The sequence below is a fragment of the Aedes albopictus genome, chromosome 3, assembly GCF_035046485.1.
Source record: "Aedes albopictus strain Foshan chromosome 3, AalbF5, whole genome shotgun sequence".
Taxonomy (NCBI): domain Eukaryota; kingdom Metazoa; phylum Arthropoda; class Insecta; order Diptera; family Culicidae; genus Aedes; species Aedes albopictus.
The window spans coordinates 290,468,652-290,540,740 of NC_085138.1; the positions used below are offsets into that span (position 1 = coordinate 290,468,652).

A 72,089-nucleotide genomic window follows, 5' to 3' on the forward strand; every position below is an offset into this window, starting at 1 on the left:
ACAAAACTGCCGAGAATACACAATTTCCCCTACATAAAAAATATTTTCGGTTTGGATTTGTTTCATTTTATTCTAATTTTTTGTTTTCTGCACTTGGAATGATCAAAACACAGACAAACAGACGTTACTCTTAGAGTAAATTCAGCAAAAACTTTTGCCCGATATCATTTTCATGAGCACACTGCCAGCTGTTGGTATAACCGCGCGTGACACTGTCGGCCATGGGAGCATCCATTTAGTACATCACGCTACTCCCCTCTTCTTACGGGTTTTTCCTATACTTAATACATTGCTTGTCACACTTTCACAAATCAAACCCCCCCCCTCCCCTATTGCCGTGACGTACTTAAAGGATGGCCTTCATGATGAATTTCGATTTGACGTTTTTCTGACACGCATAAATACTACACAAATTGCCTGTAATAATTCAGCAACGTGTACACTGGAAAACATCAAAACGATCGAACACTAGCACCTGTGGTGGAACGATCGCGCAAATCAAATGAAATTTGAATAGATCGTTAAATGCATGTGCCAAGCCGGTTTTTAAGAGTGTTACGTCCGTTTGCCTGTGATCAAAATATTGTGGATTTACTTTGAAAATGAGTTTCAAAGCGAATTTGCTTAGACTGTTTAAGAATCGATGTTTAATCTCAAGGGGCGTCGTTTAATCGCCCATGCGAAAAAAAAGCTTGCAAAATGGAATTCATTTTTTTTTCGATTTTCTCGCCTTCCCGGTCCATTTTCACAATTAGCCCTGTGCGGATGCAACAGTAAAAGCATAATGCAAATACGTTGACTTGTTTTCGTGCCAAATCGTGACCCTTCCATTTTGATGTATGTAATGCCTGCTAGAATTGTTCCAGGAATTTCTTCTGGGTTTCACCTTGTTTTTTTTTTTCTGCTGGGATTCATCCATGGTAGGATTTCGTTAAAAATAAAAAGATTTTTTTTTCAGGGATTCCTTTACCGACCCATCTAAAAATGGCTACAGGAGCTGAATGAAATCAGTTATTTCTGTCTGCTGTCTCAAGTAGTTTTTTTTTTCCTCCCCTGTTGGGGAAATTAAGCCACTGCGTCCAATAGGCTGAACTTTTGTGGCATAGAAATGCCTTCAGGTAGTTTTCCCGGGATTTCTTCAATGATTCCTGAAGAACCCCTCAAAGTTATTCACTAAAATTCCTTTTGTGATTTCTCCAGAAATCTCTATTAAGATTTTTTCTTGTTATACTTGCTAGGATTCCCCCAGGAATCGAATCCCACTCCCGACTCACAATATGCGAGTCCTTCCGTTGGAAGGGAAGCGTGTCTCCCGAGCGCTAGTTTATCTCGTTAAAACTCACATTGATAAAGATGAAAAAAGGACTAAGGTAGGCAATCATGAGTTGAACCAAATTGCTGCTTTCAGAAGCAGCTGAGAGTTTGACCCTTTCACGGGTCAAGCGATGACAAAGACCGCCAGCTAAGAGTTGTGTGTGCTTAGCTGGTAGTCCAGCCTGGGCACTGGTGTCCTTCTGACTCAGTTAGATTGGGGAGGTACGTCTCGAGCGTCTGTCAACCAAGGCGATGGTGCGGCTCAAACAGCGTCTGTTCTGGCATCCAGTGGCTGAGTATGAAATTCTCCTCCACCGGAAGCTATACCTAAGGTGGCAGCCCCACCACGGTAGATAGGGGACCTTAGGCCAACAACCTACTGTCTCCGAAACCCAAAAAAAAAACGTTATTGAAACCGAAAATGAAAGATTACGAACTGATTCAACGGCAACGACTTTTAGCGCGAAGCAACGGACAAGAATAGGAGCATGGAATGTATTAATCCTAGCCCAGCAGGGTTAACTGGCACAACTAGGCAATGAGGCATGCTGTATGAAGCTTGAGATCCTATAGGACTGAGCGAAGTCCGTTGGCCGAACTTGAGAGAACACAGATTGGCGTCGGGTCAAATTCTGCTATACTCTGGCCTACGAGGTGAACACACTCCTCGCCACCGTGGAGTTGGTTGCCTGCTCAGCGCTCACGCCCACGCTGCCCTCATGAAGTGGGAACATATTAATGAGAGGATAATTGTAGCCAGATTCAGAACACGGGTTCGAAACCTTACCATGATCCAATGTTACGCGCTTACCAATGCTGCCGAATTGCAAGATAGAAAGAACTTTTACAGTCAACTAAATGCTGTCGTGGTCAAGATTCCGAAAGGTGATATCAAGATCCTCATGAGCGAATTCAACGGGAAGTTTGGTTCCGACAACTCGGACTATGAGCACGTCATGGGACGCCATGGTCTCGGAGAAATGAGCGAAAACGGAGAGTGCACAAAGTGACATGGGTTTCCCGTGATGGCGTCACGGAAAATCAAATCGACCACATCTGCATCAGTCGAAAATGGAGACGGAGTCTTCTTGATGAGCGGAACAGACGTAGCGCCGACATTACGTCCCACCATTATCTTCTAATCAGCGAGATCCGACTGCGCATTGCCAGGATCCAGCGACAGGAAGAGAAAATCGGGCGCCGGTTCAACACACTAGCCGACGAGAGCGAGAAAGTCGCAAACACAGACGACATCCGTCTCCTCTACGATGTCTCACATCGCCTTAGTAGGATGAATGCTACGATGCCCGTAAAAGACACGTCTTGACAGTTATTGACCGACCCGACTGACCAGTTAAAACGCTGGTTTGGAAACCTTTTTCAAATGTCGGCCACGCCATCAACACCTCAACATGATCCGCCAAGGGTTCGACGTATTACTCGTGTCAATACTGAAGCTCCATCAGTGCAGGAGATAGAAACAGCCATCCGTAGCATGAAATCGAACAGAGCCCCAGGGGTCGATCGCATATCAGCTGAGATGCTCAAAGCTGACCCCGTAATATCTGCACAACTACTACATCAATTATGGAGCCTCGTAGCCGTGCGGTTAGGGTCACCAAGCTTATAATCGCTCCATGCTATGGGGTGAGGGTTCGATTCCCGCTTCAGGCGTTGAAACTTTTCGTGAGAATAGTTTCTTCCCCGTTTCCACTGGTGCATGCTCCGTTGTCCGTTGTCTAATGTTAAGTTTAAAACAGTCTGCACAGCCGAAAGCTGAAGACGTTGTCCGTGTCTGAAAAAAAAAATATTCTGCAACATATGGGAAACCACGACATTTTCGGCCGACTGGATGCAAGGGGTCTTAGTAAAGGTACCCTGATTGTATGCGACAATTGGCGGGGCATCATGTTACTGTGTATCGTTCTCAAAGTCCTCTACAAAGTGATCCTTAACCGGATACAGGAGAAGATTGGCGCAACTCTTCGACGGCAGCAAGCAGGATTCCGTGCCGGACGATCCTGTGTGGACCATATTGTCACGCTCCATATAATTCTGGAGCAAATCATTGAATTCCAAGAGTTGCTCTACCTGGTGTTCATTGATTACGAAAAAGCTTTTGAACGTCGGAAATCCTTAGATTTCGCGAGGATTTTGTTTAACCGACTGACTTCACTCAAGCTGGAAACATTTGTACAAAGGTTATTCCAGCCGGATCGTTCAGCAGACCGGAGAGCTTTCCTGTAGGCCTTGCGAGCCGACCTGAAAGCCTCCGAACCAGCCGAACGTCGTCTGTTCCAACTCTTTCTACATTGTTTCCTGAGTTTCGCCAGATCAGAGTTCCACCAAGGGGTTCCTCTTGTGAACTTCACAGACCGTAGAGGGCATGCTTCTTCAAAAGCTTTCATGATGAAGGTCGTTGTAGTATCAACGGCATCATCTAAATCATGGATGGTGAGTATCCATGAAATTTGGTTGCAATCAAATCAGTAAAAAGATCCCAGTTTGTTGAGCGAGGATTCCTGAAACGCAAAGTTTGCGAAGTAACATTTAAATGTTCAAAAAAGATGGAGCGAGGGTCAGATAAAGATTCTTTATTTCACACATGCTAATTGGTCAGCTCTTGACTAATTCTGCTAGAGCAATGCGTTGTATCTAACACTTCCTCCCTAGCGGTTGCCTATGTTAAGTAATGCAAGATCTGTACTACTTAAGTACTCCGTCAAACTGGAGCCTCTCAAGTTAATGTCTGAGCTGCCCCAGATGATATGGCTAGCATTAGCATCACTGCCAACAATTAGCGGAAGTCCTTTTGAAGTACAGTATGCGATGACTTGTTTGAAAGCATCCGTAGGGGATGGTTCATCATGCGGGAAATAAACCGAACAATAGACGTATTTCCTGTTGAGGTTTCCAACAGATACATTTATTGTGATATCACATACATCTCTGGTGGTTAGTTCAGAGATGAGTGTAGCAACTATTGCGTTGTTGACAAGCACACAGGCTCGAGGCATGACACGCGAGTTTGCCATTTCATGTTCACTGAGAGTAGCAAACACTGGGTTCACAAGATTTCCTAGATAGAAATTCCCCTTACGAAAATAAGGTTCTTGGACCAAAGCCACTTGGGCTGTGCCATTTTGCATAAGTCTGCAAATATTGATTGTTGCTGTTCTTTTATGCTGAAGATTGATCTGGGCTATCCTAACCGTGGCCACTACCCAAACTAGGTAAGATTGAACTCTTCGCCATAACAGCACATCAAAGAACAGCAGCAATAAAATCAGATCGATATCAATTGGAAACGCCAAAGGCGAGGATACACAGAATACACTGTGTAAATCGCATAATGCGAAACGCATAATGCGAAGGTGAAAATTTAAACTAATTAACAACATAACATCTTCATAACCCCGCCCTTATTTAGCCTCAAGTGAGACTTAAGGAGGGCAGCCGATATTAGGCCACTTCCGGCGGGACACACGGAACAGGTTCTGTCATCAAGTTGTAGAAAATGCAGCAATTAGATGTGTCACAGCAGTTTGATGCCCCGGTTCCAGGACAGTCCTTCCGGCGGGGCACCCGAAGCCGGTAACACTGCCGGTAAGTGGTCTGTGCCTATTTTCTTACTAACCATTCATAAAGTTATCGAAAAAGCCGCGACCTCATGTCTCGCATGTACAGGGTGCGGCAGGAAAAAATGCGAAAAGTTCAAGGCACTAGTGCACGCTAAATATGGGATATATATGTTTTTTTTTCATAACGGTGTATCAGTCAATGTCTATATTCTAGCACTGAAAAATAAAAATGAACATATTTGATGTTTAACATGTGATAATGTAAGCCTAATATGCGGGTATCAATAAACTGCGCGCCCAATGGTCATTAAACAAAATGACTATAACAGTAACAAAATTAGCTTAAATTTGATGAACAACTGGACCACACTATTCCAGAGCCACGTAGTTTCACATACTAGATGAAATAAGTACATATATTTGATGATATTGTAGAGAAAATTAAAAAATTTCTTTTATCAGATACGAAATTTAACAACCTGTGTACTTTTCTGCGGTTTGAAAATTCTGATTGTCTTCAGCTTCAGGCGCCGCCATGTAAAGGTTAGTGACCAAAATGGGAAAATTTTTAATTAACTTTTCAGAAAACTAGCCTATTATAGATCATGGAACGTTGAAACATAGATTGGTTAATGTCAAATGGACGAAAACGAGGTTTGAAGTTGAAAAACACTTTCGCATTTTTTCCTGCCGCATACTGTACATACACTCAATTCTTTCTTTGCACGGGTTGTTTTTCGACACTCAATCAATTTTTAATCAATCCACATTGAAATTGACGGTCAGTACTATCCGTATACGAAAAATCAAGTCAATATATTGATACACACATCAATTCTGAGGAAATGCTGTCGTTCATTTGACATTATGTCAAGGGAATTTCAATAATGCCAAACCCCGGACCGACAAAAAATCCAACCCAACACTCTCAGCATGGTTTTGATGAATACTCGCGCGATCAGCGCTTCGGCTATATGTGTTCTACCTGTGCATCAATCAGTCATTAATGAACTCCTATGGATATTATCTTTCAAACAAGTTATTAGTCAACTTAAATGGTCATTCAAGCTTTAATATTATTTTTTTCCATTTAAGCCCATTGTACCCTAAATTTCCAAATTTCATAGGATGCAGTGATAATACTGGTTAGTTCTTCATCTATATTAACTCATATCATGCATAGAAGTTTCAAGTTAAAGTTGTTTTAATTTAAAAACAATAAAAAATAAGTTTATAGGGAAGTTTGAATAAACTAAGCTCTAAAACTATATGCTGCCGTCACGTCCCGTCTATGGGGCTATGCGTAAACAACATTTAGGATCTTTTTGGAGTATATAAGCAATGGCTCATCGTTTGGAAATGTTTGGAATCGGTGGTATAAGGATGGGAACTACTCATATTTGTATGCGGGAAAACTTAAATATAACCAATAATTTAAGATCAAACTCCCCAACATTGGTTTCTTTATGAATAAGCCATGGATATTCGAACATTTATTTAATTATTGTCACGTAAAAAATCATAAATAAAAATAACAAATGAATTTCAACCTTGAAAATATACCATTGCCTAATTTACCCCATAACACCCTAAAATTCCTACATTTTAATAACTTTTTGTATGTAACGTTACTCAATGGGAGTGGGGCGATTGTATCCCAGCGAAATAATCATTAAAATCATAACAAAAGCCGTAAAATAACAGAAATTCACAAATTTTAGGGGGAACTGGGGTAAAATGGGCTCTATAACTTGCTTCAGAGAAGTTGCCCGTACATGAATCATCCACTAACCAATTCTTGAGAAAATTTGCTTTCGAATAAGTCATTGATGATCACATATGGTCTTGAATTAAGAAAGTTATTAATTTTTTTCCACCTTTGGGCTTGATTTTGCCCAATGTGCGATGGCGGAAACGTACATCCGACTAAAGAGTGAAGCCAGGCGAATCGGATTAGTCATTAATGTGTCGAAGACAAAGTATATGATGGCAAAGGGCTCCAGGGAGGAATCACCGCGCCCGCCACCCCGAATTTATATCGACGGTGATGAAATCGAGGCGGTTGAAGAATTCGTGTACTTGGGCTCACTGGTGACCGCCGACAACGACACCAGCAGAGAAATTCAGAGGCGCATTGTGGCAGGAAATCGTGCTTACTTTGGACTCCGCAAAACTCTACGATCGAATAAAGTTCGCCGTAACACGAAGTTAACTATCTACAAAACGCTGATTAGACCGGTCGTCCTCTATGGGCACGAAACATGGACCCTACGTGCAGAAGACCAACGCGCCCTTGGAGTTTTCGAACGGAAGGTGTTGCGTACCATCTGCGGCGGAGTGCAGATGGAAGACGGGACTTGGAGAAGGCGAATGAACCACGAGCTGCATCAGCTGCTGAGAGAACCAACCATCGTCCACACCGCGAAAATCGGGAGGCTATGGTGGGCGGGTCACGTCATCAGGATGTCGGATAGCAACCCGACTAAAATGGTTCTCGAGAGTCATCCGACCGGTACAAGAAGACGTGGAGCGCAGCGAGCTAGGTGGGTCGACCAAGTGGAGGACGATCTGCGAACCCAACGCAGAGTGCGGAACTGGAGACAAACTGCCATGGACCGAGTGGAATGGAGGAGGCTACTATGTACAGCAGAGGCCACCCTGGCCTTAGCCTGATTGGTAGGGTAAGTAACAGCACAGATTTCTTAGCGTGTTTAAAATTCGGATTCTGGTGATTCGTCTTATCTGTTTTTTTTTCATACAATTCTTATACCGTCGTGCGGGGCTACTTTTGAAATGCGGGGCTACTTTGGACACTTTTGAATATGGATTTTTTGAATTCAAAATATGGTTCAAATCTGTTTGATGTCTTAGGAACTATTATAAAGCAATAGTTTTCCCTTCATTTGGTTAAAATTATTTTTCAAACAGTCCGTTTATTGCTTGTCAGGACGCGGAAAAAACATCGAATAAACCAATATAATATACATAACGTATCAGAACATTTGGTCTGTAGGCATTGTTTCTACAGTTCATAAATTTCAAAGGGTTGATCAATTCATTCAAAATGTATCAACGTAGCATATACAATCGAATATTTGTATCGTTATACGTTATAAATGACCGTTTCGCCCAATAAAAGAATTGATGGTCCCTTTTTTCAGGCTATCTATATAGCAATATCACGCTGCTCATAATACCAAAGGTAGCACAGAACCATCTTAAAACGCATATTTTTATTGAAATTATGTATGATACAATATACTACAGTATTGGTACAATGTAGTTTTCCAAATAACCCTGGAATTTGAAATGCAGTTTTGTTATAGATAAAAATGTCCAAAGTAGCCCCCATCCGGTTCTATATGAGATGTGTCCGATTGGTGTATGAACAACTTTTTTGTTTATTGATGGATTTAGCTCAAATTTTGCATACATCCTACATACATACTCACAATTATTGTGTATAAAAAATGCGGAAATTCATTCACTAGTCTGGGAGTTATAATGTCATAAAGTTGAAAAACCATGAAAAAGTGTATAAAGAAGCCCCGCACGACGGTACTCGCAAAGGCAGCCTTCGCCTTCTTGATCCATGCACCTATGTTGATCTTGGTCGAAGATATTGGAAGCTTTCAATATTCTCCACTGCTTGCCCAGCTACCGTAAAGCTGGAAGGGTTTACCGTGTTTACATCTAACGATTTGGTATTGTTGACAGTGTGTGTTAGAAATTCCTGCCTATGGTATGGACTGGACATGTAATAAACAACCATGCGTCTCCATCTCATGGTTTTGTTCGTAAGGATAAAACATTTCCGGTTAAACATCGAGATATCGTGAGACTTCTTTTTACGCGGTTTTTACACATTTTGTACATAATCATAGATACCTATTCGGAATCTTACTGAACGGTAAATCCTATCTGATTGGTGGTTTGGATCTCTTTGGAGCATTAGGCTTTATTGCAGCTTAAGTATCGAACAGTTTTTTTTCTTTTTTTTTTTTTCTTTTGAAACATTCGCAACATATTCCATCTTTATAATTGGAGCCTAAAATCTTGTGATCGTCAATGAAGACAATCTGACAGTGGCTGTGTTTACAAAGTTAAACAAATAAAAAATATTAGAAACTCTTCACAGGTGAACTCAGAAACACTTTCTCCCACTTAGCTACGAAACAATCCATGTAGCCTGTCCTGCACATGATAAAATAGGCATACATTTGAATTATTGAGCACTTCCAGCACCGATTTGTACCATCCACTAAACAGTAAACTATCATGCACCTCCTTCAATCGCCACCTAATCTCACACCAGCTAATACAACCCTTTCGGAGATAAAGCCAACGAGCGTTCACTTTCTAGCGAGGAGCAGTCAAAATCCCTGTAGATATGTATACCCAACACTATGCCGACTGCCATCAGTAGCGCCGCGACCCGTTTGCATCCAATCGCGCGCCACTTTCGGCTGTTTCAACTGCCGCCGTCGTTGTCAGTTCGCACTCGCACGTCCATCGGCAAAGTCGGATCCGCCAAACGGAGAAGAACGTTCGGTCGCTAGCCAACACAATCTAGTCAGTCAAATGTGTGTGAGGATAGATTTCCTTCGCGTTCGAAAATTTGTCGTCATCGTCGTGCAGGACAGTTGCTCTGAATCGCTCTAGCGGAAAAATAATTTACTAACTTCGCGTATTGTGATGAAACGTATCAGTCCCGGAGCGAAGCGAAGCGATCGCTGCCTCCAGTAATCGTTGTCATCTGCGTCGTCGACGACACCCAACCTGATGACCTGTGTAATGATTGAAACCGATTGGATTGTGCGGGCAAATCGTTCATCGCGATAATTCAGAAGGGAAGAAAAATAACACATAAACCGCGCGTCAAAGTAACCGTCAACCAACAACGTGTGCTTATCTTACCGGCTTAGCGCCTTCGACGTGTTTTGAGACGCGCGTGCCTCCGCCGCCCCGTCCCGCCTCGTGTCCTGACGTCGAATTCACACCGTAACCACATCATTGGATCGCCGTATGTGAGGGTGAGGGGAAAGTGTTCATCAGAGACCGTGAACTTGTGCCATTCACGAAGATTTAGCAGAAACAAAAACGTGTGAGCAGGTGACGGACAAAAAAGAATACAGCGAAGACTTGAGGGCGGCGATCTTCATGGCGGCACTACAGTATGCGGCAGGAAAAAATGCGAAAGTGTTTTTCAATTTCAACCCTCATTTTCGTCCATTTGACATTAACCAATCTATGTTTCAACGTTCCATGATGTATGATAGGCTAGTTTTCTAAAAAGTTAATTAAAAAATTTCCCATTTTGGTCACTAACCTTTACAGGACGGCGCCTGAAGATGAAGACAACCAGAATTTTCAAACCGCAGAAAATCACATAGGTCGCTAAATTTCGCATCTGATAAAACAAAATTTTTGATTTTCTCTACAATATCATCAAATATATGTACTTATTTCATCTGGCATGTGAAACTACATGGCTCTGGATCAGTGTGGTCTGGTTGTTCATCGAATTTGAGCTAATTTTGTTACTGTTATAGTCATTTTGTTTAATGACCATTGGGCGCGCAGTTTATTGATATCCACTGATTGGGCCTGCATTATCACATGTTAAACATCAAATATGTTCATTTTTATTTTTCAGTGCTAGAATATAGACATTGACTGATACACTGTCATGAAAAAATAGTCATATATATCCCATATTTAGCGTGTAATAGTGCCTTGAACTTTTCGCATTTTTTCCTGCCGCACCCTGTACATTGCTTAGGATAAGGGAAGGGAGTTAACTGTGGGACAACAGGAGGAGTGAAACCAGTGCAATTAATGCTTTTAGAATATATTAGATGATAAAAGATTACAACCTGGTTACGTTTCAAACGGAATGAATAAGTTTGTTTCTTGAATGACTGATTTATATTTTGGATGGACTACTAATGGGTTCGATTTGCAGTAAAAGAAATAAGCGTTGATTCTTTTATTTCATCGCCGACGTTTCGATCCTTCTTCAGGAGTCGAAGTTAACCAACTTGTGAAGTGCCGTATTAACACGGTGGTTAGTCGGGATTTCGGTGAAATGGCCTCATCAACAATGTTGTAACTTTGCTAAGTCAATGAGAAAATCAATGGGGGTCTTCACACACTGTTTGACGACTGTATTTTTTTTTTATCTTCGAAACATTTCGGATGTTTCGCCATCTAAGAAAGGGAGTAATCTCCCAATAATCAAGACGAAAAAAAGGGTTTCCAAGTTGTAACGGGGGGTGTACGGTGAAAAGTTTGTCGAAGTAAAAGTTTACTCCGGTAATTCGACGACACGATTTATATTTATGGGATTCACTAAACAACTTATATTGCTGCGTAGGTCATATTTTCTGCTATTTGAAATATTTTATGAAATTGCGAATGACATAATCAAAGTTTGCGTTGGCCTAGGCCTTGGCGGTCACGATGTGCAATGAAGATAACATTTAATCAGAGGTTTACACTGTTTAGTGAATCCCCTTATTATTTTTAAATTAAAGGATACATATAACACTTGAGATTTTAAGAAGCGTTCAATATTTAACCAATACAGTGCTCAATTAGTTATTGCTTTGACACCTCTTGGAAGGTTAAGGTACACCGGGGCAAGTTGAAACGGGTGGGGCAAGATGAAACAGCGGGTTAACATGATGTTTTCTAATGATGATAAACAATTCGATTACCATAACACGTAGTGTTTGATTCAAACAATCTTTAAGTGAAGGATAAATTTCCTAATTTTATTGAAATCTATTTCAAAACTTCGCGTTTCATCTTGCCCCACTCGTTTCAAATTGCCCCGGTGTACCTTATTGATTTTTGCTAGACCAATGAAAGTTAATCGTCCTCAATTATAATATGAATATGTATAGCCGTTGTATAGACGTTGTATAGCCGTGGTAAAACATTTAGGGGATTGCGCCAATAACACTAGTTTACAGCATTTTTGAACTCGATAAGCTGATGATCATTTTTGGTGTAGAATCATGCCCTGAGTTCGAAAACGCAAAAGAAAAAAAATACAGTAGAGCGGAAATTTTTTCGACTTTCCATACAAGGTTGATGATTTGAAATCGATTTTTGTTCTATTTTTAAGCAAAGTCGCTCACTTCAAACATCTCAATCTCCGTAATCAATGCTCCGATTGAGCTGAAATTTTTACTGTAACTCGCCTACATATGATATATCAAATAAACGTCGAGAAAGAATTTTTAAGTTAGGTTTTTCTTATTGAAAAAAATACATTTCTTCAAAAAATTTTGGAAATTTTGCTAAAATTTGAGAAGATCGTCCCTAAAACTCGCCAATATCTTGAGTTTTATCAATCTGATTCAAAACCTGTATTCAGATCATCGAATGGTATTGTATTCAGCTTTTAATTTATGGAAAAAGATTAAAAATTGGTCGAACAAAACGCAATATATTTGAATTTTAGTAAATTGCATATTTTGAAAAGTTGCAAAACTCGATATTAAGCTAAAACTTAAAAACTGTTCTACTTAAAATTTTTTGAAGGTCGGTTTTGAAATCAGCACTAAATTGTGCTTCAAAAATTTTGGTCGTTGACAGAAGTTCACGACTTTCGTTTTATTTTGTAAACTTGTGTAACCTAACAAGATTTCTCCAATGACTTAATAAGAGCAAACCAAAAATGCGTTACATAATTGCGACTATGCTATAAGATGCTCTAATGCCGATTGAAACCTGAAACAATGATATGGAAACATCAGCCAGATGTTTACCAATCAAGCGTTGCATAGCGTACCTTCTGGAGAAAGCCTAAAATCTAAATCAAAAATTTATAGGTGATTGAATGTATCAAAAAATACCCAGTAAAACTCATATAGAAATGGAAAAGAATATTAAGAAATTTATGCGCACCCATTAAATATGAAGGCATAGACCAACTTGACCAACCAACTTCGGGTCTGTCGATTCGAGACTGTGGGTCCCGAAATCAAATAACCTAGAGCTAAACATACTGTTACAACAATTGAAGAAAAAAAAATAAAAAAAGATTTTTCAGAACTTATGTACACCTTGCCCTTTTTTAACGTCCATGCTTGGCTGAGCGACGAAAAATTCTACCGCTAATACAATGAGCAAACTTAACAGTTTTATATTTTTTTAAACATCTTCGTGATTAGGAGAAGTGTACAAAAATATAAAAATGTGTATTTTGATCATTATTTTGTCGGTAGAATTTTTTTTCGCTAAGCCAATAGTGGACGTAAATCAAGGTTTAGGTGTATGTACATATTTGAAAAAAAAAAAAATCTCACCTATTACACTAGTTTACAGTATTTTTGAACTCAGTAAGCTGACGATCGTTTTTGGTGTAGAATCATGCCCTGAGCTCGAAAACGCGAAGGAAAAAAAATACAGTAGAGTGGAAATTTTTTCGACTTTCCATAGATAGATGATTTCAAATCGATTTTTGTTCTATTTTTAAGCAAAGTCGCTCACTTCACACACCTCATTCTCCGTAATCAATGCTCCGATTGATATGAATTTTTACTGTCACTCACCTACATCTAATATGTCATATAAACGTTGAGAAAGAATTTTTAAATTGTTTTTTTTTCTTATTGAAAAAAATACATTTCTTTATATATTTTTGGAAAAATTGCTAAAGTTTAAGGAGATCGTCCCCTAAACTCGTCAATATCTTGATTTTCATCAATAGGACGCAAAACCTGCATTCAGATGATCGAATGGTATTAGATTTAGCTTTTAATTTATGGAAAAAGATTAAAAATAGGTAAAAAAAACCCAGATTAATCCACCTAGCGGTGATAGTGCCTTTCTCGTAGAATACGTTCTCTAGCTCCTGCAACATAGAAGCTTGAACTTGTAATAGTTATAGCAATTAGATTCTTTAAGGGTATACCAAAAATATACAGTAAAATGGGGTATCTTTGATAGTTTTTCAGCAAATTTTCTTAATATTTTCCCATGTAACAGTAGGGTATGTGTTCCATCAGTAATCTCACGCTCCCATATTCATCCTATTCAAAAGCAAGCGATTACGGCGCCGATTGATTCCGTTCTTTTTGTTTTCATGGGTGCTCACTTCTAACAAAAAATACAAAAATCAGAAACAAAACAAACAGCGCTTCAATCCTTTGTTTTTCGTAGGATGAAAATGGGAGCCACATGCTTAATAAGGGAACCAATACCCTATTACCAATAATAACATTCATATTTTCAAAAACTATTGTTCGGTGCAAAACCATCTGTCAAAGTAACGCTTTGATTGTGAATATAGGAAAGTGCGTGCGCTGCTTTCGTAAGCTTTGTATAAGTGATCTTTAGTGATTTTCAAGTACGAAATGGTATCACCACCAGAACAAAGGTAAAATTTGCGTTCCTAATGTGGAAACTAATGAGATTGCAGCTAATTAAAGATAATTTCAGACAAAATTTAAGTGACTCATTATTGTTGCGCGAAAATCACGCAATTTTGGGCGACTTTTTGTGCAGCATATATGTAATTGAGAGTTCAGCGTACATAGACATTGCATACTTTTAGGCGTTTATCGGCGGTGTGGGTGGATGGAAATTTGGTCCCAATTTTGAAAAATTGATTTCAAATCATGAAAACACGCTTCGTTAAGAGATTTGAGACCAGCTTTAGATTCTACTATAGTTGATCTAACGAGAATAAGTGATCATTCATTAACAAAATAGACAAAACTTGAGTAACTAAATAAATAATAGACAACAAGTTGACCCATAATTGTTACACAGCCAATTTTGGCCCATTAATGTAGTTTTCATTATTCAACAACTTTTAAGTAATTTTCATCTCTCAATGTGAGTTTTACAAGCAGATTTTTATATAAAACAACAAAAAGGAGTTTCAATGATAAGAATTTAAAATAAAAATAATGTAAGTGTTATTTCTGTATGTAAACCGATTATGAAATGATTGCTCCTTGAGTAGGTACCTAACCCATAATTCAGTAACAAATTTTGAAAACGACGTATAATCAATGCTACACCATTGATTATACGTCGTTTTCAAAATTTGTTACTGAATTGTGCTATGAGTGTAACTTTATGAATCAATTTTGAAAAAATGAACTATCCCATCCATATCCGAAAGCTCGAAAATCGTTACCATCATCTTATATAAGAATAGTAGTTTGAGCATGACGCTGAGGAAGGTGATTCAGTCCCAAAACAAAATTTTTGGTCCTTTTTATACAGGAATCAAAAATCAGAGGGGTGTGTGCAAGACACAACCGCATGACGTAAACTACGTAAAGCAGTTTGTTATGAACGACTTAGGACTACTATGCAATTTCTTTGAATCAATATTAGAATTTGTAGTGGCTCATAGTTTTGAAAATCGTTAATTTTAACAAAGTAAATTCTGCATGATTCTGGTGGATTCTGGGGATTTGATTTGGAAATATTTATAACAAAGTTTGAAACATAAGCAAAGCCTGAAGAAATTCCTTTATAGCTATACACTGTACACACAAGAAGAAAGCGTACTCGCCAGATTCGGTGACACGACCAGATGATAAGACAAGCTGTTCCATTTAGTTTAGGAGTAGTTTTCGAAATTCGGCGGATTTGACACTTATGTGGCCAGCGTCACTTTGTCAGAAAATCTACCGTTTACTCTTTCTTAAAACTGCTCTCAAAAGGGCTGTTTGAACAAGAATTTGTTAAAAATATTGCATGTGTCATCAATAATTTCGTTGTTCTGCCAGCAAATGTCAGAACAGCGACAATGATAGGCTTTGTAAGAATAATTGGTTTGATAGTCTCAATTTTCAAACACTTGTTATGATGAAAAGTAATGCAATAATGCAAAGGGCGCACTAGAGAAATGTTGCTTTTCTGCGACAAGATGCGGTTTGATTTCCACAGAATGCTTTTCAAATTCTTGGCGGTAGCAACTTTCTCGGAAAATTCACCGTACCCTCTTTCAGAAAATTGTTGGCCCTCTAAAGAACTGTTCGAACCAATTTTACAGAAAATTGAGCTTCTATACGACAAAACACCAAATGCTTTCGAATAATTATCTCATTGAATATTTGTATAATTTCGATAAATCATGCAAATGTTTAGGCAAAATTGTAAAGACTTACAAATTTTGCGAAAACTTACACATTGAAATATGGCAGCACTAAGTAATACATTTCATCAAAATGAAATTTTCTTCATCATCTGAAAAGAAGAAAATGTTTTCGAAATTGCCAATCAACTAGCACAGTTTTAACAAATTTGTATTGAATATCTCATGGTTGCGACGGAGCGCTATTCAATTTTTACACAGCGCTCACAGTGATTGACACTTGTGTCCCGGGATTTCGTCCTAAGAAAATTATTCTTTCAATCCTGTGGGACATTTTCGTAGCCCTTACAAGGGCTGTTTTACTACAAGCGAGATTCAGCGGTGTAATTTTGTTGGCTTCTGCAAAGCTGCCCGGACGCCCTTTGAAGCCAGAATGAAGAAAGTTTTCGCTCCTGCCGCACCAGAGATCTGATCCGGTGTGAACTGGTTAGCAGCCCCACTGGTACCGCGCACAACGATGCAAAGACGACTAGTAACAACCGACGACCACCGCGCCCGGCTAGCCAAAGCATACTGAAGGGAGAAGCAAACGGAGAAACTGGAGTCTTCCGATGCGTCTTCCTCGAGGTGTGAATGAATGATGAAAGATGCGTAGAAGTTTGTGTCCCGACGTCTTTCTTGGAAAATTATTCGGTTCTCTCTTGTGGAAAACATTTTCAAAGCCCATAGAATCTATATGCTGAACAATAATTGTTCAATTATTGCGTACATGAGGTGAAATTCGGTAATTATGACAACCAAATCCAGATCGGCAGCGTTAGCTTTGCGTGACGATGCTGTGCAAAACGTCGTCGGGCAGCAAGGCTACCGTGTCGTATCAATTTGAACCGGCTGGTGGGGGCTCCAGTAGCGCCGCGCACGACGACGATGCGAAGGGAACACACGAAAGCGCAACCATCGACAACCATCGCGCTTGGCTTGCCAAAGCATACTGAAGGGAAAAGCAAACGGAGAAACTAGCTAGCTGTCCTCCGATGCGTTCTCCTCGAGGTGTCACGAAAGAATGATGGAAGATGAGAAGAAGACAATAACTTATATACTAGACGGCTAGATGGCAAAGAGGTTCAAATTCCCCTCTCGCACGTGATTGGTTAGATGAAAGAGGGGTGTAAATTAGTGATGCCATACAGATTTTCGCACAGTGCACACAAAATGCTTTCCAATAATAATTATCTCATTAAACTTTTGCAAATCGATCAGCACAATTATAATGTTTAACAAATAATTTCTATAAATCTATAAATTTTTCGGCAAAATTGTAAAGAACATTTAAGAATTTTGCGAAGATTTGCACACATTGAAATATGGCAACACTGAGTAATACATTTCATCAAAATGAAAATTTCTTCATCATCTGAGTTGATGAAAATGTTTTCCAATTGCCAATCAACTAGAGCAGTTTTCACACATTTGAATAGAATATATCAATGTTACGACAAAGCGCAGTTCAATTTTCACACAGCGCTCACAGTGATTGGCTTTCCTCATGAGAAAATTATTCGATTCACTCCCGTAGGACATTTTCGTAGCCCTTTCAAGGGCTGTTTTAATTTACTTGCAGTATTACTGCAAGCGCGTTCCATAATTGTGTTAATTCCAATGTTGGCTTGCGCTGCCCGGACGCCCGATGTAGCCAGAATGAAGAAAATTGTCGCAGAGCTGATCCGGTCTGGTTGGCGGCCCCACTGGTACCGCGCACGGCGACGCGACGACGACTGGTGAAGCAAGTGGCAACAGCCGACGACCACCACGCTCGGCTAGCTAAAGCATACTGAAAGGAGAAGCAAGCGGAGAAACTGGCTAGCAGTCCTCCGATGCGTTCCCCTCGAGGTGTCGCGGAAGAATGATGGAAGATGAGAAGAAGACAATAACTTATATACCAAGCGAGAAAACCCAAAAAATGTGCTCGCTCGTGATTGGCTGGATAAAATTAAAACATAGGTTCACTTTTCTGCAATTTTCAATAGTTTGCCGTTGAAAATCAATAGTTTTCTCTATTTGTCATGAAAGGGACATAGTTTTGCGATTGTTTGATGGCAAAATTTTAAAAATCGGTCAATAAATGGCTGAGTTATTAGCGTGCAAAATCTTTCATAATTTCGTGACGGTCGCAAAATTTAGATTTTCATTTTACACCCGGTGCCGTGGTACAGTACCGTACCTTCTCCATAGACGTAGTTTACGTCAAAACATTCAATATTGAGGAAAATGAAAAATTTGATGAAAAATTAAACTAAAAATAAATGACGGGAGCGAAAATTTTCACTCTCATCAACAAGCGCGGCACACTACGAAAGTGATCCTTCTTAACCCTCGAACAGTCGCGTCTTCAGCCACCCTCAGCTAAACCACGCTCACGCTGTGTTCCTCAAATGTGCTTTTAACATGATGCGTGTACTCAAATTCTGTCACATGTTTCCATGTAGATCCACTTGGTACTGGTTTTACAGTAATTCTTTTGGCAATATTTGGATTGACACTGATGTTATATGCAAAAGATGTTTTAAAGTTATCAATTTGACCCCGGATTATGGTACACGACGCGACCGTAGCCGGGTTGATGAAATATACGAAAAGAAGGTTTTCAATACCTCCAAAGTTTGCCTACCTTAAGGCGTTATTAGTTTAGACCTAGACGGTTTTAATACTACAGTGGCAAAAAAAGCACATAATTTGTATGACTTTGGACAGCATATTCGAAATCAGGGATATCGATTTAGTACACCCAGCGGATAAACTAACGAAATTCATCAAAATTTTGCTATAACTAAATATTATGGACGCCATAAGAATACCTCATGAAAATTCATTGTGTTGATTATGACAAACTTCAAAATAAGACTTATGAAAAGCTTGAGCTTGAGCTTGATTGACCGCCCGTGGATGCTACTCCAGTATCGCCAGACCAGCTACACTCACACAAGGACCAATGAGAATAACTGCCGGGGACTAGCAGGCATCTTCAGTGTGTGAGCGTTGGTGATCTTCTATTTTTGGGCGACAATGGCGCTGCCACGTCAGGTTGCAGGTCAATGTGGGGAAGGGGTAAGGAAGTGATGATTGCAATCGTTTGTATCCACATCTGGCCGAATATACCTCTGCGCCAGCACAAATTCATGCGGATGTTGGAGTGTTGGTGGGAATTGGTTGGCAGAAGGTTCACACATTGGTGTGTGGATACCAGGGTAAGGTGATAGAATTGTGTGTTTTTATTATTTTTGAAGATGTGCGGCACAGTTCGCTTGATTGCATAACTTGTAGGCGTTTTCTAATAGGATTGTGACCACTGTGCAGTGAAAGTTTGGAAGGAAGGGAAACGGATTTTTCAACCCGTTCCTGTTCTAGCGACGGCTATGAACATGTTTATATACATGAGTTGTATATGTAGAGAGCAGAGAGAAAGTATATAGAAAGATACAAAGTAGGAGGAAAGGGACGGGCCAGGGATTGAACCCAGGACCTTCTGCATATAAATCAGAAGCGGTAGCCACTAGACCACCAAGCCCGTCGTCAAAATAAGACTTATGAAAAGTGTAAAAAACATAAAATGAAGCATACTGGAAATGATCCATGAACATTTCATGAGGTCGGTCAAGCCAATCAATGTCACCCCGCTAATCAAAAAATCTGTTTGCAACTGGGTTCAAACCAACAAGCTCGAGATCTACTGGCTCGCATGCTACCACTCGGCTATAGAACGAGTTGATATGAGAGGGAACAAAACCCAGACAACAAGCGTTTGTTAGACGATGATCACCTTGGTAAATTTGAAATCATTTTTATGCTGGTCATTACCGCAAGCCGCCTTTCAGTTAGTTTTCACAACAAAATTAATTTCAGTATAAAGGGTTAGTTGTAAATATAAAATTGACAGTATTTATCTGTTGAATTGAAGCGAAACTCAGTCTGCACAAATTTAGTGGCGATGTATATATTTAAATTGATCCTGCATAGTTCATTTTACGAGCCGTTTTTAAGAATGAAATTTTAGCAGGAGATAGCGTCCAAATCATTGAAAATCGATATCAACATCAATATTGTTGTCACTTCGTAAAATGGCTCAAAGTAATTTCAACCGCAAGCCGTTATTCAGTGTAGGAAAACAAAAACTATTTCTGAGCAGTGCTGAAAATTTCATTTCGTCATATCTAAATTCAATCACAATTTTTCCGTGACTTTCTTACAGAACCGAGCTAGCCGCACAAGTTTTTCATATACCCTATTCTCAGGTTCAGCTTCTAAAATAAGCTGTAGGTGATTCAATTTAGATGTGACGAAATGATTTTTTCAGCACTGTTTCTGAGTAAGATCAACCCAGTGGCTGAGTAGAAATTTACCTCGGTAGGTGATAATTAGAACCTGACAAATGTACATTTATTCGTTGAGTGGTAGGTAAGTTAATCGCCAAGATGTATGCAACACACGAACCAATACATATATTTATGTTCGATACGCTCATAAATTACGTCACATTAAAATTTTCCATTTTAAATCACTTTTCTCCCTCTACGTCAAAATTTTAACATATTCATCTCCAAAATGTGTGCATGGATTATTACACTTTGTGAGTACCTCTTAAAGCATGTCGTGATTCACGATTGCTCCCTTGCCTAAGCGAAGCACACGCTTAAAAATGTTACATTAATATGTGTACTATACGTAACGTGTACACCTGTAAACAATTTTACTCAGTTTCTGATTTGGTCTCACTCAGAAATCGAAAAATCCGAAAAATCCCTTGTTTTTGCTCAGTTTCCATTTATTGACTAATCCGAATTCCTGTTTGGTAGTGGTTTGTGCTCAGAATTCCCGTGTTAATCTATCTGTAAGAACTTTGTAAACATCTTTTCAATAACAAATTTTGAAAACGACGTATAATCAATGCTACACCATTGATTATACGTCGTTTTCAAAATTTGTTACTGTTTTGTCCTCACGTATATGGATAGGCTTGCAGTAGGTTTCGTGAGACTTTTTTGGACAACGCAATGGTGGGACAACTCATTGGCAACGGGTTGTCGCACTTAGCTTAAACGAGTAAGAAAAATAATCGATTTTTCGATTTCTGAGTAAGATTATCGCAGCCTCTGAGTAGAATTTTTTCTTGGTGTACTAATTATAACCAGGTAAGCGGTAAGTTAATCGCCGTGATGTATGCAGCACACGACCCATTAAATGTACTAATGTGTTTGGGACGTTCTCAAATTACGTTACATAAAAATAGTCCTTTTTCAACCACTTTTTCCCTTGCAATCAAATTTTTTGCATTGTATCTCCAAAACATGTATCGGAATCATCACATTTTGCAGATATACCTAAAAATTTGACGTGATTTATGATCGCTCCCTTACCAGTTACAACGCACACGCTTAAAAAATGCTACATCAAAAGGTGTATAATATATATATTCACTACTCTTCGAGCTTAAAATAGATCTTCATAACCACTCCGTTGAATATGCAACTTAAATTTACTACATATACTATTGGGCTACAGTAGTAAATGGTTTTCGCTACAACTTTGTTAATCTAAAACAATGCGAGTTAAATTCACAGCTCAGGTGAATTATTTTAGGGTCCACGATAAGTGTTCGTGGAAAATGGGAACGTAGGAATGAGAAGTATTTATTTTGTGGTAAATAACTCGCAAACTTTCAAATATTTCTGAATGGCTTTCTGAAATGGCTTGAAATATCCAAACCAAATTCAACTACAACCTATTCCCTATCAAATAAAACATGTTGCGGCTCAATCGATTCACATTTACCTACTAGGAAAAACTTTTTTCGGAGTTGATGCCAATAAATTTTTATTTTCCCATACAACGTTGACCCATACTACTGTATATTTACAACTCAGGGATCAGAAATGTGTAATTTGATGAGATCGCTTTAGTTTTATCAAGACTTTACAGATATTTATCGCTTCTATTGATTTGGTTCACTTTTGTAGTTCCAGCGAAGCACCTAACGCTGGTTATGCAAGACTACCGGTCTCTAATGTGGTCTGAGCATATACTCTTGCTAACCGTTCATCAGGTTATAAAAAAAGCCGCGGTTTGATGTGTCGCATGCACGGGTTTGGTTCATTTTAATATTTGGCCATTTCCGGCGAGAATGAAATCCGGAACCGATTCCGGGACACTACCGGTTCAGATATGGTCTGAGACTATTTTCCTACTAACCGTATATCGAAAAAGCCGCTATTTGATGTGTCGCATGCATGAGTGTGGTACACTTTTATATTTGACCACTTCCGGCGGGACACCCGGAACCGGTTCCGGGACACTACCGGTTCAGATATGGTCTGAGACTATTTTCCTACTAACCGTTCATCAGGGTTAATGAAAAAGCCGCTATTTGATATGTCGCATGCATGGGTTTGTAGCATTTTAATATTTGACCACTTCCGGCGGGACACTCGGAGCCGGTTCCGGGACACTACCGGTTCAGATATGGTCTGAGACTATTTTCTTGCTTACAGTTGATCAGATTATCGAAAAAAGCCGCGGTTTGATGTGTCGCATGCATGGGTTTGTAGCATTTTCATATCTGGCTCCTTCCTGGGGTACCGGTCCGGAACACCTAAATGGCCATAACTCCGGAACGGCTGGACCGATTCAAACCATTTTCAATAGGAAACAATGGGACCAGATTCCGCGTCGAATGAACCGTCGGTCATTAAAATCGGTTGAGGTTTACTGCCAAAAAGTGATGTGAGTTTTTTTGTACACACACATACACACACACATACATACATACACACACACAGACATCACCTCAATTCGTCGAGCTGAGTTGATTGGTATATGTGACTCGATCCTCAGGGCCTTCTATCAAAAAGTCGTTTTTGGAGTGAACATATAGCCTTTCCAGTACACTTAGTGTACGAGAAAGGCAAAAACGCAAGATATTTGAATTTTAGTAAATTCCATATTTTAAAAAGTTGTAAAACTCGATATTGAGCTAAAACTCAAAAACTGTTCTACTTTAAATTTTTTGAAGCACGGTTTCGTTCCAAAAATGTTGGTCGTTGACAGAAGTTCACGACTTTCGTTTTATTTTGTAAACTAGTGTTATCATCAGCCCAGAGTATGTTGGTGAATAATCTGATGAAATCCAGCTAACAAACGTCTTTTTTACCGAAATTTTGTATAAAAGTTTTCAATTTACTCCTGAAATTCGTCAAAAAATATCGGTATGAACCCCTACGATCACTTACTTTCCACTTCAAGAATTCCGCTATATACTCCTACATCGATGTTTTCACCTGAACATATTTTAGAAATTGAACAATTAAAAAAACATGTTTAAGGATTTCACTAAACTTAAATTAATCCATAAATCGCCAAAATACTCTTTTCAGTGTCTCCAAACTTTCTCATTTAAGTAGACTGCCGTGAATCGCAAGTCAGTCCCATATGTAAAAAGTAGGCATTGAGAAAATGGCCTCTGAAGTTTTCAAATTCGATTTCCATGCGAAACTTTAAAAAATCGCCATGAATTGAAAACTTTTGCGATCATCATGAAACTTTCACATATTGTTTCAAACGTGAATATGTAACAGTGAAAAATCTAAAACAGGCTAAAATAGTGTTAGGTTTTGTACCGGAGGGCGCACAAGTTCGTAATGGGACTGACTTGCGATTACATATCATTATGGGACAATCTGGCTTGGTGTTGTTTTTCAATTTAACTGAACAAACTATATATTTTTTGTACGCAGCTGAAAGATCATCCGAAGAAAGCTCGAAAACGGTCATTAACTCATTTTTGCCCAAAATGCAGATGGGACTGACTTGCGATTCACGGCAGTAGAGTTCTATAAAAAAAAAACAAAAAGTCTGTCAGCCCTTAAAAAACACACGATTTACAATTCATTATTTCTTCACAATAAAAACATTCTAGCTGCTATAAATGATTGAAATACGTAGGAAACAAACTAAAGTTGTAAGCCAACTGATAATATGTTAAGGTTGTCTATGGCCGGCTGTTCGGGCTCGAAAGAAGTTGATCATCAATATTAATTTCTATTCCCGATCAGCCTAGATAGCCGTGTAGTGGCGGTAGCAGTTCCTTCAACTGGCTAAGAATATCACTACGGATTGTCTGATCCGGTGGTAAGAGCCCACCAAACAGGCTACCCCTAATTCATGGTGTCATGCGGCTTAATGTGTACTGTGCCTAGGAATGGATGGTTAGGGGGTCTAATAAAAACCTAACCGCTAACGGTGCCAGTGGAGTACCAGGGCACCCTCCACAGTATTTTGCCCTTACTGTGTTAAACGGAGCAATGACGCAGTGGACCTTATTAATTTCCTGTAAATAGTAAAAAAAAAATGAGTATCTTAAAAATTATCCAATCAAATCTTCACCACGCGAAGGGTGCTTCAGCTGTGCTCAGCAGAAGATTTATTAGAGAACAGTTAGACGTGGGCTTAATTCAAGAGCCCTGGGTAAATAGTGGAAGGGTAATTGGTTGCTCTTCGCAGAATTGAAGAATTTTGTACGACGAAAGTCGGTCTAATCCAAGAACAGCCATTTTAGTAAACAGGAGAACAAAATGTGTCCCAATTACTGAGTTTATTACAAGAGACATTGTTGCGATTAAAATGGAGGTCCCAACAATCCAGGGAAAAACTGAGGTATGCATTGCTTCTGCATATTTTCCTGGAGACGTTGATGATGTGCCTCCATCTTTGGTCGTAAGTGTTGTTAATTATTGCAAAAAAATAAACGCCCAATTTGTAATAAGGTGCGATGCAAATGCCCATCATACCATATGGAGCAGTACAGATATTAATAAAAGAGGTGAGGATCTCCTGAATTACATTTCGTCTAATAACATAGACATATGTAATAAAGGGAATTCTCCAACTTTTGATAATGCTATTCGACAGGAAGTTTTAGATCTTACGCTTTGTAGCTATCTGCTATCAGATAAGGTCGCGAGCTGGCATGTTTCTGATGAGGAATCATTGTCAGATCACAAACATATCAGGTTTGATTATAAAGCCGGATCAAATTTAATTGAAAGCTATAGAAACCCAAAGAAAACTAACTGGGACATCTACAGCTTTTATTTAATGAATGGAAATTCATATAAGGGTGAGCAGATCTTGTCTGTTTCACAGTTGGAAAATGCATCTGATGAGATTATTGATAAAATGATTTCATCATATCATGCTAGCTGCCCAATCCGACAGAGGTCATCCAACAGGGATGTCCCTTGGTGGAATGATAAGCTGGCAGATCTGAGGAAGAAATCTAGACGGTTGTTCAATAGAGCAAAAGTTACATCTGATTGGGTTCAGTATAAACAAGCCCTTACAGAATACAACAGAGAATTGAGACTAGCCAAATGGAAGGACTGGAGACGGGTATGTGAAGACATCAATAACGCTCCTACGGCTGCAAGGCTTCATAAAGTCCTTTCGAAAGACCATTCAAATGGTCTTGGAAGTCTTATAAAGGAATACGGAGTTTTACTGTTGATTCTTCTGAAACATTGGAAGTGGTGATGAGAACTCACTTCCCAGGATCGATTCCTTATTCGGATGAAGAACAGGACTCGGATAAGGCAAGACATGCGTGGTCGACCAATGCCTATCAAAAAGCTTGTGAAATCTTCACACCGTCGAGGGTTGAATGTTGAATGGGCATTGAACTCCTTTCAACCTTTTATATCTGCCGGGGAAGATGAAATTTTCCCAGCTTTACTTCAACATGGAAAAGAGGCGATTTGTACGCTCTTAACCGAAATAATCAGAGCCAGTATTACTTTAGCTTACATACCTAAGGCGTGGCGGAAGGTTCGTGTTGTTTTTATCCCAAAAGCTGGCAAACGGGACAAAACAACTCCAAAAGCCGTCAGACCCATAAGCCTTTCTTGTGTTCTGTTAAAGACCATGGAGAAAATAGTGGATGACTTTGTCAAGTCTACCAGCTTAGTAGAAATGCCTCTAAGCAAATTTCAATTTGCTTATCAAACAGGCAAATCTACTATAACATAACAGCGCTACAGTCGCTAGTTAGCAAAATTGAGAAATCGTTTCAAGCCAAGGAAATAGCCGTGGTTGCTTTTCTCGATATTGAAGGAGCATTCGATAACGCATCCTACAGCTCAATGCGTTCTGCAATAATGGAAGCAAGGGGCTTGGATAAATGCATTATTGAATGGATAATATCGATGCTTAGAGATCGAGAGATCTCTTCCGTTCTTGGAGGTGCGCAACTATCAGTAAGATCTGCGAAGGGCTATCCTCAAGGAGGAGTACTATCGCCCTTATTGTGGTCTTTGGTAGTGGACGAACTCCTTAAAAAACTCATCAATCAAGGCTTTGAGGTTATTGGATACGCAGATGATGTAGCTATTCTGATACGTGGAAAATATGACGACACGATATCTAGCCGGCTACAATCTGCGTTGAGTGTTAACATCAAATGGTGCCGAGAGGAGGGATTAAACGTAAACCCTCCAAAAACTGTAATTGTACCTTTTAATAGAAGGTTAAAAATAAATCTTACTGAACCTTCTTTAGATGGAGTTCAAATTCAGTTCTCAGAAGAAGTTAAACATCTTGGGATAACTTTGGACAAAAGACTGAATTGGAATTCTCATTTAAACAATGTTTTAACCAAGGGTACCAATGCCCTTTGGGGCTGCAGCAAAGCCTTAGGAAAAACCTGGGGTCTTAGACCTAACATGATTCACTGGATCTATGCTGCAATAGTCCGGCCTAAGATTACTTATGCTTCACTTGTTTGGTGGCCCAAAACAAATGAGGTAACCTGTCAAAAGAAGCTAAGCAAGCTACAAAGACTTGCTTGTATATCTATGACAGGAGCAATGAAAAGCGCTCCATCAGTTGCTTTGGATCCCCTTCTCAATTTACTACATTACAATAAAGTTCTAGACGGGGATCTTGCTGGAAATTTGAGGATCATCAAAGACTTCAAATTAAACATGGACATAAAAACAGTAGAAGATTGGATGATAACGAAGACCAACTATGATGTTCCCTTCAAAGTGGTGAAACCATGTTGCTATGTGTGGGATGCTGGTGGGCCAAGTTTACGTCCAGGTTCTATTGAATTTTATACTGATGGGTCCAAGATGGGGGAAAATACTGGAGCTGGTGTTTTTGGCCCCGGTATCAGTAAAGCTATACCAATGGGATGCAGTCCCACTGTATTTCAAGCGGAGGTTCAAGCCATTCTAGAGTGTGCCAACATTTGTCTGAAAAGAAATTATAGGTTTGCCAAGATCTGTATTTTTTGGACAGTCAGGTGGCTCTAAATGCGCTAAAAGCTTTCACGTGTCAATCAAAGCTAGTGTGGGAATGCATTATTTCTCTGAAGCAATAGGCCAGTAGGAACGAGGTAACTTTATACTGGGTGCCCGGTCATTGTGGAACTCTGGGAAATGAAAACGCCGACAATTTAGCTAGACAGGGTGCGGCATCAAGCTTTGTAGGCCCTGAACCTTTCTGTGGAGTTCCTGAGTGTGCTCTTCGGATGAAACTAAAAACTTAGGAAATGTCCACGGTAGAATCTAATTGGAATGCCACGGATACATCCAAGCAAGCAAAAAGGTTCATAAAACCCAGTGCAGAAAAAGCCAGGTCCATATTGAATTTAAACAAAATAGATCTCAGGGTAATTACTGGTCTGATGACTGGCCACTGCCCGAGTAAATATCATCTAAGTAAGATTGGAAAAATCCAATCCTCCAAGTGTCGTTTCTGTCAAACGGAAAACGAAACTGCCGAGCATTTACTCTGCAACTGCGGAGTGCTGTACCATCACAGATTGGCGATATTTGGTAAAGGGTTTCTAGAGCCCTTGGAAATTTGGAGAAGTAATCCCAACAGGGTAATAAACTTTATAAAACGAGTTGTGCCTAGTTGGGATCAGGTGTTACATCAACCATTGTCCATCACAGCTCAATTGTGACAGGATACTTGACTAGCACCAAATTAAATATGGGTCATACCACAATATTCCTAAAGAATGGACGCAGCGGATAAAAGGCTCTACAGATGAGGAAAAAAAAATGTTATAAAGGCCTAACGTACTCATTTGCTTAGGGTATCCATTATTCCCCTAATCCCCCTTAACCAATAAATTTTTAAATTTTATGTTTAAGTGAAATTAGAGTTCTCCAGAAAATTTATTACCAAATCCGATGAGTACATATTCAACGAGAAGGCACGGTAAAGGCTGGGTATGCTGCGCAATTCAGATCCCATTGTGATCCACTAGCCTCTGCCCAGCAACTCCTATCCCTACCTCCACGCGGTACCGGCCGGAAACTATGAGCAACCTTAGGGAAGATCGGGTAACCAACCCCGGTGGGAACTTTGGTCGTAGGCTGACAGGGAAGGGGGGGTTTGCTTCGGCAAACCTGAGCGTCTGTTCTCCAGGAGGAGCGGCTCACAACAGCGTCTGATCCCCATGTTAGGGGCGGCTGATCTACGTCCGAGTGCCAGGGAAGGACTCTAAGCTCAACTGTGCACTATGGTCCTCCGGAAAGTAGGGGGTTGGTGTCAGGCCCTACGAGCCAGCCGTAAAAACCCATTGTAACGGAAAATCAGCAACAGAATAATACGAACCGAGACCAACGGCAACGACCCCAGCGAACAAAAAGGACTTGCGATTGGAAACTCGGTACGTGGAACTGCCGATCTCTCAACTTCATTGGGAGCACCCGCATACTCGCCGATCTACTGAAGGACCGCGGGTTCGGCATCGTAGCGCTGCAGGAGGTGTGTTGGACAGGATCCATGGTGCGAACGTTTAGAGGTAATCATACCATCTACCAGAGCTGCGGCAACACACGCGAGCTGGGAACAGCTTTCATCGTGATGGATGATATGCAGAGGCGCGTGATCGGTTGGTGGCCGATCGACGAAAGAATGTGCAGGTTGAGGATCAAGGGCCGATTCTTCAACTTCAGCATAATAAACGTGCACAGCCCACACTCCGGAAGTACTGATGATGACAAGGACGCATTTTACGCGCAGCTCGAACGCGAGTACGATCCCCAAGCCCAAGAGTACTGCCCAAGCCACGACGTCAAGATCATCATAGGAGATTTGAACGCTCAGGTAGGCCAGGAGGAGGAATTCAAACCGACGATTGGTAAGTTCAGCGCCCACCAGCAAACGAACGAAAACGGCCTACGACTCATTGATTTCGCCGCCTCCAAAAATATGGCCATACGTAGCACCTTTTTCCAACACAGCCTCCCTTATCGTTACACCTGGAGATCACCACAGCAGACGGAATCTCAAATCGACCACGTTCTGATTGACGGACGGCACTTCTCCGACATCATCGACGTCAGGACCTATCGTGGCGCCAACATCGACTCCGACCACTATCTGGTGATGGTCAAACTGCGCCCAAAACTTTCCGTCATCAACAATGTACGGTACCGGCGACCGCCACGGTACAACCTAGAGCGACTGAAGCAACCGGATGTCGCCTCAGCATACGCGCAGAACCTCGAAGCCGCGTTGCCAGACGAGGGCGAGCTGGATGAGGCCCCTCTAGAGGACTGCTGGAGTACAGAGAAAGCAGCCATCAACGACGCAGCCGAGAGCACCATCGGGTACGTGGAACGGAATCGACGGAACGAATGGTTTGACGAAGAGTGCAGAACGGTTTTGGAGGAGAAGAACGCAGCGAGGGCGGTAATGCTGCAGCAAGGGACTCGACAGAACGTGGAACGTTACAAACAGAAGCGGAAACAGCAGACCCGCCTCTTTCGGGAGAAAACGCGCCGCCTGGAAGAAGCGGAGTGTGAAGAAATGGAATTGCTGTGCCGTTCCCAAGAAACACGGAAGTTCTATCAGAAGCTCAACGCATCCCGCAACAGCTTCGTGCCGCGAGCCGAAATATGCAGGGATAAAGACGGAGGCCTCTTGACGGACGGACGTGAGGTGATCGAAAGGTGGAAGCAGCACTTCGATCAGCACCTGAACGGCGTGGAGAACGTAGGCACGGGAGCCCACGGCAACGGAAGGAACGACGACGCCAGTGCAACGGAGAACGGAAACGCAGTCAGGATCTGGGAAACCGAACAGCTACCGGAGGAGTGGAAAAAAGAGGTAAACTGCCCCATCCACAAGAACGGCGACCATTTGGAATGTGAGAACTTCAGGGCGATCACTATTTTGAATGCTGCCTACAAAGTGCTATCCCAGATCATCTTCCGTCGTCTTTCACCTAAAGTAAATGAGTTCGTGGGAAGTTATCAAGCCGGCTTCATCGACGGCCGGTCGACAACGGACCAGATCTTTACCGTACGGCAAATCCTCCAGAAATGCCGTGAATACCAGGTCCCAACGCACCACCTGTTCATCGACTTCAAAGCGGCATACGATAGTATCGACCGCGCAGAGCTATGGAGAATCATGGACGAAAACGGCTTTCCTGGGAAGCTGACTAGACTGATTAAAGCAACGATGGACGGTGTGCAAAACTGCGTAAGGGTTTCGGGTGAACTATCCAGTTCATTCGTATCTCGCCGGGGACTGCGACAAGGTGACGGACTCTCATGTCTACTCTTCAACATCGCGCTGGAAGGTGTGATGCGACGAGCCGGGCTCAACAGCCGGGGAACGATTTTCACAAAATCCGGTCAATTTGTGTGCTTGTACACCCGCCTGAAACGCGAATCAGCAAAGGTCGGACTGGTGGTGAATGCCTCAAAAACAAAGTATATGCTGGTAGGCGGAACCGAAAACGACCGGATCCGTCTGGGTAGTAATGTTACGATAGACGGGGATACTTTCGAGGTGGTGGAGGAATTCGTCTACCTCGGATCCTTACTGACGGCTGACAACAACGTGAGCCGAGAAATTCGGAGGCGCATCATCAGCGGAAGTCGGGCCTACTACGGGCTCCAGAAGAAACTGCGGTCGAAAAAGATTCACCCACGCACCAAATGCACCATGTACAAAACGCTAATAAGACCGGTGATCCTCTACGGGCACGAGACATGGACCATGCCCGAGGAGGACCTGCAAGCACTCGGAGTTTTCGAGCGACGCGTGCTAAGGACGATCTTCGGCGGTGTGCAGGAAAACGGTGTGTGGCGCAGAAGGATGAACCACGAGCTCGCTGCACTTTACGGCGAACCCAGCATCCAGAAGGTGGCCAAAGCCGGAAGGATACGTTGGGCAGGGCATGTTGCAAGAATGCCGGACAACAACCCTGCAAAGCTGGTGTTTGCATCGGATCCGGTTGGCACAAGCAGGCGTGGAGCGCAGAGAGCACGATGGGCGGACCAGGTGGAGCGTGACTTGGCGAGCACTGGGCGCGACCGAGGATGGAGAGCGGCAGCAACAATTCGAGTATTGTGGCGTACTATTGTTGATTATGTCTTGTCTTAATGATGTTGAACAAATAAATGTATGTATGTATATTCAACGAGAAAGGCACTATCACCACTAGGTGGATTAATCTGGGTCTTTTCATTCATTTTTGCATGAATAAAGTGATTTTTTTTTTGGAAAAAATCGTCCCTGTTTGAAAACTAAAAACATCCTACAGGCGTTTCAAGATTCTTAAGGAGGTTGAAGGTGGCTTCCTAGGGCCAAGGGGGTGCCAGGGGCGTTTCATGAGATTCCAGGGGGTTTCAGAGGGATTCCAGGGGCCTTATGGGTGATTAACGTGGTATTAGGGAGTACCGAGAGGTCTCAAGGGCATCCAGGGGGTCCCAGGGTTTTTTCAGGGATTCCCAGGAAGTTTAACGGGGGTTCATGGGGTGTTTCAGGGAATCCAGAGGGTTCCATTGGGTCTCAGTGGCGCTTCAGGGAGTCTCAGGAGCCTCCAGATGGTCTCAGGGGCGTTTCAGAGTGCAACATCAGCAGGGGTATAATGAGTTAAGTTATGACATAGTACCTAATTATCAAAATACGCGGAATATTGTATTTGCAATAAAACGTCATCCTGAAAAAAGTGACTAATAATTATAAGTAACCTATAATTGTGCAATGAGTGTACGCTCTCAGCACACTAGAGAATAAGCATAAAAAAGAGTGTCTGACTGTTGGATACCTTCCCTTACCTAACACCTATTCTGCGGTTCACTATATGTGGGAGGCTTGTCAATCACATTCCGATCTTGTGTGCTCTCCGATGATGGAGTGCTGCAAATCTAACTACAAGGCGAGGGGTGGTAGACGAGTGAGACAAAGTGGTTCGAATCTCAAATGCGTTCGTTGTGTTGTGTGCAATTGAACGGCGGTTTGAGTGCGCTAATGAAGCAAAGAGAACATGGCAAAATATAATTTTAAACGCACGAGTATTCCCGTTTTGGGCAGCCGAAAATAGATGCCTACGCACTCTCGCTGTATGATGGATGTAAACAGCATGGTTTGTGCCATATACTTTGGGACGGCTCTGGCTGGAATTTGGAAAACATGCGCTAATGTGTTGATTATTGGGGATACAATGAGGAGGAACAATAATTGGTGCAAATGATTTGTAGTGCATTATTTGTGGCATATACATGTTTTGAATTCCTGGTAATTCGACTATCATTAGTAGCAGTACTTTCACTGAGAACAATTGATGGGACTTATAGGATATAGGATTATAGGATAAATAACTCCACCGTAGTTTCGAATATCAGCTCTGCATTTCAAATTTTATTGGAAATTCAATTGTTTGGATTTCTATATCCCTAATGTCCACTAAAACCTAATCTCCCTATGAACAAGTATCGGGGCTTCGTTTCTTATATCCCGCAAACTTTCAATCCCACACATTTCATTAGTGCGATTTTAATAATCTAAACAGTCAATTCGTTCAATTGTTCGTAATACCTTCCGAAAAACCATTATAAATTGGTATCACCCAAGTGTATGTGGGGAATCGCGCCACTTGGGCGATGGCTTCTATATTCGTCTGTTTTCCACTATAACTCAGTCAAATTTGAACCAATTGACACAACTTTTGGAATGTGGTGAGATAGGTATAGTATCTACCCGTGTACAACATTTCAAGTCAATTGGTTCAAAATTGACTGAGTTATAGTGGGAAACAGACGGATATAGAAGCCACTGCCGAAGTAGCGCGATACCCTGTGTGGCCAATGCAGTGCCACCTGTTTGCCCATTTATCACGCGAACGATTCGGCCAAGAATGTCACCTGCATCAGCCCCCGCATGTATGTAGCTATGTGGTACCGCTACCGTCATGATCTCGCCACCCCAAGTGTGTCTGTCCGCTCGTGTGTGAATTATTATCGAACACGCGCGCATAGTCTAGCTGCAATCAATACGTAGTAGGTACCGACACAAGACAATATTAGGGGCATCATTAGAGGTGCTCTTTTTAGGCGGTGATTCAACAGAGTGGACATATCTATCTATGCACCTATCTACGCCAATCGATCAACGGTCGAACGTGTGAATATCGATGATGTTCTAATTGCCACCCATCGACGGACGACGACGACAACAGCGACACCGCCAATGTCACGCTCAGCAGAGGAGATAAACCAGAACCGCATCAATTGGAATACCGGTTTTACGTCTTCCTCGGCTCCGTGTCGAAGTGAATTATTGTTTTCCTCGCCATTGTCGTCGTGATAATTGTTTTTGTGAATGGCGCGCTGTGTGATTCGCGGTGGGTTCCGTGAGGAAAAGTGTTCAGCATTGCCATATTTGTGAAGCGACGACGTGCTCGCATAGCATGACGAACGCGCGCGCGAAGATTGCCTGTGTCGATGAAGAGTATACATCTGCTACGTGATCTGTATTTAGTGCTACTGCAATACTGGCTGTGAGGAAAGAAGTTTATGTGACGTGAGCGTGAGGCTACATGCAGTTGAAACGTATGATTACAGTTGACGTGAACAAGCAAAAAATTGTGGGAAAAGTAAGTAACTCTCTATATATTTTTCAATATTAATAATTCGAAACTTTTGCGTTATTCATTTTATTCAGCAGTTTTATAAGTGCATTTGATTAAGGCTTTTATTTTTTCTTTTCATCTTCTAATTCTTATTCTAATTTTTAAACTTCCTGGGGCGAATCAAGCTTTTCAGTTTAGTTTTCTATTAACACTTCCACAGTAATTATAAGCCTGCCAAGAAACGAAGTCATACACACTCAGCATGGTCCTGCTGAATACCCGCGTGTTTACCACGTTAACCACTTTAGCTACATGTGTGAGCATTCCCATCCCAATCATAAACGTAACAAATTGACACCAATTCACCGAATCCACCAAAGGGGATCCTAGCTATAACGACACATAATGGATTCCTCATCTGGCATCCGACGACGACTGATTGTAGCTATCCAAACATTTGCCCACAGCCAATCGGTCATAAATCAAAGCAGCATCTGTGGTTTGCGGTTTAGGATTCCACCAGAATGTAGCGCTTTCTATTTACGAGTGGTGTCTGCATTGATCAGATATTGCATGTGCACTAGGCTTGTGAAAACATGCTAAACCGTAAAATTGCCGGCATGTGTGTGTAAGGTTAATTGGCACTTTTGGATGGAAGCATCGTTGAGTAGTAATGTGCATATATTTTTAAACCGATAGCTGCACCTGTTGTCATCAATCATTCTGAAATGCTATACTTATCTGTATGTGCTATTCGTTCATTACTTTGTTTGTGGGCAAGAAATCACTTCGACTGCGTCAATGGATTGCTTAGACTGCAACTGTGTTGAATATATTAGGAACTGAGTATCAATTCCGTAGTTTTCAATACAAAGAGAATTTCAGTCCTTAAAGAGTCCTATTCACAGCTGTTCAAACTGGAAACAAAGATATGCACTCTTAAAAAATTAAAAATTTACATGTGACGTAAATCATCAACGTACGTAAACACTCCATGAGTGAATGGCAAATTTAACTTAATTTTACATCCATCATGTAAGCTCAGGTGAGTTGCGTAAGCCGTCAACAACCGCATTTCTCCAGATACGCAGAAACAGTATTGTTACGCATAGTTGCGTATCTTAAATTTTAAGACTACAATAATAACCCTTGAGAACCCCTGTGGTTGAATGCTATACAGCTAGACGAGAAAGAATGCTTATTGAATAATGAATAGAGATTATCAGTATAACGAGGAGGTGTTCCCGTGACAGGTCACCGAAATTGTAAGCTAATTATAAGGTAAATGTATTTATGTTGTATAATAAACTTTATTTTTAGCTTTTTAGCTAACTGTGACAGTAATTGTCGTGTTTTGCTGTGAGAGTCGGTTCACTGTTTGCCTCAAGAAGCACCTCCCGCAACAAGTATAACATGTATCATCTGTCTTACAATTCGGTGAAACAGTTCTGAGGTATCGTGGCTGCTGCACAGACCGGTATTCGAATCCATGTCGATATTTGGTTCTAGCGATTGCTAGCTCAACTTTGACCGTACTGGGAGGTGTGAATTTGTGTCAAACTTTTCTGCTCGTGGTTTCCCCGCCCTTGGCATCAGAACCAGGCTCTGTCGCTTCCTAACCTCTGGGAAAACTTTTTCGTCCAGGATCTTTTGCATATCAGACCTGAATATCTCGGGGGCCTCTGCAATGGCTACTATTAAGGTCAATTTCAGAACTCCGCCCGGACCTGGGGCCTTACCAGAGATGGGACCATTCATTTGCAAAGAGTTACATTCACACACATTGTATGGATGAATTTACCCAAGTAACACACTTGTCACCGAAGAGTCACGGCGGCGCAGGTTTTTGTTGCGCAGAAGTTACTGTGACTTACTCCTAGCTAGTAAGTGTATATTTGTTAGAAGTAGATCACAGTGACACAGTTTGCCGAATAACATTGGGATCGCAAACGCATACCAAAGTCGTTAGCGAGCTGTGAAGGCAACAAGGGAAGGTAAATTACATTCACGCCGTAGAGAGTTGCGATTGCTGCATCCTGTTGATTAAACTATTGATTCTACACCAAAATATTCTTCTACAAAGTTTCAGGTAAAACAAAAATGGAAAAGTGTTCCATACATTGATTTTTGCTGCGATGTTTCAGAAGCAAGTTAGCAGCAGTACGTAAATGATTGCAAATGAATGATCCCATCCTTGGGCCTTACCAACGCTAAGGAACTTTGATATCCCGCAAGTTCCACATCGGCGACCCTCTCGTCATCGCCAGCCCCAGTCCCCAGCTGTCCTACGAAAGGAGGCCAAGGACAAGAATCATGACGCGGAAAGCGCCCCTTGATGATCCCCTCCAGGCTCACAGAGGTCCAATTTTAAGAAAAGCTGGCAGAAACTCAATTTTTGAACATGTCTTATATGGGATACAGTATATTGAGCATTCATCCTCAATACCAGGAGTACTAACTGGCATTTAAAAAAATTGAAAATATTGATTTTGTATCTTGTTACAGCACCGAATAGTTGCTGATGGAAAAAGTGCTGAATTTTTGATAAAGAACACAAACAAGTTCAACCACTACAAAAGTCTATTGATATAAGTAATACAATTGCTTTCAAAAGTTTATTTTAAAAAAGACACTACACCGTCTTCAACCAGAGGTTGTACAGACTGAACAAGCAGTAACACATGACAACGGACAACACACTTAACACCCAGTGGCCCAGTGGAGAATTTTCCGTTTGACGAAAAGTTTTCCCCGATTGGAGCGGGAATCGAACCCACACCCCGAGGCTTACAAAACGCCTAGATGACTGACGCCTCTAGCCGCACGGCCACGAAGCCCACCATTTGTAAGTTCTTGTGTATATCAGACATCTGTATTGGGCAAGATATCAAAATAACACTTTTGGCTTCAAAATTGACATTACGTTCATTAGTACGAAAAATTCTTACACTTCCCGAGCAGAAGAAAATAACAAGAGAATAACATATCAAGGTATTTATCTTAAATACTACCATACCTTGATATGCCCTTCATTAGGTGGCAATAAGAGGCAGAATAACAAAAACGAATACCAAAATTTTGTATAAATAACACCTAGAAAATAACAAGTCTTGTTATTTTAATAATGAATGCATACCTGAAATTTCAGGTGCTGTATTTGTTATCCCAAAGTTATTGAATAACAAACTAATAACATTTATTGTTATTAAATGTTACATTTGTTCGATGACTTCATGATGTAATAACAAATCTTGTTCTTCGATTATTTTCACTGCTAAACCAACAAATACTACATCAATACCAAACTCTGATCAAATACCTCCAACTGTTATTGTGATGTTCTCATAACATTTCGTAGAATAACGCAGCAATAACAATTTTAGGTATTAGAGCACATGTTGCTCTTCGCATGGTATTTGTAAGGTATGCCCTTCTGCTCGGGTTCGACTTCAAAAAGTCTAACAAATCGCTCCCCGCTACTCCCCGCGGGGAGATTCCGTTCAAATGCTCGTTTATGTATGCAGAATCGGTTAAAGAAAAATGCAACTGCCAAGAGCTGCCAAAACAATAACGCCATGATGATATGTGTATAGTAAAATAGGGTATGTGTTCCATCATTAATCTCACGCTCCCATATTCATCCTATTCGAAAACAAGCGACTACAGCACCGATTGATTCCGTTCTTTTTGTTTCCATGGGTGCTCACTTCTAACAAAAAATACAAAAATAAGAAACAAAACAAACAGCGCTTCAATCCTTTGTTTTTCGTAGGATGAAAATGGGAGCTACATGCTTAAGAAGGGAACCAATACCCTAGTATGAAAAACATCAATTTTGTTCGGATTTTGTTCGAAGAAATGGACAAAAAATGAAAATGCCTTTAAAATGCAATTGAACGCTAAATCATGATCCAATACACTCATATAGGCTAAAACTAGCAGACTACTATGATTTGGAAATTTTTGCCAGGTATTTACAAATCTGGACCACTGTGTCGCTGCTCTGAAGGAACCATTGCATCTTTTGCTTTGGTCATAACGATCCTGTGGGCATCACCCCACGGATTCGCATTGACATTCTGACAGACAACCTCAAAGCAGGCCTTTTAGCTTGCCCTTATCTCAATCATCACCGCAACTTTAGCAGTGGTGACCACTACTCGCCGTTCGTTTCGCTCTTCCTCAATTCGTGCTCACTGTATCTTGCGCTGTATCCACCGCCTTGCCTGTAAGCAGGAACGGCGCAAAACCGCCGGTGGTCTTTCGCTCACAGCGGAACATAACACGTCGTTTAAGTATGATGTCTTCCACATACAACGACTTAGCAGTAGCCAGTCGCCTCTTCCCCTATCCGCTACCTGCTGTTGTTGTAGTCTATACAGTAGCGAACCACCAGTGTGAACTACTTTGTACCGACTAAAGGTACTTTTGGTACCGGCTGCGTGAGCTGCTCGATTGACCACCGCCGTGTAACGGATTTGTTTGCGTCCGCCACAAGTAGCTGTACCGAGGCTACCTCTGCGCCTGCCAGACCCTTCCGTAGCCGAACGGCTGCGGCGGGCACCTGTGACTCGCCGCAGTGCCGGGACGACCTCTTCCACGTCAGTCAAAGTTCATCACCTTCAGAGTCGCCTTCGCCGTAAAAGCCCTCACCTTGACACCCTCGCCAAAGACCTCTTCCGCCAGACTTTTGTAGGCGGCGCTCTTGCGCTCCTTATCGCGCTTGAGCCCGAGGATGATTTCATCCGTACGAGTACGGAGACGAAAATATTCTCATCAACTCGGAGCGGGAATCGAACCCTCACCCCATAGCATGGTGCGATTAGAAGCTTAGTTACCGTAACCGCAACGCTACGAGGCTCCACTAAACTGATTTTATTATGCACCCGACGTTTCCTTTTTTTTTATCAGTTCGTTTATTTAAAAGGCTCAGGCGTGCGTAGCACTTAACAGAGCCGACTTCAGTATAGGAAAATTTATAATAAAAAATATTTTTGTTTTATGATTAACAATAGAATCAAATTTAAGAAAGACACACACACACACACACACACACACACACACACACACACACACACACACACACACACACACACACACACACACACACACACACACACACACACACACATACATACACACACACACACACACACACACACACACACACACACACACACACACACACACACACACACACACACACACACACACACACACACACACACACACACACACACACACACACACACACACACACACACACACACACACACACACACACACACACACACACACACACACACACACACACACACACACACACACACACACACACACACACACACACACACACACACACACACACACACACACACACACACACACACACACACACACACACACACACACACACACACACACACACACACACACACAGAGAGATCAATCGTGATAAAAGGTCATCTGATTCAACGGACTACCAGTGGCTTCAGCTATTCTTTGTTTATCCTCCTCAATTAGAAGTTGTCGTTCATTCTCGTCCTCAATCCGTTCATACGTTGCAATCCGAGTCCTACCCTTGTTGGAAGTCGCATCAGAAATGGTGGTTAAACTGTTGTCGCTGTCGCTTAAGGACGGGTTGGCTTTGTTCTGCTTTTTGTGTACCTGGTTTAACGCCTGATTTTTTCGTTTTCGATTGTTTTTTTGTATTCGCTTTATTGTTCGATACTGATCCATCTACACTATCAGCATCGCTGGAAATCTCCTCTACTTTCTCCTCCATTTTATCAACTTCGGGCGCTATTGTTGCCGATCGTTGTTCGTTCCTCTATTGTTGCTCGTGTAGAAGCGGACATGACTTCTTCAAATGAGTGTCTGAATTACACTTGAAGCACTTGTCGATCAACCCGTCATAGTACAACCTACCCTTTCGATTGCAGAAATACAGAACCTCCGGGATTTCCTGCTCCAGGTCTATGTAGATACCGCGAACACCGGTGAACATAATGAGCTAGTACTCTGCCGGAAAGCGCTCGCGAACGGTACGTTTAACCGTCCCGTACTTTGCCATCACTGAGGTCAGATCGGCATCTGATATTTCTGACGGCAAGTCAAAAATACGCACATATCGAGTGTTACCTGCTCCTGACATTTGAACCTTCACCACCTTTCTATCGTTGTAATGGAAAGGAGCAATGCCAACGTGTTTTCCACTACTACTGTGCTTGACATATTGTATCACGTATGACAACGACCACACAAAAACCGAAAACAATTCGACGAATGAACAAAAACGTCTGTTCTCGAGATGCAAACTTAAACTCAACACGGTGGGGGCCCCACGGTTTGATACGTGTCTTTCATAGAGGAAAAATAAATATTAATGTTCGGCATCCAAACTTTGACTGTACCCTTTTGGTACATGACATCGGAAACACTTCAACAGTTCAACGGGATTGTTTAGCTGAGGAATACACTATCCTTGTTTCGAAATGTCGGGTGAAACATATTACTCGTTTTGCCTTTCTCTTACACCAAAGTGTGCTGAAAGGCTATATGTTCACTTAATAACCGAATTTTTGATAAAAAGGCTCTGTAAGTTCATCAACTAGTTGTGTATCAGTAGTCCAATTTTGGAGAAGATCAGACCATTGTCCCCGGAGTTATAAAGATTCTAGAAAAAGATAAAATTATCCGATAGCCAACTTTGAGCTGTTATATCTCAGGATTCAATGAACCGAATGCAATGAAATTTTGACCATTTATGACTTGTATAATGAGCTATGAAAAACCTTTGACTTAACTTAAAATTCTTTACACGGAAGAAAATTATAACAATTAGATTATTTTTCTAATAAAACACTAAATTATCCAAAACTTCAACATCGTTTCAAAATTCAAGATGCAAATTATAGTTCAATTGATTTTCCTCTAAATGTCTTATATATAAATGTGTTTTGAAGGAAAGTTACAACATAGCCGCTAATTAATTGAGAAAGTCATGGGATGCATATTAGAAATTGATTAATTTACTAAAGAAACGTGAAATGAATGAAATCGTTATAACTTTTTCTCTTGTTAAAAATTTAAAGTTAAGTTAAACGTTTTTAAGAGTTCATCATATAAGTCATGAATGGTCGAAATTTCATTGCAATCAGTTCATTGAATCCGGAGATATAAAAGCTCAAAGTTGGCTATCGAATAATTATACCCTTTTCAAGAATCTTTATATCTTCGTGAAGAATAGCCCGATCTTTTCCAAATTTGAACCACTGATACACAACTAGTTGATGAACTTACAGTAAAAAATTGAGAATATTTGATGCCCTTTTAAAAAAGTTACAGCGAGTTGAACATTTTTTGAAAAGTGAAAATTTTACCTGTCCCAGTTATTTTGAGTATCCCCTGTACGTCATATGTGACTTTGTGTTGGTTGTGTGCATAGCCGTTAACCCATAGCGAACGACTAATACTGTGCCCGTTGGCTACCGGATCCACGAGCTTGGCATCGCTCCTCAAGACTTCCGAGTACTTGGACTGTTCGGTCCTGATGATGATTACAATTGACAGCTGCAGGTACACTTTCTACGGCAGCTAATTAAAAGCCCCATAATAAATTTAAAAACAAATCTATGAATAATTCGAAAATTTCCAATAAATAAATAGGGGTGTAAGCAATAATAAAATAAAAAAGTTCCATAAACAAATCAAGGAGTGCATAAACGAATAAAAATTTCCCATTAATAATTGACTTTTGAGCAATAAAAAATGTCAGAATTTCCACAAATAAATGAACAATTGCAATAAAAAACCATATTTTTTCCAACCAAAAAATCGAACATTCTACATCATAGAGCTATGATAGAAAGACTGAAACTATGTGCGCAATTTAACAGACAATCGCTTCCTGTCCGAACTCGCTAACGCTCGTCGCACGTCTCTATTCGTATTATACCTGGTAAATTAGAGCCGAATTGACGCAGTTACGGCGCATCAGATTTCAGAAACGTTTGCGGCCTTCTGCCGCCTTAGTTCCTCAATCCTCTATGCGGCTTCGCCACATGGCTCTGCCACTACTCTTAACTAGAATTGCATTCAAGTTAATTGCTCATCGTGTCGTATTTGTTGCTAAATTTTCGATTACTTTCTGGATGTTTTTCAGTTGAGCATTTCCAAATTTATTATGGAAAATCGAATTTATTTATGGAAAATTCGAACTTTTTTGGTGGAAAAAATGTAGGTATTTATTGCAATTGAACAAAGAACCAAAGGTTTTCAAATTGTTCGATTAAATTAATAAAAATATATGAATATTCAACTAGAAATAAGAACAAAGTGTAATGCCACATAAAATTGTAGAAAAAAAAATTAAAATAAATATAAAAAACAAGTTTTTTTTTAATATGCGTTTATCCGAAATCCCCACAATGAAATTATGCGCCTACCATTGAGCGTCAACTAAATTCAGTTCGATCATTCAAAATTCGTGTTAAAAAAAATCCTGTTTTTTTTGCAATATGAATATAATCTTTATATTGATTAGTTGGTTATCACTTCCGACAATTCTACAACAGTCCACGATATATCACATATATATTATAATTTTGAGTTACATTAATATAAAAGTTAGAGAAAATATACGCCCTCTCCAAATGTTAGTCCAGATAAATATTAGATTTTTCAAAGTTGATGCATCCATAAAGTTTCATTGGTTGACGAGAGGCTTCTGAGGCTATATATGGCTATGTTGGAACGAAACACACTGAAAAATATTAACTCAATGTAGACACAAAAAAAAGTTTTTGTTAGAAAAACTTTTTTTCCTTTAATATCTCACAGCAACATTGTTCGGAGAAAATGTAGGTAATTGAAATACCTTTCTCCAGAAAAAAAAAATCATCGATTTAAAAACATAGGGTTTTTTGCAATATTGATTTTAATTGTTAAAACCTTTTTTTCCAGTGAAGAAAGTAGTTTTATATTTTTTTGATATGTTTCTAAAAAACTTCATGGAATTTCACGATACTCCGCCATACAACACTTTTTTGTAGCTCTTGTCATTTTTGAGTTACATCGATTTTAAAAAAAAATCAATGAAAAAAAATTAGGCCCTCTTCAAAAAATACTCTTGAAAAATTCCGAAAAACAAAGTGTGCAAAGTTGCTTAGAAACACGTATTGTTTATGTCCACCAAGTTTCATTCGATTCTGAGAGGGTGCTGAGAGGTGCAACCGTTGGTCGAGTTGGCGCGAAATTCGTCTATTCATGGAAATTTCAGACCACTTTCTACAACGCCTAAATGTATTCAATTCTGATTCTACTATATCGAACCGGTTGCCTATGTACTGCTTCCACTTTCCACTATGTTCATGGTTGAAGGATGAGCACGATGATGTTGATGTGTGGCTCTTGTTTGTCTTCCAGTCCGATTGTGGGTCCATTATGAGTTGCCGTTCGCTGATATCCAATTATCCGGGTCCGCTAGAGCTATCTCAGCTTTCTCATATTACACATCTCAGAAGAGGGTCAGTGATAACCTTGGGGAGGGGAGGGGGCTCGGAGTGAGGTGTAGAGCAGCTGATGAAAACTTCCAAGTGCCGGGGCTGGGATCGAACTCATGGTCATCCACTTATGAAGTGAACGTGTGACCACTGCGCCACGGGCCCTGGCATTTGTTGATAATGTGTTATCTAAAATGTAATGTAGTGCAAATAAATGTATAAAATAAAATGGAAAATTGCTTAACCCTTCAGCGCGCGCGCTGTTGTAAAAAGTACAACACTACCCAAAAACCTCGCTTTCCGTATGCAGCGCGAGCGCGGTGCAGTTTCAATTGTTTGATGGCGCGCGCTGGAAGGTTAAAGTAGAATTGTTGTCAAATGGGTAAACCCTTTCCCTTTTTATTCAACAACTACTAATATCGAATCTTATGAGAAAATTGCAATTCATGCTTCATTATCGACCGGAACTGAATGAATTAGTCAAACGAAACTAAGAGGCCTTTTTTGGCATCCGCCACTTATCACTATCAAATGTGACCCAGTTTGGTCCATCCGAGAAGGTTGTTCTCATCATGCCCGACATCCGTATACCACGAACATAGCACACATGTACATGCACATTACACACCCCCATGCATAAATTTAAATTCGCACTCTTCATTTGATGAGTTTAAGCCTCCGCCCGATTAAATTTGCGATTGACGTTCCTTTTTGCGGGCAGCCCCAGTCAAACAGCGTTGACATAGGTTCTGTTTGCTGAATAAATGGTGCACGAACACAACAACAAAAAATAACGCCAACCGGTAGCTATAGGTGGACTCGCAGCCACTTTAATTAACATTCATTTTAAAATTAAATCATTCGTAACGACGTGGTCATTTGTACCGTTTGTATCAGGTGGTTGGGGTAAATCACAACAGTTGGTTCAAAGCGGCGCGGTGTCCGATGTTCGATGAAACGGGTTTGTTGGGAATATTCCGATCTGTTTCTATTGCATTCCGAGTTGGGCTGATCCGCATTTATTCAAAGAATTGTGCACAATGGCCTGTATTAGTCCTAGGACAACTTTTAAGATAATTCAGACAAGAACTTATGAAAATTGAATTACTTATCTGAGCAAAGCTACAATTTACTTAATATCACGAGCCACTAAAACAGTTCCTTGGAGCTTAGAAGTCGATATTATTCACAGTTGAGCTTCAGCTGAGCTATTACGATCAGTGTTCATACAACACAGACAGTCCACTTGGGTCACCCTGTACAATGTACATTGACCGTTGTCGCAAGGCGCAAAATTTACTGATAAGATTTCACCTGTTCCAGACAAAACATACTTTCCAAAGTCCAGCAACAGTTTATCCACATAAAGAGGCACGTCCCTTATCGTTTTCGATGTTCAACGATATGCTCAGTATTTCCTTTTTGCGGAATAGATAAACGGCGGCGTTCTTTGGGCTTATCTCCAAAGCTATTTTTGTCAGAAATAAATCTAAACAAATAAGCCATAGAGCCTTACTGGTCGCAGTGGCTCACCCGAACAGAAAAAAAAAAGCCATAGAGCTGCAAACAGAATGTCGATTCATGAAAAGTGATAATCTGATGATAAGGAACATACTTGCTCATATTTATAATTCCAATAGTGCTAAAACTAAACTCCCCAGTTTGATGTGACATTTAATGTCGCTACGCCCTAATCGTGACATTCATGGATAAGATACGGTCGACCCTTTGAAGTGTAAATCAATCAATTGATACATTATTCATTCAGTACTTCAAGAAGCCTATAAAAGGCATGAATATAGAAACATATCATAATCTAAAAAAATAATGCTGAACAGCCTCACTTCAATCCATCTTTCACTTCTATGATACATATTCAACCTACCAATGTTGTTCTGCATAAGCCGCTTGCTCACTGCCCCAATTGAAATACATTTTTTTTTGCATTACTCATCTCTTTTTTGATCAACCAGACCATGAGTATTAGTTCAGCCAGAGATAAAAGCGTCGTGCAATTTATGATCTCGACGAGAAAGGCATCTCAAACCATTATTTCAACACGAAAATGTCGGAACAGCAATCACCAACTAACAGCCTGTGTCTGATATCTGGTGGCTAGAGAAAAACATTTCCATTTCGTTTACCCCCATCAATGAAAATCATGTCCTACCGCAACAAGTATCACTACACTACAAATGCTAATCTGTTCTGCATGTACCTCAAGTATATCTATAGTACGGTTGGCTGTTGTTTGTCGGTCGGTGCACAACAGAGACACTCGCCTCGCACCAACAACAGCTGCTCAGAACAACAAGTAGGTTCGAATGATTTGAAATTTTAATGAACTTTTTACACGAATCAATTATTCAAAAGCAGAATGAGCGAGCATACACGTAAAGCTTGGTTTATGTATCGTTTGGGCTCGACGAATGAAAAGTACTGTTTGAGGATATCTTTCTACAGTGATAGACATTCGTTTAGCCGAGGCTAAAAAATTTTCAAAAAAGTGTCAGGAAACTCATGCAAAAGATTTTATGATAAAACTTTTTTATCGTAGTGATAGTATATCTAGTACTGTTTTATAAAAATGTGATACATCATGCTTACATATACACTGAAACAAAAACGAGGGTAAAAACCCTTCAAATGTCATTTTTTGCCTAGACATTCATTTAGCCGAATTGAACATTTTTTAGAATTCCATGATGAAAAACTAACAAATTTCGAAAAATATCCAACAAAGTCATTTTGTATGATGACCTGTATTATAGATCGACTTGTAAATCATGATTTTGGTCACTTTTGGAAGTGTTGTCATATTAATTTTGCATGCATCTCATATAAATATGTCATAATATTGTAAATGTTTCCAAATTGAGATTTGATGTAGTTATTTTTATCGGAAATGTTTCAAAAGAATGCAATGAAACTTTCATGACCAAAGCAGGTTGAAAATTTACGAAAAACAATGATTTTAACAGAAAAAAATAACGCAAACCATCAAAAAATCAAGTATTTAAGTGTTGTTTTGATGAAATATTATGGTTTCACTTGCATAAATCACAACGTTTACTACTATTACGTATTCTTATAGCTCCCAATATCTTCCAGACTCTATTCTGGTTGAAATAACATACATTAAACAGCTCATATTTCGTGAAATGGCACCGAAAGTATTTAATTTTCTAGCATGAACTACTTGTTTCATAATTTAGGCATTCTTTTCAAATAATCATGTTACAAATGAATGTGATTCACAACTAAGACTAATTTATAATATATTTCTTCAGATTGAATGAAATAAGCCAATTGTTTGACCATATCTTGCATTTTTGTATGAGCATCTGCTTTTAAATAAACAGGGTACAAAAATTCTGACACTACTTGCAGTTCTTTCACTTAGCAGTCTTCTAACTCATTTAGTAATGCTAGTATCAAACAGACTCCACAGGCATTAGGGCACGTCCTTATTTCAATGCAGAACTGTTTATTTTAGCTTTTATCAATCCCATTTTAAAGTTTAAACAACCAAAAACTAGTATACTTAATTATTTCATGACATTTTATGCAATAATTTGAACATTTCTAACAATAATTCTGTGCCATATTTTCGAAACTGCTAATCTAGCTTACTTTTGATTGTTTACAGAAATCATTTTTCCTAAATAAATTTGTTTATCGTCGCTTCTCCTTATCGGGACATTTTTTTATAATATTTCTCTGAATTTCACAAATAAATAAACTTTTAAGGTCAATTATCTTGCTAACACGTCATAAACTAAATGCCTTGGAGTATATCCTCGAAATATATTCACGAAATTTCAAAAAAAACTATTGAAAACCAATTTTTCATTTACCTCGGCTAAACGAATGTCTAGCCAAAAAATGACATTTGAAGGGTTTTTACCCTCGTTTTTGTTTCAGTGTACATGTAAGTGTGATGTATCACATTTTTATAAAACAGTACTAGATATACTTTAACTACGATAAAAAAGTTTTATCATAAAATCTTTAGTATGGGTTTCCTGACACTTTTTTTGGTCTCGGCTAAACGAATGTCTATCACTGTATAAATGTATTTTCTTTGTGCCTCAGGAGAGAAGACATGCGATATGTATAAGGCATCAAGAACTGCATTATTTGTTTTGTTTTCTTGTTCAATTCTGGGATTTATATCAAGTCATAATATGTAATGAAAACTAAAGAAAAAACAATGGCGAATATGGGATACAATAGAAGTTCTAAACTCCTATCTGCCCTGTGCATAGAGCAGCATTTCTCAAGTATGTTCAGAACCACATAATAGGATGCCTGTACCAATTATGGCAAGGGTATGCGGTATGGCATTTTTTCAAAGCGATACGATACGAAACGATATGGAAATTTTTTGAGACGATGCGGTACGATACGAAACGAAATGTAAAAATGTTTCGTGAGATCTAAACGAAATTAAGATTCACTCGGTATTTTTCGAAACGAAACAAAATTTCCGTAAAAATTTTGCGGAATTTTGTAGGTATATCTTTTTTGTATAAAAAATGTACTGTGTGCTTAAATGTTTTATTGACTCCAAGATTGATGTTAGAAAACATGACTAAATACGGAAAAGGAGCAATATGGTACAAATTGAGCATTTTTTTTTTAATTTCTTTTTTATAAATTTTAACTCTACACCTCATGGAGCAAAGTGTACTCAGCTATGTTATTTAGCCATTCATGTTCGTATTAGTCGTCAACCTACCGTCACCTCACTGTTAACCTAAAAAAACTTAATCACCTACTCACGGTTTTAGGCGCACAAATCTCTTGATGAACTAAACCAGCACACTAAGCTTATGGCAAGGGAGCAAGAACAAAATGAAAATTATAACAGCTCTAGAAGTTTGTTTCTTGAGACTTGTACATATGAAGCAATGTTGAAAACTATACGAAAAACTATATGAACGGGCATGCGACAAGTTTTCACATATCGAAGGAAATTTTTTTTCGTTTTGCATGCAAAAGCTTTGTGATTTTATGAAAGAATTAATTTAAGAATATCAAGGAAAATTCACATACACTCAGCGAAAAAAAACTAACGAAATTCATCAAAATACCTTATGTTTTTTTGCTGTTGTAGCGTTGTTGTAGCGGTTCAGTTTGATTTCGAGGCCAGTAAGTGGAAGATGCTGCAGCACATACGCACTGGACACTTCGAAAGATGTTTATTGGTGAGCTCGTTCCATTTTATCATAATAATTAATGCTAAAGGATGTATAAAATTCTGCTCTGATTTTTGTTTATTTATCTAACAAATATTGAAAAATTCGTCACGTCATGTGTCGGCGCTAGTTCCAAATGCACATTTAGTTGATAATAAATATTTTTCTTTCATTTTTTGCATGTACACAAAAATGTGAATGGTTCGTCATCTTCGGTGTCCACATTTGTAATATTTTAATCCAAATGAATAAATGTGTTGACTCAAATAAAGATTGCATGAATTTCTGGAAAAAGAGAGGGTCGGTAACAGATAGACGGTGAACCATGCGGTAAGATCTTTCTGATCTGTTCATCACGTGTTATTTTGTTAATACTTGTAAATCGATCACGTTCAGCATTGTCTCGCGCGGAAACGCAAACTACAGATGTGTCGGTGTTTAGCATTGTGTTCTCCTTAGTTGCGAATGAATAACTTATCGTTTACCACGACGAAATCCTCAACACATCTCCATTTCCCCTGTCCAAACTCCTAGTGATTTCTCGTAGTAACGCAGAGAATTCCTCGGTTATTGGCCTAAGCGAGAATCATGTCATCACTTCCTTCCCTATCCTCAATTGACCTGCATTCGGACGCAGCCGGCGCTGGTATTGCTTATTGAAAAGTATTGAGATTCCAGCATTTACACAATGAAGAGAAAGCTAATCCCAAGCATCATCTGTTAGTTCTTTGTGTAACTGCAGTTCTCCTTGCAATAACAGAGGAGCTACCGCCTGCGGTCAATTATGCTCATGCTCATGCTCATGCTCATTTCTGTATATTTGTAGAAACTAAGCAAAGTTCCATTCCTATTTTTTAATAAATTTGTTGTCAAGAATTGTGATGGAATTCTACAACTCCATGCATGATAATTCAATAAACTCTTCTGGAAGTATTTAGCTGAAAATTCTTGTGACATATGGTCGAAATATATAAATTACTTCGGGAAACTTTTTTTTAGGATGATTTGTTATTCATGTATGTCTCACAGAAAAAAAAAATCTACAATCTACATCTACAATCTTTAAATTTAATGAATATTGTTCTTAAATGTGGACACTATCATCTTATTATCTCTAGGAATGCAACCAAAAATTGTCCAGATAGGTCTGGAGTCAATTTTTAATGAGGTTGGACTTGGTGTGATACTTAAAATGCACACTTCTCACACCGAGAGTCTGGGAATTCCACTCCTGATCACCTGATGTTAGCCAGGGAGCAACTTACGACCCGGGTAGAGGAAAAGAGCTCAATAATAGCATATTTTGATATTGGGATCAAAATGTATATTGATTTGATTAATGTAAAAGATAAAAGATCTAAAAATAATATCTAAAATTTACTACTGGAACATCATCATCAGATCATATTTAAATCTTGTAAGATCTAACCAATAGCAGCAAGCTATTTGTTAGATCTTGAAATATCAAATTTTGTTCAGATTTTCCAGAAAAAAATATCTGAAAATAATATCTGAAACACATATTATTTTCAGATATTTTATCTCTTATATCAATCAAACCAATATCACGTTTTGATCGTCTGTACTTCACCTCTACTTAGGGAGTGAAGAACCAATACAAGCTTCCGAATGGATCAGAGAGTAAGCCGTGTGTGACTTTATTCGCACCCACTTGCTTCGTGAGTACGAAGCAAAATATTTGCGAGTTAAACTAGTGGAGCTGCGGAAAGTGCATTTTAGTGTGGTTTTAGTAACAGATCCAATTATAATCTATCAGTTAATGCTATGTGCTTTCTTGTGATGAAGAGCAAAGCTGACAGTTGAGTTGATACGTTTTCAGCTCAGAACTGCTTAAGGAATCACAGTCGAGTGTGTGCCAGCTTCGCTTGCTCATGTGTGAAGAAATGCGAGTATTCTGGGGCCACTGTGTTTTACGAGTAGGTTTGTTTTCTGTTTGTGTCTGCTCAGCTGCAATCTTCACTATTCTCCATCCCTGGCTAGGGGCTTGTTGAAAAATAAACTCATAAAATGCAGCTAATGAACGTTATTTTACCGAAATTTGTACATAAAATACTCCTGAAACATCCGCTGAACATTTTTTTTTTTTGGCATTTGGTTCGAGCTTCCTGTCAAAAATATACCTGAAAGTGCTTATAAAAATTCGTGGAAATTTCATAACATTTAAGAATTCCCTTCATAAAGTTTTCCGGAATTTTGCACCTGAATTCTGTAAAAATACGCCTTCTAGATTCAAAACTTTTATCAACTGCGTCTCCACCGTTTTTTCTTAGTATTTGCAAAGATATTTTCCCAAATATATCTATCACTTGGGTGTGATTCAATGTTTTCTTAGAGCATCGTTTCCCAATAAGCTTGGGCCTGGCGACTCTTGTCTGTTGTCATTTTGCTTTCTGTAGAACAATCAAAGCGCGTTTGCACGTGGTTGGACTGTCATGCAGCGAAGCAGGCTTAGAACATATACTATTCTCTATCCTCTATTTTATCCTTTACCCTATCACTTCAAATATTTCTGCGGGAATCTGGTATGAAGACGAAAGCCATGCTTTTATATAGTAGATTCAAGATATAGTTTTCTCGACATATTAGCACTATATATTTTTTTCGAAATTATTTGGCAGTTTCGCGGAATTCCGTTTTGTTTCGTCAAAAAGTAGTTTTTGAAGACGAAATTTTTAGAATTTGACGAAACGAAACGAAATTCAAAATCATAAATTTCGCCTAGTAAAATTCCGTGGAATTCCGCGGAATTTCGTTTCGAGGGGTAATTGGCGAAACTTTTCGGTATATCGCATACCCTTATATGGCACTACCTAAGGTATATGTGTACAAAAATAACAAGAAGACCAACGTACTTACCTCACCGATCAGGCTAAGGCCGGGGTGGCCTCTGCTGTACATAGTAGCCGTCTCCATTCCACTCGGTCCATGGCTGTTTGTCTCCAGTTCTGCACTCTGCGTAGGGTCCGCAGATCGTCCTCCACTTGGTCGACCCACCTAGCTCACTGCGCTCCACGTCTTCTTGTACCGGTCGGATGGCTCACGAGAACCATTTTAGTAGGGTTTCTATCCGACATCCTGATGACGTGACCCACCCACCGCACCTCCCGATTTTCGTGGTATGGACGATGGTTAGTTCTCTCAGCAGCTGATGCAGCTCGTGGTTCATTCGCCTTCTCCAAGTCCCGTCTTCCATCTGTACTCCGCCGTAGATGGTACGCAACACCTTCCGTTCGAAAACTCCAAGGGGGCGTTGGTCCTCTACACGTATGGTCCATGTTTCGTGCCCATAGAGGACGACCGGTCTAATCAGCGTTTTGTAGATGGTTAACTTCGTGCTACGGCGAACTATATTCGATCGTAGAGTTCTGCGGAATCCAAAGTAAGAGCGATTTCCTTCCACAATGAACCTCTGAATATCTCTGCTGGTGTCGTTGTCAGCGGTCACCAGTGAGCCCAAGTACACGAATTCTTCAACCGCCTCGATTTCATCACCGTCGATATAAATTCGGGGTCGCGGGCGCGCTGATTCCTCCCTGGAGCCCATTGCCACCATGTACTTTGTCTTCGACACATTGATGACTAATCCAATTTGCCTGGCTTCACTCTTTAGTCGGATGTACGTTTCCGCCATCGTCTCAAATTTACGAGCCATAATATCAATATCATCAGCGAAACCAAGCAGCTGAACGGACTTCCTGGAAATCGTTCCACTCGTGTTTATCCCCGCTCTCTTAATTACACCCTCCAAAGCAATGTTGAACAGCAAGCACGAAAGACCATCACCTTGCCGTAACCCTCTGCGAGATTCGAAGGACTCGAGAATGTCCCTGATACTCGAACTACGCACATCACTCGATCCATCGTCGCCTTGATCAATCGTATCAGTTTATCCGGGAATCCGTATTCGTGCATAATCTGCCATAGCTGTTCTCGATCGATCGTATCATACGCCGGTTTGAAATCGATGCACAAGTGATGTGTGGGCACGTTATTTTCGCGGCATTTCTGCAACACCCGGCGGATAGCGAACATCTGGTCCGTTGTAGCTCGTTCGCCCATGAATCCAGCCTGATATTGACCCACAAACAATAACATTTGAGCATCTTGTAGGCAGCGCTCAGTAGTGTGATCGCGCGGTAGTTCCCGTAATCCAACTTGTCATTCTTTTTGTAGATGGGACACACGATACCTTCCATCCATTCCTCCGGTAATACTTCTTCCTCCCAAATCTTGGTAATGACGCAGTGTAGTGCTCTCACCAGTGCTTCTCCACCGTATTTTAGAAGATCGCTTGGCAGTTGATCTGCTCCAGTGGCTTTATTGTTTTTCAACTCTTGAAGGTCAGGGACCGGAAGTCTTTCGTCCTGTGTACATACTCCTATATCTGTTACCACGCCACCTTCGGTACTTGCAACGTCGCCATTGAGGCGCTTATCGTAATGCTGCCGCTGGAGACTCTATCTTCACCAATTAGTTGTGGTGAGTTTCAGACCAATGTTTAATAAACTGCTTTAATTCTGCTGTTGACGACATGGTGTTGTGGGAGAATTCCTCTAAAACAATTGAATAAGGAGACCGTTAGTTCCTCCACGATGCTTTCATTTTTATCCTTCTCAAAGCCAAATATTAAAGACCTGCTTGTTTTGATAGAAATGAGCAATTATGATTACAAAAAGAAAGAAATCAACCGGAATCATTATCGCTTATTACGATTAGGATGAATTTGGGAGCATGAGATTACCAATGCCATTTTTGCACTGTGTCCATATTCTACAAGAGATTGTTTTTTTCTTTCAATCACAGAGCCAACCAACCTTGAAACTGATTTGCCAGACACATTTCACGGAATTAATTTTCGCGTTTTGTCGAGCAAAAGGATTGTGTTGTTAATCATTGGCGCGTGCATGCCTGCCAGCGTCATCGACAGCCACGTGAAAATGACTGTAGAATCGAGTGTAGAACTTTTCTCTCGCGAATGATAACGCCAAGATGGCACAAGATGACAGCCGAAGACGACGACGACGATAACGGCTGGGCCATATAATGGCAGAAAAGATGAAATTACTGGAGGCGCAAAAAGTTTTCCACTTTAACGTTTGCTCCTGGCCGGATGATGCCAGCCATCATCAAGCCAATCCACCGACGGAAGCAACGTTCCATCAAAGCATAATTCAAGATCCGTTTTTTCTTGGTGGCGGCACCGCATACTGGCACCTCTCTAGTTGCTTCGGGGGTGATTTTATATTGCGCCAAAACGAGAAAACACGAGAAAATACCATCCTTTCGGATGAAGCTGTATTAGGCAAAGTAAGGAATGGGGGGTATTAAAAACTGGATTGAACTTTCTGGAGTGGATTGCTAAAAGATTTTCTCTCACTGAAGATGGGATCTTTTTTACCTGTTTATCAAATAAATGCACTAGGTATCCGCGTTGACTTAAAGGTTTTATTAATTTTGTTGGTTAACAAAATTTGAAATAACATAAATGGCTTAATTACTCATGTAACACAACTTTCCAAACATTCGTTGAAGTTCTGAATGGATTATATATGAGTTGATCCTGAATTCTTCTCATAGTCGGTTATGTTTTTTGTGCATTATTTTCTTAAAATCGCACACGAATATAACCATCATACAGGTGAATCTGATATATCAATTTTCATCAGTATATTGATTACATTCTACTGACAACTTCAATACATTCATATTTATATATATTTGTTCAGATCATTCGTAAAGTGCAAACAAAAAAGCATTTTCATTAGCTTTCCTCAAAATATTTAAAAACAAATAAATGGGAAAAAGGATCATTCGATTGCTTGATTATCCAAATTACCAATACGGAACATTATGGGCATTATCCTATTGAATAAAATATCTGAAAATTTCATTCATCGATAATACATATTATACCAAGACGACAACAACGTTTCCTCCATCCAGTTCGACGTACATGTTAAAAATGACACCACACACCGGTTACATTCTACTGACAACTTCAATACATACATATTCATATATATTTGTTCAGATCATTCGTAAAGTGCAAACAAAAAAGCATTTTCATTAGCTTTCCTCAAAATATTTAAAAACAAATAAATGGGAAAAAAGGAACATTCGATTGCTTGATTATCCAAATTACCAATACGGAACATTATGGGCATTATCCTATTGAATAAATTATCTGAAAATTTCATTCATCGATTATACATACATATTACACCAAGACGACAACGTTTCCTCCATTCAGTTCGACGTACATGTTAAAAATGGCACCACACACCGGCGAACGCATTGATTGTTGCCAACCCAGTGGTTCAGATTTTTCATTAAAGCCAGTTTTAATAACATCGGCTCAGCCCCCGTCACCACTCGGTTGGGCAGGCCTGAGCTCGAGAAGCTGAGTGTAATAAAATTTTAATTACATTCTGTCGTGCGTTAAAACAGCATCCCGGGCGCTAGATAGATAGCCTGTGCAATGTGCATCACAGCGGGTTGTGGAAATTTTTACGCCATAACAGCCTTCATGTAGTAAAAAATATCAACGAAATTATTAAAAAATGTTCTTCTCTTTGCTTGCAGGTACCGCCGCAGCTTTGCATCACAAGTGGAAATGAATAATGGTGTGTGCATTTTCGAAAAAAAGGCTTCTTTCGGAAAAGGCTTTCGTGATAATTGTGGTCAACCATAGATGCAATGTAATACAAAGGTTGGCGTATTGATAAATTTAGTGATTGTAATACAAATTAGAAAAATATAAGCTTCGAGTTCAACACCAGTAAAGTTTTTGCGAATACAATAATCCCGCTGATTGGATTCAAACGAGCAACAAGGAATGCAGTATTAATCGGAAAAACAGCAAAATGGAAACAGTCACATTTAGGAAAGCACGTTCCAACGCTCAACGCATCCAGGATGGCATCGATTCAGGTAAATATTTAGCTCATGATCAAACATAAACATACCTACTTCCACATCCACTTGTTCATGGCTCGAATTCTAATTGCGAGACGACAGTTAAAATATCCTTATTTGATCTGTTATTTTGAAGACGCATATTTCAGATTCTAATCCGTATTATGAACTTTTTTTATTCTCTGTTGGGTACCGTAAACTGGGGTGTAGTTGATCAGTGGGGTGAACCTGATCACTCAATCACCCGCGGATATCGACATTCAAGGAAGCAACAATTATATTTTAACCATTCTTAATCTAATGACGAAATATTAAAATGGAATGGTAACTTCCTTGAAAGTCGATTTCCGACACCCCAGTTTACGGTATCTAAGTCACTACGACCAGTTGTTAGATCTATTGTGACATATTATGAACTAAAAACTTATCATAATGTTTACTCAATTGCACTGTACAAACCGATAGTTGTTTCAACAACGACAGTACAGAAGAAATCGTAATAACCATATTCGAAATACCGAAATATCTGGATAAGAGTAATTCTCCTGAAGGAATCCCAGAAGAAACTGCTTAAGATATCCCACAAGAAATTCCTAGAGGTATCCAAACAGGTATTCATGGAAAAATCCAAGCAGGAAGTCCAGGAAGAAACACATCAGTAATTCTTCAAGAATTCCTGAAATACAACCCAAACATGGTCACATGGTCACAAAACAGTCACGGCAGCGCCGGTAATGGTTGCGCAGTAATTCACAGTGACTTCTGAGCAACCCTTACATGTGCTGCCGTGACTGTTTTGTAACCATATGAGTTGCTTAGGAATCATGGAGGAGTCCCAGGAGGAACTATTGGATGAATTTTAGCGGAATTTCTAGAGTAATCCCAGCAAGAGCTCCTTGAGTAATCTCCGCAGAAATTACTGGAGAAAATGTAGAAGCAACTTCTGAAAAATCTCCTAAATGAATCATCCTGGAAAAAAATAACTAAAAAAACATCAAGAATTCTTGGACACTACAGCTGCATTACCAAAGGGGCTATTCATTACCCACTTAGACCAAATTTCGCTCATCTCAGATTCCCCCTCCCCCTCGTAGACTTTCGTCCATACAAAAATTTTGAAATCTGTATGGAGCGTAGACTTTGGCCAGACACCCCCCTCCCCCAAAAAAATGTGGTCTGTCAAAATGACTTGAGAAGTGTCAAACATTTTCATGACTAGCTTTGTTGGTGTAATGAATAATTCAAGGATTAATGAACAGTATGCTAAACTACCGACGTACGATTCAATGATCGCTACCAAGACGATTGCTGCAAGAGCATATCAGTCATACCTTATTCTTTATTACGCCAAACAAAATAAATCTCAAAATGACTGACAACTCTCAGGTCATTTTGACAGATGTAGCATGAGCATGAAAAAGTCGGTAACCAGATAAAGAAGAATATATGATCCGTCTTTTTCGTGCATGTATATGGTATGTCAAAATAACCTGAGAGTTGTCAAACATATTCATGGCTAGCTTTGTAGGTGTAATGAAGAATATTATTATTATTACACTGAAGTTTTTTTTTACGCGGTTTTTTTTTACGCGGTTTTTTTTTACGCGGTTTTTTTTACGCGGTCCGTCCTAAAAAAAAACCGCGTTATTTCAAGACCCGTCGTAAAAAAAAACCGCGTTATTTCAAAAACCGTCGTAAAAAAAATCCGCGTTTTTTCAAAAACACGCGTAAAATAGTCAGCACCACATCTAACGTGACTTGACTTTTTTTACGACGTTTTTTGAAATAACGCGGTTTTTTTTTACGACGGGTCTTGAAATAACGCGGTTTTTTTTTACGACGGGTCTTGAAATAACGCGGTTTTTTTTTACGCGGTTTTTTTTTACGCGGGACCATTACCGTCGTAAAAAAAAACTTCAGTGTATTACTTTATTATAGAGATTTTCAGCCCTAGGCTGGTTCATCTCTTAATGAAGGATAGGCTTCTCCCTTAACGAATACAACAACAGATGCAGTCTCTCAATTTGCTGACCTACCTTGTGGCATGTGGCATGTTGTGATGATGATTGTGTACCCACCATCAGCGCAAGGATTACCTATGGCTGCAGAGTCATACCGGAAGGGAATGATCTACCTGATGGTTTGTTGTAGCAGGGTAAGCTAAATTTACTGGAGACCGTCAGAAGTCAACACGATGGTTGTTATCTCGTGACAAAGTCTGGCCACCCCACGAACATTTGTCCAGAAACCAGTTCATTTAGCTTCCTTAGGCTACCCCTCCCAATATCCCAAGTTTCATGTAATTTAAATATATTTAATTATATAGTTGACCAATTACCTGAAACAATAATTAATATTATTATGATACATAGAATTTTAATTGACCTACATTACAATTACAACTTTATTTACCTGAACAGCGCTGAAACAAATCGTTATTTTATTAAAATTGAAGTTAAAATCAAGCAGATAACACTGAAACAAATGGTATATTAGTAGTGAAAAAACGAAAAACAAATATAAAACAAAACACAGAAAGAGAAAAGTAATCCAAATTTTGGTTTTATAATTCTCCTACATTTTAATTAACTATGCTGGAGAATTACGAAATCAAAATTGGTTATGGTAGATCTTACGCCGTAACGCACCATTATAAGGTGATCTACCCACGTTACGGGTATTGTGGCATGTGGCATGTTGTCACGATAAACTCATAGTCATAGTTATCTAACAAAATCCGTGCAGACACTTTTTAATAAATCTCGAGAGGAATTTCTGGGAATAATCCCATAAGGGAATGCTCCCATAAAAGAGCAAGTTCTTCAGGCTCCTCTGGAAAGAACAACCAAATTTTGAATCCCTTCAATAAGACCAGATTCATTAACCTTCATCCAGCCAACGTTCAATTTCCACCCTCGGAAAAGCACAAAAATAATCATAACTTTTTTGTTTTTCGATTGATTTTGATGAAATTTTCACAACTTCTCGGAAAACTCTTATTTCATGATGCCGGGGACATGGGTGCCTGGTCCACATGGTTCCGGAGTTATTCCGGATTGTCTTGGGGTACCAAAATTGGTCACATACTTTGCGCAACGTATATCTTAAGATCCCGATGAGGTAGAAGTTTTCTAACTGGCTAACGGCAACTTTGGTTTGCGGTTTGGACGGTAGGCGGCGCCAGTGTCAAAAATGTTCAAACCCACATATCTCAGAAACTTGATAAGATAGAATGATGCTGTCTTCGGCAAAATTCTTCAGCAAGCTCAGAACTATATTATAGTAAAGTCTTTGGTTTGGGATTTATCCACTAGGTGGCGCATTGTGTCTGAAAATTTAAAACACGCGTATCTCGATACCCTAATGAGGTACAAGCATGCCGTTTTCAGCAAAGTTGTTCAGCAGGCTAAGAACTATCTGGCAACATGGCGTCTTTGGTTTGAGAATCTTCCGCTAGGTGGCGCCAGAGTTAAAAATCTTCAAACTTCTATATCTCAGAATCCTGATAAGATAGAACGATGCCGTCTTCAACGAAGTTCTTCAGCAAGCTAAAACTGTCTGATAGTTGAGTCTATTAGTCGTGATTTATTCGCTAGGAGGCACCTTTTGTATACTATTTAAACACGTGTATCTTGTTCATAATCTCGTTACTGTAATAAGCTAAAAGCATGGCGTTTTCTGTAAGGTGACACCAGCAATCAAAACATTCAAACAATGTTATCTAAAAAATCCGAAAACGTCCAGAAAATTGATACGAAAGTTAAGAGGAAGTAAGACGTATCTGGTGTCCTTGGTTCTAATATTCGATAGGTTCCGTCTAGTATTAAGAAAATATTTGTATGAACACCCTAATGAACAAGAAGTATTCCATTTTCAGCATAGTTCTTCAGCATGCTAAGAGCCATTTAGAATGATAGGAGACGGTCGAGTACGGTGGTGCAAGATGAAATTCTTTAACACCGTCTTTTACCCCCTGCAGACAAATTTTGTCGCCCTACAATATTGCTTCTTTTGCTCCGTTTTTTTTACCGGGAATTTTTCCAGGAACTTCACCGGGAATTCCATCGGGAATTTTTCCCAGAATTCCACTGAAAATTCCTAAAGAACTTCCTCCAGGAATTTCTTCAGAAAATCTTCCGGAAATACTTCAGGAATTCCTCCGGGGATTCCTCCGGAAATTTTCCCAGGATTCCATCTAGGACTCCCATCAAGTAGTAGTAGTTCTCAGGAATTCCTTCGGCAATTCCTGCAGAAATTCTTCTGGGATTTTTTCCAGGTATTCCTCCGGACTTTTTTCCAAGATTTTCTCCAAAAATTTCACTGATAATATCCCCAGGATCACCAGGTCTCCAGATAGCCTAGTGGTTAAGGCTATGGATCGCCAATCCAGAGACGGCGGGTTCGATTCCCGTTCCGGTCGGGAAAATTTTCTCGACTCCCTGAGCATAGTGTATCATTGTACTTGCCTCACAATATACAAATTCATGCAATGGCAGGAATAGAATGCCTTTCAATTAATAACTGTGGAAGTGCTCAAAGAGGCGGGCGAGGCGAGGCCAAGTCCCAGTGGGGACGTAGAGCCATAAAGAAGAAGAAGATCCCCAGGAATTCGTCCATGAGTGCCTCCGAGAGTTCCTCCATGAACTTCTCCGGGAATTTCTTTAGGAATTCCTCCGGGATGTTCTATAGGAATTCCTCCAAGAATTTCTCAAGAAATTTCTTCGGCAATTTTTCCAGGAGTTTCTCTAGGAATATATCCGGGAATTTTCTAAGGAAATCTGTCGTTTTTTTTTTTCAAGAAAATCCTCTGGGAATTTCTTCAGGAACCTCTTCAGGAAGTCTTCCGTGTTTTTTTTTTCCTCACAAAGCCCTTAAGAATTTCTCCCTGAATTCCTCTAGGACTTTCTTTGCGAATACCTCCGGGAATTAATCCTGTAATTCCTCCGTGAATTTCTCCAGGAATTCCTCCGATAATATCTCCGGGAATTTCTCCAGGAAATCCTCCAGGAATTGTTTTGGGAATTTTTCTGGAAATCTTCCAGAAAATTTTCCAGGAATTCTTCCAGGGATTCCTCCGGGGACTCTTCTGAAATTCCTCCGGGAATTTTTAAAGGAAATCTTCGGGATTTTCTCAGGAAATCCTCTGGGAATTTCACCAAGTATTTCTCTGAAAATCCCTCTAGGATTTCCTCCAGGAATTCTTTGGGAAATTTCTGTGGGAATTCCACCGGTAATTTCTCCAGCAATTCCTTTGAAAAATTCTTCAAGGAATCCTCCTTCCTGGGAGATTCCCCTCAGGAAGAATTCCTGGAGAAATACCCGAAAGAATTCCTGGAAATAATCCCGAAAAATGTCCTGGAGAAATGGGAGTCTAAGAAGAATTCCCGGAGAAATTCCTGGAGGGAGTCGTAAGGAAATTCCTAGTGGAACTTCAGGAAAACTTTTGGAAGGATTTCCTGAAGAAATTCCAGGAAGAACGATTCTCGAACCAAAGACGCCATTGACAGATAGTTCTTAGCTTGGTTCTTAGTCTGCTGAACAACTTTGCTGAAAACGGCATTCTTGTACCTCATTAGGGTATCGAGATATACGTGTTTGAATTTTTCAGACGCAATGCGCCACCTAGTGGATAAATCCCAAACCAAAGACTTTACTATCAGACAGTTCTGAGCTTGCTGAAGAATTTTGCCGAAGACAGCATCATTCTATCTTATCAGGTTTCTGAGATATGAGGGTTTGAACATTTTTGACACTGGCGCCGCCTAGCGACTGAATTGCGAACCAAAGTCCCCGTTGCCAGTTAGTTCTTAACCTGCTAAACAAATTCGCCGAAGACACTATACTTCTACCTCACCATGATCTTGAGATATACGTCGCCGTGAATACCAGGTCCCAACGCAACACCTGATCTTCGACTTTAAGGCGGCATATGACAGTATCGACCGCACAGAGCTATGGAACATCATGGAAGAGAACAGCTTTCCCGGGAAGCTTAAAAGACTGATAAGAGCAACACCGGACGGTGTGCAGAACAGCATAAGAATTTCGGGTGAACTATCCAGTGCATTCGAATCTTGACGGGGACTACGACAAGATGATGGACTTTTCTGCCTACTCTTCAACATCGCCCTGAAAGGTGAGCCGAGCTCAACAGCCGAGGTACGATCCAAAGACTTTTTGTACGATCTTCATGAAATTGATATTATTGCTAAAACTTTTGGAACGGTGGCAGAACTGTACACCCGCCTGAAACGAGAAGCAGCAAAGGTCGGACTGGTGGTGCGGCAGCAATGTTACGATAGACGGGAATACATTCGAGGTGGTAGAATAATTCGTCTACCTCTGTTCCTTGCTAACGGCTGACAATAACGTTAGCGTGTCTCATGCTCATGAGCAACTATTGGCATGTGCGTACAGTCAGTCTAAGGTAAGCTTAGCTTCAGTAATTTAATTAATAATTACTGAATATGTTATTTGTTTCATGTTTCCATCTACTTGGGAAGTATATGGAAGATTCAAAGAGGGTCTAATTAAGGTGAAAATCAAGCTCTCAAGTAAGTTTCAGGAGGGTGTCAGCGGTATATCAAGTCGTTTCAAAGCATTGCAAGTCCTTTGATTAGCTAACAGTGAGGTTTTTAGGGCGCTCAGAAGAGCTTCACGGAGATTTCAGAGTGGGTTTTACAGGCGTTTCTATGGTTCCAGTCAGTTCCAAGAATGTCTGATGGTCTGGCATTTCAGGGTATCAGGTCTGGGGTTTCAAGGCATTTCAGAAGGTTTCAGAGGAATTTTGGGGGATACACGGTCTCTCAAGTCGGTTCCATGGTGGCTTGAAAGGGGGAATTTAGAAGCGTTTAACGGTTTAGACGGTTTCAGAGCTGTTTAAAAACGCTAAACGGGCTCGCAGGTGAGTTCCATGGGGACTTAAAAGGGGGTTTTAGAAGTGTGTTAATGCATTGCAAAGCGTTTCAACAATAGAAATACACTAGAACTCCAATGGTGCTGTAGGCACTTTTCCTATTTAAATAAATTGATGACTTTTATTGTTATAATTGATTGTTTGACGCGTCGATGTTTTGTTTTGGAAACCAAAATTTATTTGACGCTTCTAGTACCGCTAGCGACGCTGTAGAGGCGTGAAAAACTTAATATTAGTCATACAAACAGTCGTGACATTGGACTTTTGTGACTAGTTATTCTAATGTTTCAACGCATTTCAAGGCATTTCAAGGCGTTTCAGACGGTTTCAGAGAGACTCTGGGGGGCTACACGGGCTTTCAGGTTGATTCCAGAAAACCCCAGAAGCGTTTCAAGGTGATTGAGAGCGTTCCAGAAGATTTCAGAGCAGTTTTAGGGGACTCTGGCCAGTTCTTTGGGGATTTTACGGGGATTCCTGAAGCGATTCAATGCGTTTCAGAAGGTTTCATGGAAATTTCGGGGAGACACAAGGACTCTTAGGTCGGTTTTACAGGGATTTCTGGAAAATTTCAGCAAAATTTAAAGCGTTTCATTGCGTTTCGAGGCGTTTCAATGCATTTCAAGGCGTTTAAAGGCGTTAGGAGGATTGAGATGTGTTCGGTTAGCGGCCTACAGAAAGGAAAGGGAGGATGCGAACACTTGGAACCGCCAGATTCTTTAAGATATACCTCGAATGTTCTTTGTTTTTTAGCTAAAATATGCATATTTTGAATGAACTAGGCCAATTTTATCCGAATTTCGAGAGGTTTCGACTCCCAAATGCGGCATAAGTTGGCAAGTATGCAAGTGGATAAGGCTTAGAATCGTTAATCTTGAGAAGTATCAGCTGGGAAATTTTATGAATTTCCTTGGTATATTTAGTGCATCGTTGTGCTTTCCACACAATATACAAATTCATGCAATATTAGGCAAAAAAGCCCTTCAACGAATAACTGTAAGAGTTCTCAATGAACATTAAATAGAAGAGGGGCAGATTATGTTCTAGTAGGAACGCAGAGCAATGGAAAAGAAGAAGCATTGCGTTTTACTCGAAACATGGGCTGGGCACAGTCTGTGTGTGGCGATGGATGCCATTGACCTCAAAGTTCAACCTCTACACAATAAATAAAATTAGGAAAAACTTCCGCTAGGGCAATCTGGTTTCTGAACCAACTGCACAGAAAGCCAAAATAGAGTTTTTTTTTTACTTTCATGACCCATGAGAAACACGTACTACTTCCTGACATATACCATCATTCGGCATTTCCATCCAAACTTCCATGACGCAAGCTCACCATAACGACTGCCGGGCGGCAATAAGTAAACATTCTAAATTTTCTTGAACTCAAGTCACGTCACCGGCGCGCCCCATCGTCATCACTCGAGATTGAATAATTAATAAACTCTGATTCTGGAGCAATAACGCTACTAAATACACACGCACGCACGCTAGCACATTCCCACCGGTAGTGATCCGCGGTAACGAGGTGGCAGTTTATGTTCTTCAACTTTGCTCCAGCTGATGTTTACACGGCTATGCAAATTAGTTATCTCACTTGATTAATCACCTGCAGATTCGTACCCTGTTGACTGAGTGCTGCTAGGCACACCAAAGCAATGGCTCATTAGCAGGTTCATTAGGTATTGCTGCCCACTTCTCAGGACGGAATAATCAATAGCCACCCACCGTTGGTTGTTTGGGAAAGTTGTAAGTAGGTGAATGATTTAATTCAGTCCATTTACAATCATCTCGACGTGCAACATTTTCCCAAAATTAAAAACACATCAGCAAACGATTATCGAAGGTATGACGATAACACTAATGGATAGAACTTATGCAGTTCGCAGATTTGGCGCTAATCGTAATTTGAGCCAGTGGTTTTCAATAAATATCCCCAACAGTACGAACTTTGTTTCTTGATCGCATAGGAATCAAATACAACATACACCGGATTATTTTATGCTACAATCACAAAAAAATTATATGTCTAGTACTATTGATCTAGTAGCAAAATTTTACTGTATTTCCGTTTGAGAATCACTTTCAAGCATCGCTGAAAACTCCTACGCCTTTGAACGCTGCACGCAATACATCAAATAGTAGTGCTTAATGCAGTGAAACAGTCAAACAGCTGTTCCTCGCAAGCTAATCGATGGTTATTATCGCCATTTCCAACAAACATCTTCATTAAGCACCTATAATCTTCTTTCGACTGGCTTGAATTGGTTTCACCACCTTATAATACTCGACCAACTCGAGCTGGACGAGCTAAACTATATAAACACTAATCTTTAATGAAAAGCTAACTAGCGTCGGTCGTCGTTGTTCTCGTGTTGCACTTTACTCTGCCTCTAGCAGCCATGAATACCGGAGCTCTGCTATAAGTGAGGAAGCACTTCGATAAGCACAATAGAAGATTAGCCCGGGCTTGTCTTGCCGTCCTGTGCGTCTTCGGTGCAACCATCGCAAGAAGGCATAATCTGCAAAATGCTTTGCCTGTAACAGAGATGAGTGAAAGTGGGATCCATCTCTTTGACTGCAACGAGACAATATGGGGCACTGAAAGTGTGAACTAGCTAGCACGGGGTAAACAGTTGCATTGTTTCCGTTAACGATACTAGCCATCTTGATGAAACAATTACACTATTCATAGTGGCAAGTGGCGCGGAAAATGATGTTCTTCTCATCTATACTGCTTTTGATAATAATGCAACCACTTTCGTTTTACTGTATTTGAAATCAAAAACCCTAATTAATCCACCTAGTGGTGATGGTGCCTTTCTCGTGCTTTCGGGAAACCATTTCAACTAAACTCAAGTGACATGTTGATGAATATCGCATTTTATCCATTTCACAAAAATCCTATTCATGGCACAAGCAATTATGTCGGTTAACTGGCTTCTATTTTGTTTGATATTCTTTAATATTGTCAGAGGCATAAAAACTTTGTTCTTATGAAACGACGTGCGCAATGATAATATTTTCTTCGATTTCATCAATTCGTACTGTAAAATGTTAAGCTAATGCTGCTGCTATTTGCAAGATCTAATTCGATTACTTTTCAATGAACTAAACAAAGTACGTTACGTCTTATAAGATGAACGAAGAGTTGGACATTGCCTGTTTAGAATACCCTCATGGTAACTTTGGTCATTGGTCATTTGTTGAGTCGTTTGTGTTTTTTTGTCTATAAGACTTGCTGACGTTAAGGTATATTGTACAGTCCATCATTGTCCACTAGAATTTAACAACAACATAACAAAAACCGTTTTTTTCAATCCACGCAATATGGCTATATTTGATATAAGGATTATGATCGGCATTCATTAAATCCAAGACTATGATCCAAAATTCATTTGAAGTTCGCCATTTTCGATTTTCAGAACGTAATATTCAATCTGCCCCCCTGCACAATATACCAAGATTGCGTAACATTGCATAAGTCTAATCTAGTCTAGTCTACACATACACAGCCAATCATTGAAAGAATCCTGTAAAATGGTAGAAACGACTACATCCACCATTTTTCTTGGCATTATTAATCATTGCAGTACATCGGAGATGCATTGCAAGCATTAAAGCGGCCAGGCCTACTGTGCAGCGATTTTAATTCCACAATAAAAACGGTCGGGGTTCTGCTAAACCGAACCAAAGACCATTTTTTGAAAAATTGAGTTTTCTTAACCATTGGATGAAGAAATTGGTGATCCTCCTTCCATGTAAAAATGCAGTAATTCTGACAGCTCTTCGTGGAGTAAATTCAAAATTTCTGTTTGGCAGAACATGCAAAAATTAAAATTGCATCCAGCCAGAGTGAACTGTAAACAATTCCATAGAATCAGCGAAATGTTCCAGTTTTGCTCCAGATGAAGAACATTTCAAGTTCTGCTCATCGCTGTCAAATTTCTAACTTCTAACCGACTCATCATAACAATCTGTGAGAGAATTGAACACGTTATTAGAAATACGGATGTTGGAGGATGAAATTATGTTTCGATGGTGTTGATCGCCATTTTTCCAAATCACATTCAGCCAGACCGAACTAAATCCACTGCATTTTAGAATCTATTTATTCCCAACAATACAAAAATCACCTGGCTTCAAATACCTGCGTTATGTCGACACCTCATAAGTACTGATAATTTAACACAGAAGCCGTCATTGAACAACAAGGCTAATAAGAATAATAAAGCTTGAAAAAAAAATCAAACCCTTGGTTCGCTTTGGCTGATCGAAAAATGGCGTTTTCACGAAAACCATGCTAGAGAAGAATGTTTAAAACATGATTCAGACTTAACGACTGACCTTCAGCTAGGCAAAATGACCTAGAGGTAACGTGCTTGGTTATCACTTTAAGTGATCCAAGTTCGAATCTCTTTAATATTTTCGAATTTTTTTTTTGTCTTAGTTCACTTTGGCAGATCTTTTTCATGGTTTTCTTCGATCAGCATAAATTTAAAGTACACAAATTTCTCCACTTTCACATCTCAATGAGTGGGGACATCTCGTACCAACCGCTCAGTTTATAAAAAAGTAAAATACGGTGAAAATCGGTGGGGGGTGACGATGCTAAGAAGGTTAATGTCACCCCTTGGTCCTTGGTCCTTCTTGGGATGGGACACAGGTATTTGGTTCGTGCCCTGGCCCTAATGCCTAGGCTTAAGCGCCTTTACTTGCTCTCAGAAAATAAGCTAAAATATTATGGTCCCATGACCTCTCAATAAAAGCCTATCTCATAAATATTTATAAAATTAATGCAAATCGGCATAGTAAATGTTTGTCCTCTACTCTTCAATGCATTAATAAGCAATGATAAAAGTCAATAAATAGTTCAGAAAATACAAATGCTTTTGAAGAAGCACTCCTCCCGTGAATCGACTAAACAGTGTAAATTTAAAAGGAACATTCTCACAAATTTCAAAATATCTTCATCGAAGAAACACCGCTTGCCCTTTCCGGTCGCCGGGAAGAAGTGCGTCGGAATCAAAGCAATGCTTAGCGTCACGATGATCCGTAGGATGTCCACCCGCTTGCGCCATTCTAGCAAGATCACCTTGAGCTCTTCGTTGCTTATAAACTTTTGGCCCTTTTCCTGCATGACCCGCATCTTCTTCTGGACGGCACTTGGATCTTCCTTTTCCCCCTATTTTCGTCGACAATTACTGAAGGCCACGGAAATTGTTCACCCGAACCACAGCAGAGTTCGTAGCAAGTTCGTAGGCACTTTTACCGAAAAACCTACACTGATTGGGATTTTATTCCAAACTTCGCACTTATTGAATTATTGTTTCACACCGATAACCGTATCACAGCCCAACACCACAGAATTCAAAAATCAGAATTGAAAAAAAATCTTGAGAAAATTTGTAACAGGAAAAAAAAATGCAACCTGTCGCTAGCAACGCACACTGGTTCCTTTAGAGCCTCACATTGCATAAAGTAGAAAAACTTTAGAATGTCATTTTAGAATTTGTGAATGGGTGAACGCGCTACAACGGATCAGATGTTCGCCATCCGCCAAGTGTTGCAGAAATGCCGCGAATACAACGTGCCCACACATCACTTGTTCATCGATTTCAAATCGGCGTATGATACAATCGATTGAGAACAGCTATGGCAGATTATGCACGAATACGGATTCCCGGATAAACTGATACGGTTGATCAAGGCGACGATGGATCGAGTGATGTGCGTAGTTCGAGTATCAGGGACACTCTCGAGTCCCTTCGAATCTCGCAGAGGGTTACGGCAAGGTGATGGTCTTTCGTGCTTGCTGTTCAACATTGCTTTGGAGGGTGTAATAAGAAGAGCGGGGATAAACACGAGTGGGACGATTTTCACGAAGTCCGTTCAGCTGCTTGGTTTCGCCGATGATATTGATATTATTGGTCGTAAATTTGAGACGATGGCGGAAACGTACATCCGACTAAAGAGTGAAGCCAGGCGAATCGGATTAGTCATTAATGTGTTGAACACAAAGTACATGATGGCAAAGGGCTCCAGGAAGGAATCACCGCGCCCGCCACCCCGAATTCATATCGACGGTGATGAAATCGAGGCGGTTGAAGAATTCGTGAACTTGGGCTCACTGGTGACCGACGACAACGACACCAGCAGAGAAATTCAGAGGCGCATTGTGGCAGGAAATCGTGCCTACTTTGGACTCCGCAGAACTCCACGATCGAATAAAGTTCGCCGTAACACGAAGTTAACCATCTACAAAACGTTGATTAGACCGGTCGTCCTCTATGGGCACGAAACATGGACCCTACGTGCAGAGGAACAATGCGCCCTTGGAGTTTTCGAACGGAAGGTGTTGCGTACCATCTACGGCGGAGTGCAGATGGAAGACGGGACTTGGAGAAGGCGAATGAACCACGAGCTGCATCAGCTGCTGGGAGAACCAACCATCGTCCATACCGCGAAAATCGGGAGGCTACGGTGGGCGGGTCACGTCATCAGGATGTCGGATAGCAACCCGACTAAAATGGTTCTCGAGAGTCATCCGACCGGTACAAGAAGACGTGGAGCGCAGCGAGCTAGGTGGGTCGACCAAGTGGAGGACGATCTGCGGACCCTACGCAGAGTGCGGAACTGGAGACAAACAGCCATGGACCGAGTGGAATGGAGGCGGCTACTATGTACAGCAGAGGACACCCCGGCCTTAGCCTGACCGGTAAGGTAAGTACCTAATCCTTCCAGAGCGCAAGAACCGCAAGTACTCTGGAACAGCATCTTTATGTCACCACGTATCAGCCAATCCTCCCTTCCTCGATGGTTCCCGACTACTACGACCGTTTCTTCTCGTTGTCCCTAACAACGAGCACATGTCTCGGAACACCGAAGCAAATCATCTATGTACCGTAATCCGGGGTAACATTGATCAGAATTGTCGATCTTTTATGAATAATTCTCTTGTTAAAGCAAACGTTGCATATTTTATATTTTTAAAACAAGTACTGGCCCTCTGAGTATGTGTTAAGCTACTCGAAAAAGTATTGTAAAACTTTAAAACATGTTTAAATAGGCTTTTTATTTGAATTATTGATTTTGTTGATTTGGGGTAACATTGATCAGGTCAGTGATCAATGTTTGTTTGTGTTGAAAATACCCTTACTTACTAAAATTGGGGTCGCTGATTTCGAATTTGTTATCCAAATTCTTACAAGTTATGTACTTTTTGAGTTATTTTAGGATTAAAATCCTCCAAACCGCGAATAACGCCTAAAGGTAGGCAATGGCTTAAGGAATTGATAGCTTACTTTTAATAAATCGTATATTTTATTGAAAAATAGCATTCTCATCAAAGTTTCGTTTATTGAATCCAACTCTAGGATATCATGTTGAAATACTACAGTGATTTCGAACCTCATATTGCATCTTGTATTCATGCTATGCATGAATGTTTGACAATGTATCTCATTGCGTTACCAAACACAGTTATGGAAAAATCGATTTATTTCAATGTTTATGAAATTCAATTTTCATGAATTACATGTCATTTATTAGCAAAATAATAGCAGATAACAATATACTATTCGATAGAAGAAAAAGGTTTAAAGTAAAATGCTTGTTTGAACATTTCATGAGGCCGGTCAAGCCGATCAATGTTACCCCGCTGATCAATGATACCCCGTTTTACGGTACTCATTATTTTATAAAAACATTATCACTTTCCTACACTATATATGACTATGTTTTGTATTTTTTAGACCGTTTTTGAACTCCGGACAACTTTCACATGATCCTATCCATATTGCATGGTTTCAGATTAAAAACTCCATTGAAAATCGTAATATTTAATTGGGCACCGCTATCTTGATTTGAGACATCATGGATTTTCTGGTCACTATTCTTAGACTCCGGACAGACTCCCCATAATCATTGAAACATTTATCTGGAAGAACATTAGGGTGATTTATTTTCAAAAGTTACACAAAGTTATTTGGAAATAATGTCTGTTGCACAAAGACTGTGATAAAATCGGAACACTGTATAGTGTATACCCATATTGTACGGTTTCACAGTCAAAAGTCAATAAACCATTCGCCATTTTGAACTTGGGCCGCCATCTTAGATATTATGGTCAACATTTTTTGGACCCCCAGAGTCCGGAAATCTACCCCATACCAAATTATCCCTACATCGTTTCAAAGGCCAATACTCCTTTAAACAGCCGCTATCTAGAAATTTTGAGCCGCCAATTGAATGCATAGTCGCCATCCTGAATATTTTGGTCGCCATGTTTAGGCTCCAGATATCTTCTTTATACCAAATGTAACCATATTGATGGTTTCAGAGCTCAAAACTTCTTTAACCCTAAAAGGGATACCCTCATGGCCTCAGTTTCGTCACCTCGCTGAGTGTGTTCCATCAAAAACGAGCTCTTAAAGGTGCCTGAGGTCCAATGGACCCCAGGTATCTCTTTTAGGGTTAAACAGCCGTCATCATGATTTTTGAGCCACTGTATTAGATATTTAGGTCGCCATATTTGGACTCCGGATATTTTTTCCTTACCAAATATACTCATAATGCAGGGCTTCATTAAGAGCATAACTCCTTTAAACAACCGCCATTTTGGATTCGGACATCTTTTCCATACCAAATGTACCTATACTACATGGTTTCGGAGCCTAAAATACCTAATTACAGTTGCCGTATTGAGCGTAGTATCAGCATAGGTTAAAATACACAGAAATAAAAAAGTTGCCCTCTTTAGCCACGTGGTTTCAGAGCTTAATACTCCTTAAAACAGCCGTCATCATTATTTTTAAGCCGCTGTTTTAGATATTTTGGTCAACAATTATCCCCAAGTAACAATTATACTTTTGTGGCAATCCTGAAGTAATTTCTAAGATTGAATAATAAAACTTAGCAATAAAGCTCTTTGTTCTGCAAATCCGAGATAAAAAAGGTATAAACTATCCAAAAGATTAATCTGGCCCACTCTTCAGGAGATCTTCAAGACTGGTTTTGAAGACTGCTTTGAAACTAGTTGTATTTATGTACTAACACTGATGATTGGTTATAAGAACTTCATAAAACTTTAACAAGAATAGCTTGAACCGTGTTGATCTTTTAGCTGTCTTTCTCAAAAATGCTAATAGTGCATGATAAATGAAATCTTTTACCTCAGCATTATGCAGATGCGAACTAGTTTTGTTTCATGGATGAAATGTTAATTGAACTGCGAATTAATTTTCATCAAATTGAAATGGCTAATGCATCAAAATTGCCTGACAGATCATTGATGACAGGGAATCAAAATTTTCCGTGCCATACCCACTTTGTCGTTGATATGCCACCCAAAACATACAAAAATAACAAAGCGCCTCAAAAATAATATCATTCATTAATGTACGAAGACATAAGTTTCCTGTAAAAACAAAAGGCTACGCCACTTTTTCAATTCTTTCTAAACATGGCTGCCGTTCGAAGCGAACAAAACGCATGCAGCCGCCATCAATTGTTATTACCTTTAATCCAAACCACATCAAAACAATGATGGAACCAAGTCACCTTGCATGAAATCAACAGCATTTATTGAAGATTGTTTTTACTAGTGATGATCTTAAGGCAGATTTGTTCGTCTTAAATGAAAC

General features: G+C 40.1%; 1 protein-coding gene across 2 annotated transcripts; it reads left to right on the forward strand.

Annotated features, from left to right (window-relative positions):
- The first annotated feature begins 9,161 nt into the window (after window positions 1-9,161).
- Window positions 9,162-56,235, forward strand: LOC115257530 (uncharacterized). 2 transcript variants are annotated; one of them, XR_009999538.1, is made up of 3 exons: window positions 9,162-10,007; window positions 33,322-33,916; window positions 55,200-55,836. XR_009999538.1 is itself a non-coding variant. In XM_062861239.1 (2 exons), exon 1 carries the CDS (start codon window positions 28,807-28,809, stop codon window positions 31,420-31,422), a length of 2,616 nt encoding a protein of 871 aa, XP_062717223.1. In that variant the 5' UTR covers window position 28,806; the 3' UTR covers window positions 31,423-33,916; window positions 55,200-56,235. The 2 variants fall into 2 exon arrangements, 1 of the variants encoding a protein (XP_062717223.1); XM_062861239.1 differs by lacking the exon at window positions 9,162-10,007 and having other exon boundaries at window positions 28,806-33,916; window positions 55,200-56,235.
- Window positions 56,236-72,089: the final 15,854 nt, after the last annotated feature.

Coding starts and splice junctions, on each gene's coding strand:
- LOC115257530 (XM_062861239.1), top strand. CDS start 28,807: ATGGTGCGAACGTTTAGAGGTAATCATACCATCTACCAGAGCTGCGGC.